The 58,180-nt window shown below is 45.5% G+C and overlaps 2 protein-coding genes across 4 annotated transcripts in view; one reads left to right on the top strand and one right to left on the bottom strand.

The window, feature by feature from the left end:
• Positions 1 to 971: 971 nt before the first annotated feature.
• On the top strand, positions 972 to 28,871 carry tarbp2 (TAR (HIV) RNA binding protein 2). 3 transcript variants are annotated; one of them, XM_085972807.1, is made up of 8 exons: positions 972 to 1,106; positions 3,606 to 3,775; positions 8,054 to 8,156; positions 11,417 to 11,489; positions 14,564 to 14,681; positions 17,952 to 18,079; positions 22,323 to 22,515; positions 27,290 to 28,871. In XM_085972807.1, the coding sequence occupies exons 1-8, from the start codon at positions 1,054 to 1,056 to the stop codon at positions 27,319 to 27,321; spliced, it is 870 nt and encodes a 289-aa protein (XP_085828933.1). In that variant the 5' UTR covers positions 972 to 1,053; the 3' UTR covers positions 27,322 to 28,871. The 3 variants fall into 3 exon arrangements, with proteins under 3 accessions (XP_085828933.1, XP_085828931.1, XP_085828932.1); XM_085972805.1 differs by lacking the exon at positions 27,290 to 28,871 and adding an exon at positions 24,004 to 25,297; XM_085972806.1 differs by lacking the exons at positions 972 to 1,106; positions 27,290 to 28,871 and adding exons at positions 1,126 to 1,419; positions 24,004 to 25,297.
• Positions 28,872 to 57,752: 28,881 nt separating this feature from the next.
• The window catches only part of npffl (neuropeptide FF-amide peptide precursor like), a 5,124-nt gene continuing 4,696 nt past the window's right edge, over positions 57,753 to 58,180 (bottom strand). Inside the window, exon 3 of the mRNA XM_085972559.1 lies at positions 57,753 to 58,125. Within this exon, the coding sequence (XP_085828685.1) occupies positions 57,996 to 58,125 (130 nt within the window). The 3' untranslated portion in view covers positions 57,753 to 57,995. The remainder of the gene's footprint in view (positions 58,126 to 58,180) is intronic.

Here is a 58,180-nt window from a genome sequence, read left to right as displayed (position 1 = left end):
TGGCCAAACATACATGTTCCCTATGTTTAAATATGTTTGGAGAATGTGTTGCTACCATGTCCCTCCAATGGTGCCAACCAACCCTGTGATGAGTTCTCATCTGAAAATGAGACTAGCTCCTTTTTTGGTCTCCTCTACATTGGGGAGACCAAACGCAGATTGGGTGACCGCTTTGCGGAACACCTCCGTTCGGTCCGTAAGGGGGACCCCAAGCTTCCGGTCGCCTGTCATTTCAATTCACTGTTCCATTCCCACTCAGACCTCACCGTCTGTGGCCTCTTGCATTGTTCCACGGAAGCTCAACGTAAACTCGAGGAACAGCACCTCCTCTTCCGATTAGGCACTTTACAGCCTTCCGGACTCAATATCGAGTTCAACAACTTCAGATCATAACCTTGGCCCCTATTATATTTTCTATCCACACTTTTGGCTTGTGACTTTTCCTTTTTTTCCCCCTCTGTCTTCCACTCTACCAGTGCATTTCACACTTCATCTAGAGCCATTGTCTGTTTCTTTACCTGTCCTATTACCATCTCGTCTCACCTTGAATATCTCTTTCTTCCCAGCCCCCCAAACTGCCTTTTGTTTCATTCCCTGCCTTTTCTCAGTTCTGACGAAGGGTTTCGACCCGAAACGTTGGCTGTTTCTCTCTCCACGGATGTTGCCTGCCCTGCTGAGTATTTCCAGCGTTTTCTGTTCTTTCTAGCTTTTTTTGGGGGGGGGGGGGGGGGGGGTTTAAAAGTGGGAGCTAATTTAATGTGTCTGGGCCCTTTTTATATAAAAAAAAATTGCACAGAAGTTGCCTGCCAGCGAGCTTGCAAGGTGGTTTTTTGCCTGTTATTCGCACGGCCGGGCTCTGTGCGCGCGCCTGGCGCCAAGCTCCGGCTCTCTGGACTTCGCGCCTTTTTTGCGGCTTGAACCTGAACCGGAAGTGCTGGCGGCGGCCCGGGAGCACGCCTGCGCAATGGGACTCGGCGCTTATGCAGGACCGAGCAGGAGGAGCCGCTGCCGCCGCCGCCGTCTGAGCCACGATCACCGCCAGTGTCGTCTGGGATGACGGAGGATCGGGCCGCTGCTGCAGCGAAAAAGACTTCCAGCTGTCCCAGGTACGGAGCAGGCCGGCAAAAAAAAACCCCGACTTTGCACCAGCACTTCTTTTGTTCATCGCCTTTCATTCACTCTTTTTCAGCCCAGAGCTGCCTTGAAACGAAAGAGTTGCATTTCTAAAGCGCCTATCACCACCTCGGGACGTCCCAAAGCGCTTCACAGCCAATGAATTACTTTTTGAAGTGTGGTCACTGTTGTAATGTGGGAAACGTGGCAGCCAATCTGCGCAGAACAAGCTTCCACAAACAGCAATGTGATAATGACCAGATCGTCTATTTTAATGATGTTGGTTGAGGGATAAATACTGGCCAGGTAGAACTCCTGCTCTTCTTTGAAATAGTGCCGCGGGATCTTTTACATCCACCCGAGAGGGCAGACGGGGCCTCGGTTTAACGTCTCATCCGAAAGACGGCACCTCCGGCAGTGCAGCACTCCCTCCGTACTGCACTGGAGTGTCAGCCTAGATTTTTGTGCTCAAGTCTCTGGAGTGGGACTTGTCCGAGTCAGAAGGTCGTGGGTTCAAGGGTGCTACCTAATGAACCATGGCTGTAACCAAACTGTAAATAAATTGAAGTTTACGGGGCAGAGGGATCGTAAGCAAAGCTAGGGGAGCTAGGAATGCAAGGAATTAAAGGATCACTGATGTTGACGTCACATAGGGCCATGGGGAACATAGGGCTAATCATTTCTGCACAGCTGTTCACTTTATTTACCAATATCTCACCCTAGTTGGGCACGATGTATCATGGGGATGTTGAGCAAGGAAAAGGAGGCAACAACCTTTTGAGTGAGAATGTTCTGATTCAGTGTCTGTCCTACAGTTTTTGATGGACCTTCCAGCAACTGTGGTAAAACACAGAGATAACCCGTGCTGGGGCTCTTCATGCTTCTGCAAAGTGGTTAAACTTGGAGATAATAGCAAGCTCGCGGGGAACTGTGGACTTGGAGGAGGTAGCCAAGATTTACAAAGAGGGTTAAACAACAACTTGCATTTATCTAGCGCCTTTTACCATCGTAAAATGTCCCAAGGCACTTCACAGGAGCATTATCAAACCAAATTTGACGCCGAGCCACATGAGGTGTTGGGGCAGAAGAGGTGAGTTTTAATGAGCGTCATAAAGGAGAGGGGGGCGGTGTCTAGGGAGGGAATTCCAGAGCTTGGGGCCTAGGCAGCTGAAGGCACGGCCGCCAATGGTGGAGTGATGGAAATTGGAGATGCGCAAGAGGCCAGAAGCTCGGCGAGACTTGGGCTGATGAGTGGCAAATGCAGTTCAATCGAGACAAATGTAAAGTGTTGTAAACTGGAAGTAAAACCAAAAAAGCAGATGTAGTCCACAAGCGGGGTCGAACTTGCTGAGGGGAAATTGAAAGAGATCTGGAGGTGGTGTTTGGTTGTCTCATTGCTCACCATGTTCAAACAAAGGAACGAGAATGTTGGGTATGTTGCCAAATCATTCTTCAGCACTCTAGTAAAGTAGCACCTGGAGTATTGCGTACACCAGAAGGTGCAGAGGAGAGCAGCATAGCTAATCCCTGCTGTCAGCGATGTGTTTTGAACAAATAGATAAGCTGGGACTTTTCAGCATTAAAGTGATAGCCTAGCAGGGGAATATATAATGTTGAATGGGCTGGAGAAAGTAAGACTAGCAAAATACTTTCAGACAGACCAGGGCCGCCGAGCAAGAAGGCACAAGTTCAAGGTGGTGACAGTCAAGTGTAGGGCAGATGTCGGGAAGTATTTCTGCCCACTGATAGCAGCTGGACTGGGTTGGCAGTAAGAGTGGTTGCGGCTAGTTGAAGTGGCTAGTAATGGGTGGACGGGAGGGTTGGTATTCTGGTAGGGTGAAATGGAATGGCCTGAAGGTTCGGATGAAGGTGGCCCTACCTGGATTGTTGGAACCTCTCGGCCAGCGCAGCGGTGGTATCAGACTGGAAATCGAGGTTCCGATGGTTGGTCCATTTAATAAATCTTGTCTGCTGTTCTCATTTTAGAAGAACGTATTGCCAACTGGGATGGCAGGACTGTCGTATGAGGAGAGATTGGGTCGATTGGGCTTGTATTCACTAGAGTTTAGACGAGTGAGCGAATCTCATTGAAACGTATAAAATTCTGACCGGGCTAGACAGACTAGATGCAGGGAGGATGTTTCCCCTGGCTTGGGGGGGTCTAGAACGAGGGGTCACAGTCTCAGGATACAGGGGAGGACATTTGGGACTGAGATGAGGAGAAATTTCTTCACTCAGAGGGTGGTGAACCTGTGGAATTCTCTACCACAGAAGGCTGCGGAGGCCAAGTCACTGAATATATTTTAGAAGGAGATGGATAGATTTCTAGACGCAAAAGGCATCAAGGGGTATGGGGAGAGCGCGGGAATATGGTATTGAGATAGAGGATCAACCATGATATTGAATGGCGGAGCAGGCTCGAATGGCCGACCCCTGCTCCTATTTTTCTATGTTTCTAAATCCTGTAACGTTCTTTTTGTTCTTTAACGCAGTATTGAGCAAATGCTGGCCTCAAACCCTGGGAAGACGCCGATTAGTTTACTACAGGAGTATGGAACAAGGATTGGAAAGACACCGGTGTATGACTTGCTGAAAGCTGAGGGCCAAGCCCACCAACCTAATTTCACTTTCCGAGTGACGGTCGGAGAGATTAACTGCACAGGTTTGTGTCTCGGGCTCTTCAGCTGACTATTCCATTATTTGGGGGGGAGGGGAATGCTTTATCCATTAAATCTCTTGCTTCTTTCAATGTTTCACACTCAATTTTGTTGGAATAACTCTAACTGGTGCCAGCATCAGATGGCGATGTGTTTTCTGTTTCTGCGGAGTCCTGGTGGTGAATCAGCACTGAGCAATGTTCCCTCTAAGCTGCGCGGCCGCACAGCAATCTGAACGGCTGCTCACCGGCTTTTCCATTGTAAATACCGCGTGTGCACAGAAATTTATCCGAGGAAGGATGTTCTTGCCATGGAGGGAGTGCAGCGAAGATTCACCAGACTGATACCTGGGATGGCAGCAGGAATGACGTATGGAGAGAGATTGGGTCAATTAGGCTTATATTTGCTGGAGTTTAGAAGAATGAGAGGGGATCTCATTGAAACTTATAAAATTCTAACAGGACTAGACAGACTAGATGCAGGAAGGATGTTCCCGATGGTCGGGGAGTCCAGAACCAGGGGTCACAGTCTAAGGATAAGGGGTAAGCCATTTAGGACTGAGATGAGGAGGAATTTCTTCACCCAGAGAGTGGTGAACCTGTGGAATTCTCTACCACAGAAGGCAGTTGAGGCCAATTCATTAAATATATTCAAGAAGGAGTTAGATATATTTCTTAAGGCTAAAGGGATCAAGGGATATGGGGAGAAGGCAGGGACAGGGTACTGAGTTTGGATGATCAGCCATGATCTCATTAAATGGCGGAGCAGGCTCGAGGGGCCGAATGGACTACTCCTCCTATCTTCTATGTTTAAAGGGACCGCGCATCAAAAGAAACCGACCGCACAGAACAAAGCACAGCTTCTAGGGAGCGTTGGCACTGATGGACTCGGCGAGCCATCGCTGATTGTAGTGCCGGACTGCTCCACATTTGTGGGGTATTTTAAATTGAATTTTCTATGCATGCTGTTGGATGTTTTTTTAAAACCTGGCAGTAGGTGGTTCAGGAGAAGACGATCGCATTCTGCAATTTTATCATGTTTTCCTGTGTGGAAATTTAAAAAAAAAAAAAAAAAAAAAAAAAAAAAAAAAAATTTGCTTTGCATTTACCAATGAGGATGCTCCTGTTCCTTATAATCTTGTGCCTAATTGGGTCAAATTCTGTTTTTATTGCGTTGATCTTTGCCAGTGTTTTATGAATCGCATTCATAGAATCCTAGAAATTTACGGCACAGAAGGAGGCCATTCGGCCCATCGTGTCTGTGCCTGTGCCGGCCGAAAAAGAGCTCTCCAGCCTAATCCCACTTTCCAGCTCTTGGTCCGTAGCCCTGTAGGTTATGGCACCAAGTGCACATCCAAGTACTTTTTAAATGTGATGAGGGTTTCTGCCTCTACCACCCTTTCAGGCAGTGAGTTGCAGACCCCCACCACCCTCTGGGTGAATAAAGTTCTCCTCAACTCCCCTCTAAACCTCCAACCAATTACTTTAAATCTGGTTATTGACCCCTCTGCTAATGGAAATAGCTCCTCCTTATCCACTCTACCTATTCCATGTTTCTGTTTTTTGATGACAATTTAAAAACCCAGGGCCTTAATCATATTCCCCCAACAGTCTATTCCCATTTTCTTCCGCTGTTACCATCTGCAGTGCGCAATGATATGGCACAGCACTGCTTCGGGCCTTAATACCATCTACCCAAATTATGCTACCCACTTTAACAAAGACTGTTCAAGATTAACGTTTTCCAGCTATTCGCTGTTCTGTTCGCAGCACAGAGTAACTAGAGAATTCAGCAGCGTGTAACTAGAGAATTACGTTGCATTTGAAGCTGGCTGAGGAGGCAGCTTGATGCAAGTCTCCAGCTTCATGGACCTGCTGGAGAAGCAGCAGTGTTCACGATGTTTGTGCCCGCTTTATACTGACGAGTACGGGGCGTTTTAATGGCATCGTTGCACTGGCATCAACGTTGAGGACTGGGAAGAATCCCAGTGTTGGAGACCAGTAATGGCTGCACTGTACAAGTGGCTCATTTTCCAACCAGAAAATCTGAAATGAATGATTTCCAGCAGGATGCATTTAGACGGGCAGAAACCAGAATCTTTACATAGAATATACATTCGACCCAATGGGTCCATGCTGGTATTTGTGCTCCACACGACCCCACTTCTCACTCCATCTATCCCTCATATACTTACCTAGCTGCCCCTTAAATGCATCTAGGCTATTCAACTCATCTACTCCACGTGGTAGTGAGTCCCATGTTCTCACCACTCTCTGGGCTTTTTTGTTACTCGTTCATGGGTTGTGGGCGTCGCTGGCAAGGCATTTATTTATTTATTTTTTATTTAAATTTTGAACATTTTTACAGTAAATGACATTTACAGAGCTCAAGTCTTGGCTCTCTGTACAAAGTCGCAAGCCCTCATGCCTACAAGGCAGGGGTCCCAGTCTCTACAAGTTGGTGATGTGATCTCCAAGCTTCTTGGTCGTCTTCACTTGTTCATCCGGATAGTGGGTCTCCAGGAATTCACACAGATGAGGGTCGGCGCTCCCAGTGGAGAGAGTGTGCAGATCCGGCAGACTCTGGTTGACATTCTTCTCCATCTGCAGGGCTCTCTACATCGCCGAGCGGAGCCTCTCGCTCTCCGGACCGAACAAGTGGACTGTAAAGAAGCTTAAAAAACCCTAGATTAATTTTTTAAACTTATTAAATTGCCCTTGATCAGGTGGTGGTGAATACAATTGAATGACTCGTAAATGGCCTCGCAAACCAATCACATTGCTGGCGTCACATATAGGCCAGACCGGGTAAGGACGGCAGATTTCCTTCCCTAAAGGACATCAGTGAACCAGATGGGTTTTTAAGGACAAGTTTCATGGTCACCATTACAGATACTTGCTTATCCCAGATTTATTTAATTAACTGAATTTAAATTCCCCAGCTGGGATTTGAACTCACGTCTCCGGATCATTAGTCCAGGCCTCTGGATTACTAGTCCAGTAACATAACCGTTATGCTACCGTACCCCGGGTAAAGAAGTTTCTCCTGAATTCTTTATTGGATTTACTCTTGAGAGCGTTAATTTTTTTTTTAATATAGCGACCCTATCTGCGGGAAATATTCCACCCTTTCCAAACCCCAGAGTGATGTTCCCTTTTATAACGAGGTGACAACATGTTGAATCAATTATTCATTGTAGGTAGACCTGGTGTGCCAGCTGTGAACCAACGCCTCTGCCTGTTTCTGCGCGCACAAACCACTTGGCAACGGCAAGCAAAAAAAAAAAAAGCACCTTGCGTGGATTACTTCGAAGTGCAGTGACTGTTTTTGTTTATAATAGATAAACACGGTGGCCATTTTTATGCACAGCACGATCCCACAAACACAAATGCGATGAATGGCCAGTTACTCCGGTTTTTGGTGGTGTTGGTTGAGGGAGGTATTTTGACCAGGCCACCAGGAGAACTCTCCTCTTCTTCCAGTGGTGCCCGCGGGTTCTTTACCACCCGAGAGGGCAGTTTGGTCCTTTAATGCAGTACTCCCTCTGTACTGCATTGGAGTAGATCATACGCTCATGTCCTGGAGTGGGGCTTGAACCCACGATCGTCTGATTCAGGTGAGCGTGCTAGCAACGGAGCCAAACTGACACATCTGAGAAAGTTCCACATGTAAAAGGACAACTGAGGCGCATGTTTGGCATAAACCGATCTGAGCGGAGACTGACTGTTCAAATCTGGCTTCTTTTTCTCCTTTTTTATTTGTTCCTGGGATGTGGGCGTCATTGGTAAGGCCAACATTTATTGCCCTTGAGAAGGTGGCGGTGAGCCGCCTCCTTGAACAGCTGCAGTCAGTGTGGTGAAGGTACTCCCACAGTGCTGTTAGGGAGGGAGTTCCAGGATTTTGACCCAGCGACGATGAAGGAATGGCGATATATTTCCAAGTCAGGATGGTGTGTGATTTGGAGGGGAACTTGGAGGTGGTGGTTTTCCCATGTGCCCTGCTGCCCTTGTCCTTCTAAGTGGTAGAGGTCATGGGTTTGGGAGGTGCTGTCGAAGAAGCCTTGGCGAGTTGCTGCAGTGCATCTTGTAGATGGTACACACTGCAGCCACGGTACGCCGGTGGTGGAGGGAGTGAATGTTGAAGGTGGCTGAGGATCCATTCAGCTCACCAATAACATTTCGGGGCTGATGTAAATTCTGTGGCCGTTAAAATGGTTGTTTTATGTTTTGTGGCTTTCATTTAAATCTTACTTTGTGTTTTAATTGATGTTTTTCCCCCCTCAGGTCAGGGGCCTAGCAAAAAGGCAGCAAAGCATAAGGCAGCAGAAGCTGCCCTGAAATTACTAAAGGGAGGAAACATGTTGGAGCCCATGTTGGATGGAGTCAAGTACGTGAATAGCTAACTGCACCTAGAAAGATCTTTCCATTCCATCTACTAACAGTGATATTCAACTCTTTAAATGCCCTCCTCCCCCCTCCATCTCTCTTAAAGGCAGTGACATATGCAGGGAAACAATTCCACAGGTGTGCTGTCAGATCACTGGTACCTCACCCAAATGGTCATTCTTCAAGTGTGAGCCTTGGCAGCAAGTATTGATGTGCTGTTTAACCCTGTGGGTCATCGCAGCTGTGCTTAATCATGCCGTCGTTCCCCCCCCCCCCCCAGGCCATTGTTCACACACCTGCACTTTCACCAGGGGACACTGGCTGGTGAAGAGCAGGAACTTTATAGCAATTTTTCCCCCCCTTTCCCAATTGTAGTCCCCTCTTTGCTGCCCCGGCTGACAATTCGGTGCTGCATTCAGAGGTGTTGTCGTTCTGATGAGACGGTAAGCCAAGGTCCCATCTGCATGCTCCAATTGGTTTAGATGGATGTGAAAAATTCCTTGGCACTATTGTAAAAAAAAAAAACGAGCAGGGAGTTCGCCCGGTGTCCTGGGACCAACATTCCTCCCTGAACCAATGCCTCCAAAATTCAATTGACTGGCCACTCCTCTCACTGCTGGTTGCGAGGCATCGCTGTGCGCAAAATGGGCTGCTGCATTTGCCTACATAAGTCCCCGCACTTCAAAGCAAGTCCTTGCATGTGAAGCATTTTGGAATGTTTCTGAAAGATGCGATAACCGCGCTATACGAATGCAAATTCCTTTTCTTCTAAGAACTAACTCGGTACAGGCCAGTGATTGCACCTGGGACTGTAAAGCCTAACCGCTCCATACTCAGTGCAGTCGGGCGGAGGCAGCGCAGCAGCAGCAGCTACGACGACCCGCTACAGCACGTCGGCCGGCAGCTCCTTGGCGGGAAGCTCGCAGTCCGACTGGGAGGAGGGAGAGCTGGGCATGGTGGCCAGAGGCCGGACCGTGAGCGGGAGAAGCAGGCCACCACATCGTGGAGCCGGCAACAGTGAGGAGGAGGCTGCGGTGACGGAGCGGCTGAGGGACATCGCGTTCCCACTGCCATTGGATGCCATTGAATTGACTTTTTCTGAACATGGCGCTGGAGAATAGCGACGTGTCTCTGTGAGCTCCCACAGCTTATTGTGGGAGTGATCGGGGAGTAAAAACATTCCATTGTACTAGTTACATATGGCAAATAAAATTGAAATTGAAATTAAATGTCATTGTTACATAAAATGCTGATGGAGGTTATGAATAGTTAGGCTTTTCAGAAAGGCTCCTAGCAGCTCGTTGCTTTAAAATATAACGGTAATGGATCCAACAACCTGAGCTTGTGTCTAAAAATGTTGTCAAAATCTGTTCCCCTATTTCTCCGCTACATCCGATAACTTGAACAGGCGATACAAACAGCAGGTTGGCAATCCAGCGGGGCAGTCTGTTGGGAGTAGGAAGGGCGAGATAAGTTTGATGGGGAAAGTTCTGCTATTTAGGGTCAACCGGTTGAGGCAGGAGACCGTCAGCCCACCTATCCACAGTATTATCGTGGTGCATAATAAATCACCCTGAACCATTTGTGTCATTTTTGGTAACTAATCCACTTATTGAAAATGGATTAGTCTTTTCGTTTGAGATTTATTTTAAGGCAGATATTACAATATGTTTGTCGACAGAATAAACTCGCAAAGCAATGGCTACTGGTGGAAACAAAAAGCAGTAATTCACAGTACTCTTTAAAGGTACTGGTCTCGATTTTCTGATCGCTATGCCAATGATTGGGCTACTATTGGCATTACGATCCGAAAAACTAGGCCACACTCTCCAATAGAAGCTTGGAATGACCTTTTTTTAAACGTGCATGTATGTGGCGATTATCCCACGGCACTATTCAAAGAAGATTGGGTGGTGGGGGGGGTTTCCCCAGTGCCCCGGCCAACATTCGTTCAGACCAACACCACCGAAAGCATTCCTCTCATTGCTGTTTGTCGGATCTTGCTGTGCGCAAAATGGCTGCTGCGTTTGCCTGCACAACGCCGGTCGCTAAACGTCAAAAGTAGTTCCTAACGTGCGAAGCGCTTAAACGTTTCCAAGAGATGTGATGAGGCGCTATGTAAATGCAAGTTTTTTTTATTGAAAAGATCCCCGTCTGTTTAACTCTGAAATGTTCAATAAGACAGAGTGGTTCAGTGCTTTGGGCCTGTGCCTTGCCATTGGAAAGATGTGGCCTCATAGTTTATGTTTCCACACACGGTCCGCTCCGATCTAGAGTGTGCAGGGGCTGGAAACTGTGGAAGTACTTGCCCTAGGCAGGAAAGGAGGAGATCGGCTGGTGAGTTACCCTTACTAAAGTTAAGGCAGTATTTATTGACTGTCTCGAGTTACCCTGCGAGCATTGAGCGTCAACCATGTAGTGTTGGACTGGTGTCACCTGTCGGCCCAGACCAAGTAAGGTTGGCTGGCCCCTTGAAGGACATTGGTGAACCAATTGGGTTTTTACAACAAAATAACAGCTTTTTGTGGTCTTTTATTTTCTGGTTCTAGCCCACAAATTACTAGATTTATTGAATTCAAATTCGCAACTTGCCATGGTAGGGTATGAACTCGCAACCTCTGGGTGCCCAGTCCAGTATCCTAACCACTAGGCTACCGTACCCTAATATTCATCTCTGGCCGAGTTGCCGTGGAGACTAGATATGGAGGGGACAACTGTTGTGGAAGTCCTCAAGCACTTTCTAGTGGCCTGTTTCACCTCCGTGCACTGCGACACGCACTTCACTCACTGTTCCTGGCGCTCTGAAATGCTCAGTGTGACCACTGGAATGTCGGCGAGCCGTTTTTTCTCAGTGGGTCTCGAGTCACTATCCGGTCAACTGTCTTGTTTTGTGTCTTTCTCCAACAACCACCCCCCCCCCCCCCCCCCCCCCCCCCAAACACAAATCCCATGCTGTGCCACTGTGGAGCCACTTGTGTGCGTGTCTGCATGGTTGAAAAGTGCATTGCCGTTTTGCACATTGGCCTCCAATTGGCCTGCAGAGATCACTGTGGCGCCACTCTCCCCGAAACTGGATACTAAATGGTGAGGTAAAGGGTCATCGGACTGGAATTGCAGAGGCCGAGGAGTAAGCCACCCAGCTCTCTCCCCTGTGCTCATCTGGGAGAGGAGCTACTGCCTAAAGAAAGAGTCTTGCTCTCAACAAATGAAAAATATTGACAAATCAGTACTTCTCATTGTGTTCTCTTTTTTTCCCTCCAGGATCTCTGGTTCTGAATCTAAAAGCTCTAGCTCTGCACAGCTGGCGGAATGTAACCCTGTGGGGGCCCTGCAGGTATTGTATTATTTATTTCCTAAGAGCCAGGATAGATATACGCTAGGGTTCCTTAACTTTACATAGAATCTACTGTACAGAAACAGGCTATTTGGCCCAACAGGTCTATGCGAGCCTCCTCCTACCCTACTACCCCCATCCCTACTTCATCTCACCCCATCAACTTATCCCTCTACTCCTTTCTCCCTCGTGTCTTTATCTAGCTTCCCCTTAAATGCATCTATGCTATTTGCCTCAACTGCTCATGAGGACACAGATTTAAGGCGATTGGCAGAAGAACCAAAGGCGACATGAGGAAAAACTTTTTTACTCAGCGAGTGGTTATGATCTGGAATGCACTGCCTGAGAGGGCGGTGGAGGCAGATTCAATTGTGGCTTTCAAAAGGGAATTGGATAAGCAACTGAAGGAAAAAAAATTTGCAGGGCTACCGGGAAAGGGCGGGGGAGTGGGACTAGCTGAAGTGCTCTTGCAGAGAGCCAGCACGGGCTGAATGGCCTCCTTCCGTGCTGTAACCATTCTATGATTCTACGTGGTAGCAAGTTCCACATTCTAACCGCTCTCTGGGTAAAGAAGTTTCTCCTGAATTCCTTATTGGATTTATTAGTGACTCTCTCTTGTATTTATTGCCCCTAGTTCTGGACTCCCGCAGAAGTGGAAACATCGTCTCTACGTCTACCCTATCGAACTCCTTCATAATTTTGAAGACCTCTATTGGGTCATGCCTCAGTCTTCTCTTTTCCAGGGAAAAGAGCCCCAGCCTGTTCAGTCTTTCCTGATAGTTATACCCTCTCTGTTCTAATATCAGCCATATAAATCTTTTTTGCACCTTCTCCAACGCCTCTATATCCTTTTTCTAATATGGCGACCAGAACCGTGCGCAGTACTCTGTGTGGTGTCTAACCAAGGCTCTATACAAGTTTAACTTTTTTAAACTTAGCTCAGTAGGTAAGTGTGGTGTACGGAGCCATACAGATCTGGGTGGTTTGACGTTTGGGCCCTGGTCTGTACTGAATTACCTGAATTCAACCAGGGGGTGATATTGGGGGCACTTTAGTCAGACTCAATGGGTTGGATTTTAATTGAGGAGGCGGGACTACAACTTTTGGGGTTGTAGTCCCGCCTCCATCGAGTTGTAGCCAACCCACGCGATTTTGACTCGAATGACCTTGTTGAGCCCGCCCAGCGGGCTCAGCAGGCCAATTAAGGGCCACCCGGCAACAGGTGACATCACAGACTGATATTTCATCTGTCAAGACCTTTTGACAGATGAAATATCAGCATTTCACAGCTGTTTGAAGCTGTCAAACACTGACAATCTGTACTCCAGGTTAATTCCTTCCTCTCAGGATGATTTAGAGATCTCTCCGGAACAGAAAGCTGAATGCTGCAACTTTTGACAGCTCGCGGCCATTCTGCTTTCTGTGCCGGTGAGATGAGGGATTCCCGAGACCTGAAGAAAGGAAGGCTGTAAAGGTATGTAAAACTTCTTTAAACACTTTACACACACCAAACACACTTACCTTTGCACTCATGCACCCATCACTCACCTGAACACCGGACATCTCGACCCCGACGGTCCGCCTCCTCTAACTTGGCGTGGTTTGGAGCCGTCGGGAATCCCCCCACTTCAACATTAAAAATAGGGATTAGGCTAAAAACTGCCAGTTAACTACCTGTTAACAGGCAGTTAATTGGCATTAATCCCCTTCCCACCTCGGGGAGGCGGGTCCCAGTGCGGGGCGGGTATCTGCCTCCTTTGAAACTGGCATGGAGGCGGGATGGGTTCGTGTCCCCCCGATTTTGGGATTTTAACCCCCCACACGCCTCCAATCCCACCTCCACGGCCCAATGAAAATCCTGCCCGATGTCCCCTCCCTATGATTGAGCTTGGCTTTGATGATCCCCATGGTGGTACAGCCTGACGATGCTCGCTGTGTGGGTCCGCACATGCTGAGCGACCAGTTCTGTGAGGTGCCTGAAGGCAAATCGGTGTCCGTAGAGCTATACCTCAACATAAGGCCCAACTCTCGAGAGAAGATTCGACAGCTGTGTGTTTGTGTACCTGATGTAACAAATAAATAACATGTATACGGTGTGTACCGTTTGCAAATATATACTGTGTGATAGACACAGGACTTGTAGTGAAGTTAAGAGGCCGATATCTGGTGATGTATCCTTCAGCCCAATTTAAAAAAGAATCTTGCTTTTCAAGTATATGTATTTAAAGGTTTTTTTTTTAAATGAGTGAAGCATGGGGCCAATGAGAGAGGGGAGGTAAGTTATCAGTGTTTTTGTCATTTCTTGGTGGGCAAGGGATTTGTGTTAAAGCAACGTCTATTAATGGGGGAGTGGGGGGGGGGGGGGGGGCGGTGATGCTAAGGCAGAGTGCAGTGTTCCAATCACTTTAAAAGCCACTTGATGCTGAGGAGATTTTAATCTGTTTTTTTTCCCCATCCTTGTGTTAATGTTCACGGGGTGTTGGTACGGTTAAAGTTTCCAAGGAAAGGGAAGTAATCTTTAAAAGTACATTTAAGCATAGTTTTATATACTTGTTAAAGTGTGCGCTTCCCCCCCCCCCCTCCCCCAACACCCCACACCCCTCAATAAAGCAGTATTTTAGCAGAGCGGGGGTTCTGCAGTGGGTGTAGTGATGGTGCTGGAGGAACCACTGTGGGTTTGGCGGCAGGGAGGGGAGAAGGAGACGAGATGGTGCGGCGTTTTGGGAGCCGTAAGTTTGGGGGTGGATCCGAGTTACATTCTGAGGTGATTGTGCGTTACTGTCTTGAGACCGATTGCCAGTGACGTAAGAAAACTACTAGGCACTTGGTCTAAGCATTAAACAAAGCTTTAATCAACTGTTTTACAACATGGAGGTCTCGTTGTGTCCTTCACTAGTTCCTGTTAAGAATGTCCTGCGCAAGCTGGGCCTGTGCCCGAGTATTTATACTCTCCCTGGACAGCGCCACCCGTAGGCCGCTCGGTATTATTTCATAAGTCTTTCATGAATGAATGATTCATGTCAGCCAGTGCGCTATCAGTAATGTTTCGCTTAGTGTGTGCTCTTTCTTTCCAGGAGCTGGTGGTTCAGAAAGGATGGAGACTCCCAGAGTACACGGTCACTCAGGAGTCTGGTCCTGCCCACAGGAAGGAATTTACCATGACTTGCAGGGTAGAGAGATTCCTGGAGATAGGTATGGGCACGCCACTCCTTCCCTGAAGGACTTCAGTGTTTGTTGTCGTCGTCTTGTGTGCTTGCCTCTGATACTGCAGCTGTGCGGTGAAGTCCCTCTGCTGTTCTGGCCAAGAGTCACATTATTTATAATGGGTGACTGATGAGCCAGGCCAGTGTCCAATTGCCTGTTATGCTTGGTCAAGAAAAGCTGCACGTGTGTCACTTGCTGTAGTGTATTGCCTAAAAGTGATCACTACAGAACATTTGAGATACTGTGGAACTGAGCAGAGAGTTTTAAGAACTTTTGTGTATGTGTTTTTTTTTTTAAGTGTCTGGTGATGTATCCTTCAGCAGCCCAGAAAGTGGGGATGTTGGACTAAGCATGATTGCTCTTTCAAAGAGCCAGTACAGGCACGACAGGCCAAATGTGCTGTAGATTTCTATGAAACTAGCAGCACCAGTTCACGAGGAGCATTCATTCCCCAGCGCCCATTCTTGGGTTGATCGGGCGACTTTGCATCCTGTACTTCTAGACATCTTCTGGTGCTTTCGAGCTGAGAACTCGGTAGATTGTGGGAGCAACATTGATGTGTAAATAACTTTCTTTTAAAATTCTTTTTACTCCCCACCCCTCCCAATTGTCTACAAAAGTCCTTAGCTTCTGGTAACTGGCGATGAGGAACTGGAAGGAAGAATTTTTAAATCTAATTTTGCTTAATATTGCCAAGTTTCATTTTAAAAGCCTCTTATTCCCCCCGGGCATTATGTAAAAGGATTTGTAATTACTGACTGTATCAAGACCTCCAGGTATCTGGCATCTGAGTAAGATTTAAGTTGGTGCAACTTTTATTTATAAAAAAAAAAAAAAAAAAAAAATTTGTTGCGTCTTAATCTTTGGAATAGCAATCGAGGATTCACCATCAGTAAACAGGAAAGTGAATACTGCAACTTTGGAAATATTCTGTATGTTTTCTGTCCCCCCAGTACTCAATCTTCACATTTTACAGGAAGGCCTTTCTGATGCAATGTAGGAATTTGTGTGCATTTTGGCCAGAGTAATTTTGCTGCACCATGACTCTGTCGAGATGCAGGCCACTCACTTATCATTCCTGATGCAGCAGGTTCCGATCTCTGCACGTCATTGCGGGAACTGCTGAGTGGTGGTCACGCTCTTGCCCAAAGGGAGAGGACAACTGTTCTCCTCGCTCCGGATTCAGTTTTGGCGGGAGTTGCGTAAGAAAATATAGGTTTAAGAAGGGATGAGGCTCGAAAGGCTTCAAACAATTGGTTAAGTCAAGCAAACTTGACTACAGTTGGGTTATTGTTTTTCAGAAGCCAACAATTTGAATTGATTGCTCACAGACTCCGGGGTCTTGATCCAGCAGAATAAGTAGCTGTTCTCGGGATGTGAAGTACCTAGTGGAATTTACTATCCGTGCAGCTCTCTCTTAACTTTGGGTTAGGAGACTACCGACCGTCAGGGCTTCCGCTCCAAACCTATGGGAGCGCGGGGAATATATATCGACTTTTTAGGAACGTGGGCGTCTTATCTGCAGTTGGTGGAAGCTTGAGAATCGGAAGCTAAAAGTGCCCTGTGTCAGATGAATTGTCTCAATTATCAGCCAAGCTCCATTACGTACCAGGGGCTCCTCATTGGATCACAAAAGCCAACTGTTCGAGTACAGGAACAAGGATGTCTTGCTGCAGTTGTACAGGGCCTTGGTGAGACCACACCTTGAGTATTGTGTGCAGTTTTGGTCGCCTTATCTGAGGAAGGATGTTCTTGCCATGGAGGGAGTGCAGCGAAGATTCACCAGACTGATACCTGGGATGGCGGGAATGACGTATGAAGCGAGATTGTGTCGATTAGGCTTATATTCGCTGAAGTTTAGAAGAATGAGAAGGGATTGCATTGAAACTTATAAAATTCTAACAGGACTAGACAGACTAGATGCAGGAAGGATGTTCCCGATGGTCGGGGAGTCCAGACCCAGGGGTCACAGTCTAAGGATAAGGGGTAAGCCATTTAGGACTGAGATGAGGAGGAATTTCTTCACCCAGAGAGTGGTGAACCTGTGGAATTCTCTACCACAGAGGGCAGTTGAGGCCAATTCATTAAATATATTCAAGAAGGAGTTAGATATATTTCTTAAGGCTAAGGGGATCAAGGGATATGGAGAGAAGGCGGGGACAGGGTACTGAATTTGGATGATCAGCCATGATCTCATTGAATGGCGGAGCAGGCTCGAGGGGCCGAATGGCCTACTCCTGCTCCTATCTTCTCTGTTTCTGTGTACAGTAGTACAGGGTGTCACACCACCTGGTTCACTCCTCACAGCAACTGGTAGACGTGTGGGGAGGCCCCTGCCCTTGCAGTCCAGAGAAGGAAAGATTTGAAGAGAAGATCGACATGTAAAGGTGTGCATCTTGAAAGCAGCAAAAGAATCAGCACTTGAAGGGTTAAATGTGATTTTTGCAGTTGTGGAAATGAATGTAAGTCGCAAAAATGGGACTGAATGGTTTCCAGTTACTTCCGGAAACTAATTGGGATTCTTTGAAGGCTGCTTGGTTGCCTCCACTCCTGGTTGTTAATTAACCTTGAACTGGCTGAAAAGTTGGAAATCCATTTGAATACATAGTGCATAGATCCATATCCCGCAGCTTAAGAGTCAATGGTCGTCTGCCAAAACTGTGATTCTTTTTAATCCGTTTAGTTTTAGATTTGAAAATGGAAACTCAAATTTTTAAAAGATCAGTTTTATCTTCGCACTCTGGGTCTGTCCGTCATATTGTCTTTGTATTGCATGTCTGGGGGTCGGGGGGATTGGTTGGCAACAGTCTCTTGAAATCATTTTAAACTACGTACAAGTATGTGTTGCACGTTCTGTATTCTAGTTTTGTGATCTCCTTTGATTGGATTCGGTGATCTTCTCTTCAGCGAAAATACAATGCTGCTACAGGCACGCTTTAAAATATTGAGTGTCCGACTGTGCCACTGAGAGGAGGCTAGGTGTTTCCCCCCCCCCCACAGGAGAGGGTGGTATTGGAGCGCGAGTCCTTCTTGCACTCCCCCCCCCCCCCCCCCCGAATTAAGAAAACATTCTCAGCATTTGAGGGAATGGTTTTTAATATTTAACAAACGGTGCTAACTGTGGGGTTTGGTCTTGTTCTGTTGGGGTGTCTTAAGAATGGGCATTGTGTAGATTTTTGTCCAGTTGAGAAGAAGCCAGTGTAAAGTGGGTTGTGCGTGCGATCGGCCTCTTAATTTGTGGAGTCGTGTCTGTTGTAGGAAGCGGGACGTCGAAAAAGCTGGCGAAACGGAACGCTGCAGCAAAGATGTTGGCGCGAATCCACGATGTTCCCGTGGATCAGAGGGACGGGAATGAAGTTGAGCCGGAAGACGACCAGTTTTCCATCGTAAGTGTGCGAAAGGTTGAATTGCAGTTTTTGATAAGAGGCACCGGTTTGCATAATGAGAGAGACCTGATCTGATAGTGATGTGGCTCCACTGTCCCCTTTATACTAAAAGTTCAAACTGGGGTGAGCAGAAGCAACCGTGGAAACCACTTGTGTTTTATGAACAGATGTTGAAGAAAGACTGCAGTAGGAGCAGGAGTTCAGTAAAGGGTAAGCCATTTAGGACTGAGATGCAGAGGAATTTCTTCACCCAGAGTGGTGAACCTGTGGAACTCTACCACAGAAGGCGGTGGAAGCCAGTTCATTAAATATATTCAAGAAGGAGTTGGATATATTTCTTAAGGCTAAAGGGATCAAGGGATATGGGGAGAAAGCAGGGACCAGGTACTGAATTTGGATGATCAGCCATGATCGCATTGAATGGCGGAGCAGGCTCGAGGGGCCGAATGGCCTACTCCTGCTCCTATCTTCTATGGTGGATGAGAGAAATCTTCACTCCATGTCCGCTTAAAATTTGAAAAACGTCCAACAGTACTTGGGTTTGGAAGTGTGCTTTGTGCTATACAACGCTGGAGGGTGATGTTCTGGTGGTTACAGGTCTGTCACTAATGGGAGCAATTTGCGGTTTCTTAATTCTCAGAATGTGGGTGTCGCTGGCAGTACCCATCCCCAGTTATCCTGATGCGACTGAGTGGCTTGCTGGGCCACTTCTCGGGGTAGTTACGAGTCAGCCATGTTGAGGTGGGACTGGAGTCGCATGTAGGCCCAGACCGGGTAAGGACGGCAGATTTCCTTCCCTAAAGGACATTAGTGAACCAGATGGGGTTTTTAAACGGCAATCCGATGGTTATTTTTAATATTTTTATTTCCAACTGAATTCAAATTCTCACCTGCCGTGGGGTTTGAACTCCCGTTCTTTGGATTATTAGTCCAGGCCTCTAGATTACTAGTCCACTACGCTACCCCCTGAGATGACAAATTAAGAGCGTCGCAAGCAACAGTATTTTGGGTGACTTTTAGAATAACACACACAACATCTGAAACTCTCTGCAGCCTCTGATGATTTACGTGAGCTGAATGTCTACTGAGCTCCTATCCCACATTACTCACGGAGGCTAGGTGAATAGAAGATTGAGGGCTACCGGAGGATCCCTGGATTACAAGGGCATCCTCTCCTTTGATATAGGAGCACAACGACGTCACCTTTTGACTGCAAAGCTACAGTGGTATCTTAACCCTGTGACCATGATGTCAGTCCTGAACATCAGAGACGCTAATTATCCTGTGGAAGTTTATTGTAATGCCATTTCTTTCAAAAATATTGACACTTTGGTAGACAAGGTGGTGTCCTTGAAAGTAGCTTGTCCGTGTGGAGGAGGCGTCTTCAATTATATATGTATACTAGCTGGGGGAGCCCGGCTTTGCCAGGGCTGTTTTGGGCCGGGCGGTTTAAATTGAGTCCCAGGCTTTGGGGCAATCTGCTGCCGGGCAACATTTTAAATCGAGTCCCAGGCTTTTGGGCCCTGTCTCTGTGTCCCTCTCTCAATCTGCTGCCGGGCAACATTTCTACCTTTTTAATACCTTGAAAGATGAAAGTGAAAGTACTTATAAAACGTTTTTGGTAAATCTTGTTATTTTAAAAAGTGATACTAACTTTTTCGAAGCTGGATTAGCAGATTTTGAGCTGGAAGTAAATGGGGTTTTTAGCTTGAGGCAATGGTTGCCAGATCCCTGAGATGAAAACGATTAGTCCCGCCCACAGACGCAGCGATTGGGCAACCATCAGGCGACTGAACTGTAGGATTGGTCAATCGTGCCGGCACAGGATTGGTCGACCTTGACGTCAGTCAATCAATGCTACTTAGCAGATAATGAGTTTAATTTTGAAGGTTTTTTGCATAACGCGCGAACAATTTTTGTCCGGCCGAAACGTAAATACGCTTAGGACGGTTCTGGAATCGTCAGCTTTCTTTCGACGTAACGCACGTGTAGGTACGCTCTATAACTTTCGAGTTAATTCAAGACAGACAGACGGAATGACAGACAGAAGTATCCTTTTATTTATATATATATATATATTATATATTTTTTAAAAATTCATTGATGGGATGTGGGCGTCGCTGGCTAGGCCTGCATTTAGTGCAATTCAATTCAATTTAATTCTGGAATTAAATGTTAGCCTTAGTAATGGCGACCATGATACCATTGTCGATTGTTGCAAAACCCCATCTGGTTCACTAATGTCCTTTTTAGGGAAGGAAATCTGCTGTCCTTACCTGGTCTGGCCTACATGTGACTCCAGACCCACAGCAATGTGGTTGACTCTTAATGCCCTCTGAAATGGCCTAGCAAGCCACTCAGTTGTAAACAACCGCTACAAAAAACAATAAGAATAAAACCGGACGGACCACCCGGCATCGACCTCGGCACCGGAAACGACAACGGCAAACCCAGCCCTGTCGACCCTGCAAAGTCCTCCTTACCAACATCTGGGGGCTTGTGACAAAATTGGGAGAGCTGTCCCACAGACTAGTCAAGCAGCAGCCTGACATAGTCATAATTACCGAATCATGCCTTACAACCAATGTCCCAGACACCACCATCACCATCCCTGGGTATGTCCTGTCCCACCGGCAGGACAGACCCACCAAAGGTGGTGGCACCGTGGTATACAGTCGGGAGGGAGTAGCCCTGGGAGTCCTCAACATTGACTCAGGACCCCATGAGGTCTCATGGCATCAAGTCAAACATGGGCAAGGAAACCTCCTGCTAATTACCACCTACCGCCCTCCCTCAGCTGATGAATCAGTACTCCTTCATGTTGAACACCAATTGGAAGAAGCACTGAGTAGCAAGGGCACAAAATGTCCTCTGGGACATCACAGAATCCAGCACAGAAACCGGCCATTTGGCCCGTTGGGTCCATGCCGGTGTTTATGCACCACATGAGCCTACTTCATCTAACCCAATCAGCATATCCATCTATTCCTTTCTGCCTCATGTACTTATCCAGCTTCCCCTTAAATGCATCAGGTGCGGGTTGTTGGAGAATGAAACCTGTTTTGCATGGGGAGATCTGATTAAATTGCCAATTTGATGCGGAGTTGTAAGCGCGCTTTGAACTTGCACCCACTCTGAGCTGGGTTGCTCTCCCTGGACTCGAGGTCACTGGAGGAATCACAAGATAGATACAGATGAGGGTGGCCACCTTTAGTTCATCCACCTTTTTTTAAAAAAAAAACAACAACAAAAAACACCCTACAGTGTCCCTCGCAGCATCCAAATTCTGTTTCCAAAATGATTCCAAGGTTATTGCCTCCAGGTTTACCTTTTCTCTACCATTTGTTATCTCCGTTACACCCAAGATCGCAAGACCCCAAACTTACACTGGACTCTCTCGAGGATCATTTATTTAGGGCCATTGTTTTCTTCACCCACCCGATAACTGGCTGAGGAGCCACATCACTCTGGGGCTGCCACGAGAGGAAGTTCCCACCAGTTTTACTTCTCGATGCTGCACTAGGTGCTGATTCCAGCATAGTCCCGTCGAAATAAAAATGCAGTCTCAGCCAGACCCGCAAAAGAGCGGAAGAATTTTTTTTTCGCTCCGGGATGTGGGCATGGCTGGCATTTATTGCTCATCCCTAATTGCCCTTGAGAACCGCCGCCTTGGTATACTTCTTTGTAGCGGTTTGGTACAACTGAGTGACTTGCTGGGCCATTTCAGAGGGCAGTTAAGAGTCAACCACATTGCTGTGGGTCTGGAGTCACATATAGGACAGACCGGGTAAGGACAGCAGATTTCCTTCCCTAAAGGACATTAGTAAACCAGATGGGTTTTTACGGCAATCACAAGAGCATTATCTGACTAAATTTGACACCGGGCCACAGAATGAGATATTAGGGCAGGTGACCAAACACTTGGTCAAAGAGGTAGGGTTTAAGGAGCGTCTTACAGGAGGAGAGAGGCGGGAGAGGTTTAGGGAGGGAATTCCAGGGCTTTGGGCCTCGGCAGCTGAAGGTACAGCCGCCAATGGTTGAGCGATTAAAATCAAGGATGCTCGAGGCCAGAATTAGAGGGGCGCAGATATCTCTGAGGGTTGTGGGGCTGGAGGAGATACCAGAGATGGAGAGCAACGCGGAACATTACGTCTGTGGAAAGAGCAAGAAGGGGAACAAAGCAGTATTTCAAATAGAAAGGCCTGACTTTTGGAAAGGAATTTTTTTCTCTCTCTCTCTCCAGATGGTTGGTAGCAAACTAGATAGCCCAAGGGGCAAGAGCACAGGTTGCACGTGGGACTCGCTCCGGAATTCGGCAGGAGAGCGGATTCTGCACCTCAAGAGCCATCCACTTGGTGTTGCCAACTCCAACTTTTGCCAGATGCTGAGGGAGTTGGCGGAGGAGCAGCGGTTCGATGTCAGTTATTTGGACATTGGTAAGTCACCTTTGGCTGAATGCCACCGTGAATGGAGCCTCTTTCTCTTTTTTGTTCCCCGGAGAACAGATTACTTTCCATATTTTGCAGCGCCAGGAGGATACTGTCGGACTGCATAATCAAGGCGCGCCCGCCAGATCTTTGTGATTGCAGGCAGTGTGACCTTATGTCCTCTTCTGGATTACCAAGAAGAAGAAAAAGACTAGCTGAGGAAGCAGTTAATTCTAGGAGCGTGAAGTGAAGAAGAGTTGCACTTATATCGTACCTGATGCCTCAGATCATCCCCCCCCGTTGGTGGGGCAGGGTCCACCAAGTCTCAAGCCGTGAAGTGAAAGAAAGCACTTGCACTTATATCGTACCTTATGCCCTCAGATCATCCCGAGATGGATGACTAGTTAATTTGGTTTGCCAATGCTTGAGGGAACTCCCTGCTCCTCTGAATAGTGCTGTGGAATCTTTTATAACCATCCGAGCAGGTAGACAGGGCCTGGGTTTAACATCATCTCTGAAACACGGTGCTAACATTCGTGCGGCGCTCCTTCTATACGGCACTATAGAGTGTAAGCCTAGAAAAGAAAACGAAAGACTTGCATTTATATAGCGCCTTTCACGACCACCGAACGCCCCAAAGCACTTTACAGCTTTTTTGGAGTGTGGTCACTGTTGTAATGTAGGAAACACGGCCGGCAATTTGCGCACAGCAAGCTCCCACAAACAGCAATGTGATAATGACCTGATAATCTGTTTGTGATGTTGATTGGGGGGATAAATATTGGCCAGGACACCAAGGAGAACTCCCCTGTTCTTCTGTGCCTTGGGATCTTTTACGTCCACCCGAGAGGGCAGACGGGGCTTCAGTTTAATGTCTCATCCGAAAGACGGCACCTCCGACAGTGCAGCACTCCCTCAGTGCTGCCCTGGAGTGTCAGCCTAGCTTTATGTGCTCAAGTCTCTGGAGTGGGACTTGAACCCACAATCTTCTGACTCAGAAGCGAGGGTGCTGCCCACTGAGCCACGGCTAGATGATGTGCTCAAATCCTAGAAGTTGAAAACAACCTCCTGTGCCACATTGACGAGGATAAACAATATAGTTTGCTGATGTCTATTGTTTACTCTGCAATCATTTCTCTCTTTCTGCTTTACTACTCCATCTGATCTCTTGTAGGTTCGTACAGATCTTTCAATCTTACCAAACCCGTTCCTGGCTATAGTGATTGATGTCCCCCCCCCCCCCCCCCCCCCCCCCCCCCCAGGATTCATAGAAGATAGGAGCAGGAGTAGGCCATTCGGCCCTTCGAGCCGAATTCACATCCTTCCGTTCTGATTTAACTATGAACGATGAGGCCAGTTGCAGGGAGAGGGAGGTGGGGGAGACGGACTCGCTGCATTATTAAGCAGCTTGACAGAAGCATGTGTTCTGGAGAAGCAGGGCCAACCAGATGTTTGCTAACCTCCTGTGTCTTTTGTGTGGGTTTTTTTTTTCTCCAGAAGAGTTGAGTTTGAGTGGCTTGTACCAGTGTCTAGTGGAGCTCTCCACCCAGCCCACCACCGTCTGTCACGGCTCCGCCTCAGCGAGGGATGGCGCCCGCGCCAACGCAGCCCACAATGCACTGCAATATCTGAAAATAATGGCTGGCGGAAAATGAGTCCAATGGTGAAGGATATCGCTCTTCAGTCTGACCAGCATTGTTTTTTTTTCCCTCCCAAACTGAAGTGTTTTTTTTTAAATCGACAACTTGAATTTCACAAGACATGCACTTGACTGAGAGGCGAGGTCTCTCGCTGCTCAGTCTGCCTAGGAGGTGCCTTTTTATTTTTTGGACTGGGGTTGGGGGGGAAGTGTTTGGGAGGGGAAAAGGGATCTGAAGGTTTATGTTAAGGAAATGATATTTTTTAAAGTGTTGCTCTCCCCCCCCCCCCCCCCCCCCCTTGACCACCCACATGTCTTTAGTTGACTGGATGGCCAACATGGCATTGCTGTTGGGGAAATAAATGTTTCCCCCATGAGTTTCACTGAAACTGGTAGTAAGAAGCCCAGCGTGGTTGCAAGTAGTGTCCCGGCCCGATTTACTGTAGTTCTAAAGGAATTGCTGCCGTGATGTTCTTTTAACCTCATTTCCCAGCAAATGTGCAGGGTTTTAATCGAGATAACATTGAGCGAATTTGGGACATTCACTTGATCTTTTAGAATTGTCACAAGTCAGTAAGCAGCTCAATGACACGGGACGTTGTCCCTGCCAGCATGCCGTGCTGTCACTCCCGTGATGTGGCATTGTGTGCCTGTTGATTTCTGATCTTGGCCGGGTTGCCCGAGCAGTGGGAAGGTGCTGAGCGGTAACTGGGCGCTTCTTTCAAAGAAAGGGTACGAGCCGACCTCTTTGGGTGGAAGCTCTTGCTGCCTTCTGTCCACTTAGTACAAAGCAGCATTTGCAGCGCCTTTGGGAATAGGTTGTCCAGCTGTGAAGGGAGGTGGGAGTTTTTTTTATATATAGATATATATTAAGGGATAAGTACAAAGGTAGCAATGAATTATTAATTTTTTTATTCGGTCAAGTATTATGAAGCTTATCTGAAATGTTATTGATTGTTCCAATGTGCTTTCCAGGTCCAGAACACAAGTAGTGACACTTACAGTACGTGCCCGAGCAAGTGACCATATGTCACTCCGTAGTTCAGCAGTATAAGTAATTGTTCCGTACTAACACCATAGGCAGCTGTCTACTTAACTGATGTGTATTTATCTCCTGTAGCTACAACAGGACTTTATAAATAACATGCTTGATGATCTCGCACTGTTTATGTTGAGAGGGAATCCATATCAGACGCACACCCTTTACAAGGGCCCAACATCATTCGACATTGCAGCTGTCTACAGTGAAATGTAGACTTTTTTAACATAGAAGGGGCTTCTCCAATAAAGAAAAAAAAAAGGAAGAATTGGCATTTATATAGCTCCTTTCAGGACATCCGAAAGCGCTTTACACCCAATGAAGTCCTGTTGAAGTGTAGTCGCTGTTGTAATGTAGGAAATGGCCTGTGGCTAAAGACGCATTGCCCAGTGTGGCACTAAACCAGATACACAGAGGGCCTCGAAGGGCTTGTGCTGAGGTGCTGATCTCAGCTGGGGCATAGTGGTGCCACAATTGGCCTTGGCACCCAAACTAGGGAGGGGGTTGGGGGTGGGGGGAATGACATTTTGCTTTTGGTTGCTATCGAGTGGCCCTTTGTGGGGAATGTACATATGTGGACGTCGGCCAAGGGCAGGATCTGACCCGACTTGGATGCCCGCCACCCTTGCATAGCGTACTGACACTCCGTGTCTAAGCACTCGTGGGGCGGTTGGTCACTTGAGTGAGGCACTGTGCCCCAGCAAAAGTTTAGTGCCTTTTGGAAAGAGTCAGGGGTGGGAAAGACCGAAAGAGACAGACTCCACAGCAAGCTAGACACTGCCATTTCACACCAGAGGTCCAGGTTCAAATTCAGCCCAGTCCGATCAGATGAAAGCTCCGTAGACGTGCTGAAAGGCCGCTATGCCAAATGGTTTGCGTCATTCTCAACTGATAGTGGATGTGAGCCCACGGCACGAAACTGGCAGACTCACTCGAGGCCATTGTGATGATTGGTGGGGGAAATACATACTGGTGCAGTCAAGAGTGCTCCGAGTTTTACATGAAGGCACATTGGGCAAAGAATCGCTTGGTCGCTCACCTATCGTAAATATGCTCAACAATCATGTTTACAATGTCGCTGCATGTAGCAATTCTTCTCGCCAGTGTTGGGGATGGAGCAGAGGGAGGCTGCCCCACACCTGACCGATTTGGCAATAACATGTCCCACTCTTCCGCTCCTTGCAATGAGCGCAGAATTCACCCAGAAAATGTGATTGTGGACAAAGCATTGTACAGACGCTTTGCACTGAGTCAGAAGAGTATTTAAAAAAAAAACTTTGAGAGATATATGAACGGAAACGTATGTTTTCATTGAAAGCCAGTCAAAGTGTTGTGTCCAGGTTGCTAGGATGGTTTAATGTTTTAAGTATTTATAATCTCTCTGGGAGTTCTTTTGCAAGTAGAAGTAGTGCCATTTTCCTGGAAATCGCACTCATTCTACTCTGCGATACTTTGGGAGGATTGGTGGGTCTGGGAATGCCACAATGCCACAAAGGAAACTGTGTTTCGGTGGTGGGGGGGGGGGGGGGGGGGGGGAATGATTCTCTGCATTAAAAGAAAGAAGAATGTTGGAAGCACTCAGCAGCTTCATCAGCATCTGTGGAGGAAAAAGACAAGTTAGTGATTCAAGTGCAACCCTTCTGATAATTTCCAGTATTTGCGATTTTTTTTTTTTTTTTTTTTTTTTTCTTTTTTTTTTTTTCTTTCTTTTGTTTTGTTCTTTTGCTTTTTATCTAATGGAAATAAATTTGCCCAACCTTAGTGGATAAACACTTACCTTATTCATATGGCAGCCCTCTGTCCACTGTTTTAATGCAAGTGCAGTCTGTTAAAGTAATGAACGTAGGAATGCCGTGTGGGCGCATTAAGAATTTGTCCACCGCCATCGCTCATCAAATCTTTAAACTAGTCAACTTGTTCAGCCAGTCCCTTGGGGCTCGCTGAGTTTGTCCAGTAAGTAGTTGACCTATTCAGGCTGGGAAGATCCCACGGTTGATCCCTACTCTGCTCAGTTGGCTGATCTCAGCCAGGGTAACGCGAGTAACCGGTGGCCTCCGAATTCCTGCTCCTGATTGCTATCTCGCAATGTCTGGTGAAATTGGCAGCCTGGAGAAGACCGGACCAAGCTTGGCTGTGAGACCCTTCCCGTGGGAGAATACCCTACTGACACCGTTGAGGCTCGCGCATGAAGATGGACCACTTGGGTATGGTGCTGGCGCCCACGAGCAACATCCGAACAAGAGGTGAATGCCTTCGGAAGGGGAGAAAACTGGCAGGAAAAAGATGCACTTCAACTCCCTTGGAATGTGATCCAGTACTATTCAGATCCTGTCTTGCAAGAAACTGGCAGTGTGGTTTTGACACCAAAACCTGCTAAATAATTACCACTGCAAATCTGTCTTGGTAGCCGAGCAGTTCACTGGATCTGGGCGAGGGGAGGAAGGGTTCCCCCACCCCCAATTAACTTTCTGCATTATTTGCAAGACACTTGGGACAACATTGACTGGATGATGATCAAGCCTGTCCATCTCTTGATAAAGCGGCATGTTTGCACTGTTAATAGGATGTTTGAGTTACCAAAGGATTTACATGAATTGTTTGAATAATTAAGGGAGGGGCTGGGTGGTGCAGCTCTGGTACCTGGGTTGAGATCCAGACCAGACTAATGGAATGAAAGTCTCTTCTTGCCCTCTGCTGGCTGTATTGTGAAATAAGGTTAAGGGAATCTCGACTCAAGCCCCCGTATGCCTAGGCCCACAGCCTAAAAGTCCACTCTGGTAATCTCGCTCAAAGATGGCTGGTGTGCGAATTGGAAAATTTCACACACATGCAGTGAGATCTTCCGAGTGCAAGTTGAGGTACATGATGGGACGGTGTAGAGGGAGCTTTACTCTGTATCTAACCCGTGCTGTACCTGCCCTGGGAGTGTTTGATGGGGCAGTGTAGAGGGAGCCTTACTCTGTATCTAACCTGTGCTGTACCTGTCCTGGGAGTGTTTGATGGGATGGTGTAGAGGGAGCTTTACTCTGGATCTAACCTGTGCTGTTGCTAACCTGGGTAATTGAAATGGAAAGCATTTAAATCCACCATGCCTCACCATGAGCATATTTACAAAAAATAGCAGAGGATTGTTTTTTACTCATTGTGTTTCATTAAAATTGGACTTTCTCATTGTGTATAAGACTGGAGTTAACAGTGCACAGACAGCCCATGAGACAGGGACCACAAGGGCAAATGTAACATTCTGGCCTGTTCTTCGCACCTGTTATTCTGTGGGCTGACCTGTGTTTGATGCTTAGCGTCTGGAGTGAGCCGTCTGCCCAGGCAGCTGCACTCCTTTCCTCCCTTGTGGCCACCTCACATTTGATTGTGCCATGGTCCAAAACGGTTTCAAATCTGGGATTAAACATTCTAGTCATTAATTATCGAGGTGCAATTATAATGAAATACCACACAACATCCTTAAAGTTTCCAGGCTTTTGAAAGGCTGGGGATTTTCTGCTTTCTCTGACACTGAAGTTGGATTTTAAAATCTGGCTGTACCTAATGAAAGCTACATTTATATTGAAACAATCAACTTTAACTTGCAGTTGTAAAGACTTGTATGAAAGGTGCTGCCCTGCTCCAGTGTAATGTTTTGCTTATTTGTATCTGTTTATGTGAATAAAAATTTAAATTACAACAAAATCCAAACATTGCAGCCATGTTTTTACCTTTATCTGTCCAATAAATTGGAAAATTCGTTTTTTTTTTTTTTACAATTAACAGTTATGGTCAATAACTAGGCATAGATTTAAAGTAATTGGTAGAAGGATTAGAAGGAAGTTGAGAAATGTTTTCATTGAAGGTGATGGTCTGGAACTCGCTGCCTGAAAAGGTGGTAGAGGCAGAAACCCTCCATATTTAAGTATTTGGATATGCAGTTGAAGTGCTGTAACCTATAGGGCTACGGACCAAGAGCTGGAAAGTGGGAGTAGGCTGGAGAGCTCTTTTTCGGCCGGCACAGACAGGATGGGCCGAATGGCCTCCTTCTGTGCTGTAACTTTCTATGATTCTATTCCTCCCAAAAGCCAGAGTGAATGACCAGCTCCTGTCATTCTAAAACTTCACTGCAGACACCCAGACCAAGCACAATCTGGAGAAAGATCTTGCCAACGGGATCGCCCGTAGCGTGGAATAAAGCAATTTTCTGCTAACTTCCCACCCCCGGGGGGGGATTGGCTTCAGTTGGTCAACAACCTCACTGAAAGATGGAGCCCAATGTTTCGTCTGCTGGCTATGGACTATCAATTCTTCTGAATCATCCGAGGACAGAATTCCCCAAATTACTAATACCCCCTTTTTAAAAAAAAAAAAAAAAAAGACGTAATCTCAGAAGAACTTCAAAATATTCAACCTCTCGCCCTTGCCTGGCTGTCTTTGGCATATTATCCTTTGTCTTAGTACAAGAGCCTGCAAAGGGATATAGACCAGTTAAGTGAGAGGGCAATAGGTGGCAGATGGCATGTAATGTGGGGAAATGTGAGGTAATTCACTTTGGAAGAAAGAATAGAAAAACAATATTTTTTAAATGGTGAGAAACTATTAAATGTTGGTGTTCAGAGAGATTTAGGTGTCCTCGTACAGGAAACACAGAGTTAGCATGCAGGTACAGCAAGCAATTAGGAAGGCAACTGGCATGTTGGCCTTTATTGCAAGGGGGTTGGCGTACAAGAGTAAGGAACATAACATAAGAAATAGGAGCAGGAGTAGGCCAATCGGCCCGTCGAGGCTGCTCCGCCATTCAATAAGATCATGGCTGATCTGATCCTAACCGCCAATCTACTATCACAGAACCATCTCCTGAATCTAACAGAATTAGACACACAAAATAGGATCAGGCTACACTGCCCCTGGGCCCGCTCCGCTACCCACAGGGCCATGTCCGATCCGAACCTAGAGTCATGTCCAAATTCCTGCCCGCTCCCCGTAACCCTTAATTCCCTTTACTTCTAGGAAACTGTCTATTTCTGTTTTAAATTTATGTAATGATGTAGCTTCTACAGCTTTTTGGGGCAGCATATTCCATGGACCTACCACCCTCTGAGTGAAGTAGTTCCTCCTCATCTCAGTTTTGAAAGAGCAGCCCCTTATTCTAAGACTATGCCCCCTAGTTCTAGTTTCACCCATCATCGGGAACATCCTCCCCGCATCCACCCGATCCAACCCCTTCACAATCTTATATGTTTCAATAAGATCGCCTCTCATTCTTCTGAACTCCAATGAGTAGAGTCCCAATCTACTCAACCTCTCCTCATATGTCCATCCCCTCATCCCCGGGATTAACCAAGTGAACCTTCTTTGTACTGATTCGAGAGCAAGTATGTCTTAAGTATGGACACCAAAACTGTATGCAGTATTCCAGGTGCGGTCTCACCAATACCCTGTACAACTGAAGCAATACCTCCCTATTTTTATATTCTATCCCCCTAGCAATGAAAGCCAACATTCCATTGGCCGCCTTAATCACTTGCTGAACCTGCATACTAACCTTTTGAGTTTCGTGCACCAGGACCCCCAGATCCCTTTGTACTTCAGTACTTTCCAGTTTCTTGCCATTAAGATAATAACTTGCTCTACGATTTTTCCTGCCAAAGTGCATAACCTCACACTTCCCAGTATTGTATTCCATCTGCCAAATCTCAGCCCACTTACTTAGCCTGTCGATGTCTCCTTGCAGGTTTTTTATGTCCTCCTCACTCACTACTTTCCCTCCCATCTTAGTATCATCTGCAAACTTTGATATGTTACACTCGGTCCCCTCCTCCAAATCGTTAATATAGATTGTAAAGAGTTGGGGACCCAGCACTGACCCCTGCGGAACACCACTAGTTACTGATTGCCAGTCTGAGAATGGACCATTTATCCCAACTCTCTGCCTTCTGTTAGATAGCCAATCCTCTATCCATGCCAGAATATTACCCCCAATCCTGTGATTTTTTATCTTAAGCAATAATCTTTTGTGTGGCACCTTGTCAAATGCCTTTTGGAAGTCTAAATACACTACGTCCACTGGTTCCCCTTTATCCACCCTATATGTTACTTCCTCAAAGAACTCCAGCAAATTTGTCAAACATGACTTCCCCTTCATAAAACCATGCTGACTTTGTCCTATTAAATTATGATTATCCAAATGTCCTGTTACTGTCTCCTTAATAATGGACTCCAAAATTTTACCTACCACAGATGTTAGGCTAACCGGTCTATAGTTTCCAGCCTTCTGTCTACTGCCCTTTTTAAATAAGGGTGTTACATTAGCAGTTTTCCAGTCTGCCGGGACCTTTGCTGAGCCCAGGGAGTTTTGGAAAATTATTACTAATGCATCCACAATCCCTACCGCCACTTCCCTCAAGACCCTAGGATGTAAGCCATCAGGTCCGGGGGATTTATCCGCCTTGAGTCCCATTATTTTACCGAGTACCACTTCCTTAGTGATTTTGATCGTGCTTAGCTCCTCCCCCCCCTATAGCCCCCTGTTTGTCCAGTGTTGGGATATTCTTAGTGTCTTCTACTGTAAAGACTGATACAAAATATTCATTCAGTGTTTTTGCCATCTCCATATTTCCCACCATTAATTTCCTGGTCTCATCCTCTAAGGGACCAACATTTACTTTAGCCACCCTTTTTCTTTTTATATAACTATAAAAACTCTTACTATCTGTTTTTATATTTTTTGCTAATTTACTTTCATAATCTATCTTCCCTTTCTTAATCTTTTTGTTATTTTTTGCTGTCTTTTAAAGTTTTCCCAATCCTCTATCCTCCCACTAGATTTGGCTACCTTATATGCCCTTGTTTTTAGTCGAATACTATCCTTAATTTCTTTACTTAGCCACGGATGGCTGTCTTTTCTTTTACACCCTTTTCTTCTCAGTGGAATATTTTTTTTTTGGAAGTTGTAAAATAACTCCTTAAATGTACACTACTGATCATGTATCGTCTTACCCTTTAATCTATTTTCCCAATCCACTCTACTCAATTCCGCTCTCATACCTTCATAGCCTCCTTTATTCAAGCTTCGCACGCTTGTTTGAGATCCAACCTTCTCACCCTCTAATTGAATATGGAATTCAACCATGTTATGGTCACTCATTCCAAGGGGATCCTTTACTAGGACATTTTTAATTAATCCTGTCTCGTTACACAGGACCAGATCTAAGGTTACTTGCCCCCTGGTCGGTTCAGTTACATACTGCTCAAGAAACCCATCCCTAATACACTCAATGAACTCATCCTCAAGGCAGCCCTGCCCAACTTGATTTGTCCAATTAATATGATAGTTGAAATCCCCCATAATTATAGATGTTCCCTTATTACAAGCCTCAACTATTTCCTGATTGATACTCCGTCCAACAGAGTTGCCACAGTTCGGAGGCCTATAGACTACGCCCACGTGTTTTTTTCCCCTTCTTATTCCTTACCTCCACCCAAACTGTTTCATTATCCTGATCTTTTGACCCAATATCATTTCTCTGTATTAGTGATTCCTTCCTTTATTAACATAGCCACCCCACCTCCCCTTCCTTCCTGCCTGTCCTTCCTGATCATTAAATAACCTGGTATGTTTAATTCCCAGGCATTGTCACCCTGCAGCCATGTTTCTGTAATGGCCACAAGATCATACCCATATGTAGTTATTTGTGCCATTAACTCGTCTATTTTGTTACGAATGCTACGTGCATTCAGATAGAGAACTTTCAAATATGTTTTGTGACACTTAGTTCCTGCTTTGGCCCTTTTTATTACTTTACCTTTTACTCCATACCTTCTGCCCCTTCCTGACACGCTCTGGTTTTTAATTTCCCCACTGCTACCTAAGTCTATGACCTTCTCTGTTGTCATTTTTATTATTTGCTCTCTAGGAACCTCCCCCCCACTAGTTAGTTTAAAGCCCTCTCTACAGCCTTAGTTATATGATCCGCCAGGACTCTAGTCCCAGCACTGGCCAAGTGAAGCCTGTCCCAATGGAACAGCTCCCTCCTGCCCCAGTACTGGTGCCAGTGTCCCAGGAAGCAAAACCCATTTCTCCCACACCAGTCTTTGAGCCACGCATTTAACTCTCTAATTTTATTTGTCCTAGCCAAATTCGCTCGTGGCTCAGGTAATAATCCAGAGATTATTACCCTTGAGGTTCTGTTTTTTAATTTGACCCCTAGCTGCTCATACTCCTTTAACAGAACCGGCTTCCTAGTCCTATCTACGTCGTTTGTACCAACATGGACCACGACAACTGGATCCACCCCCTCCCACTGCAAGTTTCTTTCCAGCCCAGAGGAGATGTCCTTAACCCTGGCACCGGGTAGGCAACACAGCCTTCGGGACTCTCGCTCTCGGCTGCAGAGAACTCTATCTATCCCCCTAATAATACTATCCCCTACCACTACAGCATTTCTATTTACTCCCCCCTCTTGAATGGCCCCCCGTTCCACGGTGCTGTGGCCAGGTTGCTCATCCTCCCTGCAGTCCCTGCTCCTGTCCCCACAGGGAGTAAGAACCTCGAACCTGTTGGACAAGAGCAAGGGCTGCGGCTCCTCCAACACTACCTCCTGGATCCCCGTACCTGCCTCACTCGTAGTCACACCGTCCTGTCCCTGACCATGGGCTACATCTGAATTAATTAACTTCATAGGTGTGACCACCTCCTGAAACAGAGTCCAGGTACTTCTCCCCCTCCCTGATGTGTCGCAGTGTCTGAAGCTCAGACTCCAGCTCATCAACACGGAGCTGGAGTTCCTGTAGCAGCAGACACTTGTCACAGACATAATCACCGTGAGCCTCAATGGGGTCCACCGGCTCCCACATCTCGCAACAGTAACACATCACCTGCTCCATTCTATGTAATTAATTAAATTTTTTATTGTTAGTTATGGACACCCTCTGCCTGATTTTAGATGCTAGTATCCCCTTTAATTAATTGGATTTAAATTAATTCAATCCCTCTAATTACACCAGTTAAATGGTTTACCAACAGTCACTCTGCACCAGAAAGGCCTTATTAACTACAACCCACAGAGTTAAAGTTTGAAAAGAGCACCTAACACCCCACTTACCCTAACTCACAGCACTCTCTGCTGACTCGCACTCAGTGCTAGCACTGGTCTTTTTATGCTGTTTGTTTGTTTACAGCCAAATGAGTCACCCCTGCTGATTGGTTAGAAAATGGTTTCCACTGCCTGCTGTGTCAATTTACTCCTACTGCAGTGTAACCTTGTTTTACTCTTAAACCAACAGAATCCCAAATATTTAACTTTTCCCCTTTACTTAAACTGCTTAAGTAATCTTATCAAGAATGATTTAAAGGTTCAAAAGTCTTTACTCTGTGAACCTTTGGAATTCTCTACCCCAAAGGGCTGCGGATGCTGAATCGTTGAGTATATTCAAGGCTGCGATCGATAGATTTTTGGAATCGAGGTATATGGAGTGGAGTTGAGGTCAAAGATCAGCCATGATCTTATCTACTGCTCCTAATTCTTACGTTCTTAAGAGAAAAACCTGCATTAGTCATTAGGTAGATAATGTAAAATTCCATGTGGCATATGGACATGGTAAAATACAAATCTCATGCTGGAATGGGATCCCATTTGACAGACATCCTGTTTTACCCCCCACCCCACCTTTTGTCAGCTTGGCTCGGGTGGTGGCACTCACTTCTGAGTCCGAAGGTCGTGGATTCAAGCCCCGATCCAGAATTTGAGCACATAATCTAGGCTGATATTTTGTTGCAATACTGAGGGAGTGCTGCACTCCCAGAGATGCCGTTTCAGGTGACGCAGGGCGAGGACACGGCTTTAAGGTAATTGGCAAAAGAACCAGAGGGGAGATATGGAGAATTTTTTTTTACACAGCTGGTTATGATCTGGAATGCACTGCCTGAAAGGGTGGTGGAAGCGGATTCAAGAGTAACTTTCAAAAGAGAATTGGATAAATACTTGAAACAACAACTTGTATTTATATAGTGCCTTTAACATAGTAAAACGTCCCAAGGTGCTTTGCAGGAGCGTTCTCAAACAAAATTTGACACTGAGCCACATAAGGAGATATTAGGACAGGTGACCAAAAGCTTGGTCAAAGAAATAGGTTTTAAGACGTGTCTTAAAGGAGGAAAGAGGGGTTTAGGGAGGGAATTCCAGAGCTTAGGGCTATGGGGAAAGAGCAGGGGGAGTGGGGCTAATTGGATAGCCCGTTCAAAGGGCCAGCATAGGCACGATGGGCCGAATGACCGCCTGTGCTATATCATTCTATGAGGGAGTTTGCTCAGCGTGAGAGAAATGCTGCAATGCATTGATGGCGGCCAGAGCGGGAGAAGCAGGCCACCACACGTGGAGCCGGCGACAGTGAGGAGGAGGCCGCGGTGACGAGGAGGACGGAGCGGCTGAGGGACATCGTGCTCCCACTGCCACGGGAAGCTATTGTATTGACTCTGAACGCAGCGCTGTATGTATAGCTGACGCGTCCCTACGGGGAACAAGCATTCCATTGTACTTGTACTGGTTACATATTGGCAAATAAAACTGAACTGAACTGAACTGATTTGTTGCAGTACCAGACTCCTCGTCACTAGAGGTCCCCAGTGAACTACGAATAACTTCGTGAGAGATTGAGTGGAGCAAATGTACAATATTTACAACGTAGGTGCCAGTAATTTTATTGCAACTTTTTATGTGGGAAGAGGACAATTCATTCTTGGTATTGCATGCATTTGCATAACAGAGTATTGCAGTCTGTGTTAGAGAATTCTTCACCTCCCCCGCCCCCAACACCCTGCACACACTGTTTGAGATACCTACCTCTTAGAGGGGTGTGAGCTACAACCTGCCAGCTCAGCACTGCAACTTTGTCATGCGAGAGCAGATTTCCTACTTAAATGAGTGCACCGAGCTCTGCATCTGAATGTCAAACTTTTAATAGGAACATGGGAGCAGGTCATTTGGACAATTGAGCCTGCTCTACCATTTTGTTAGTCATGGCAGCTCTAATCAAAATTCCCTGTTCTTTCTCCATATCCCTTAATACTTTTGCTTCCCAAGTTATCATAGCTCCCCTTTTAAACGCCTCAACTGATTGAATATCATCTGGGACTGCATGTTCCACATTCTCCGCTCTTTGTGTCAATATTTTTTTTCTGTATTTGCTTTCGACCAGATTCGTTCTAAATCTGAGAAGTTCTGGATATTTGAAAAGTACAGACTGTCTTAACAAATCTTTCCTGTGGGTGGCACTAGTGCACTGCCCAGAGCAGTTGGATGCGGGTTTATTCCGACTATTTCTCACATGATCAGTTCCCCACTTCAGCCTTGTCTTAATATGGATCCAGCCAAGCGCTTCAACAACAACAGCAGCAATTTGTATTTATACAGCACCTTTAACGTAGTAAAACGTCCCAAGGCGCGATTATAAAACAAGATTTGACACCGAGTCACATGAGATATTGAAGCAGATGACCAAAATCTTTATGCATCTCTCCACTTCACCTGACGAAGGAGCAGCGCTCCGAAAGCTTGTGATTTCAAATAAAGCTGTTGGACTATAACCTGGTGTTGTGTGACTTCCTACATTTGGTCAACGAGGGAGGTTTTAAGTAGCGTCTTAAAGGAGAGAGAGAGAGGTGGAGAGGTTTAGGCAGGGAATTCCAGAGCTTAGGACCCAGGCAGCTGAAGACACGGCCGCCAATGGTGGAGCGATTAAAATCAGGGATGCTCAAGAGGCCAGAATTAGAGGAGTGCAGAGATCTCGGAGGGTTGTAGGGCTGGAGGAGCCTTCCCAGAAGGGTGGAGAGAGAGTCACCAAAGATCACTCTTGCACATCTCTTGGTGGATAGTTACAACACTGCACTGATAGAGGACTGGGAGATTGACACCTACTTTCTCTCAACTCGAGGGTAATACAGCCGGATCAACTGAGAAGAACAACGATCAAATGTACAAAAATTGCACTGCATAACCAGCAATAACTGTTCACAAATGGGAACAAAAACATCAGTGTCCCACTTCTCGCTAATTTTGTGTGACATTTTTAACAAGTGAGTCATGTAAAAGGATCAAATTAACTTTAACTGCCCATTACACTTTGTTGGCAGAAATTCTAAAAACCTTATTGAAGGAGATGCCCGTCTTATTAAAAAATATATTAAGAACATAAGAAATAGGAGCAGGAGTAGTCATTCGGCCCCTCGAGCCTGCTCCGCCACTCAATAAGATCATGGCTGATCTTCTACCTCATCTCCACTTTCCTGCACTATCCCCATATCCCTCGATTCCCTTAGTATCCAAAAAAGACCTGTGCTGCCCGCTGCTGTCTTTGTCCTTTTCCACCGTACTTGGTGTGTTTTCCACCATCTCCATCCTGTTCTCTGCTCCGCAATTTTCTGCCTCTTCTTGTGCTCTTTTCTCCTTCCATTCACCAGCTGTGTCCTCCGCCTGCTCTGCTCCTCCGGCCGTTCCACTCACACCTCCTGCTCCTTCTCCCATCTCCTTGTCACTCAAGGGGCTTCCTTCTGCCTCGCACTCACAACAGGTGGGGCCTTTGTGACACACTAAAATCAAGACATTTATTTACCCATCACAATTTGGATGATTCTGTTTAACAATTTTGATTATAATCTTGCAGTTTTGTAATACAATGTCTTCACCAGTAGTGGGTGGTGTTCTGAGCTCTTCCAGGACTATCCAAGCTGTCATCTATGGGTCAGATCCATTCCATGCAGCCCCAGTAACTCTGTTCTATATGCCCTTATTTCTTACACCCCAATTTCTCCTGTTTGAATGTCATGGGTTTGGAAAGGGCTGTTCTTAGCATTGATACCTCATAGCTGGATAAATCCTAATTCAGGATACCAAGATCTGTTAGTGCGGGCAACCTCAGATTTATGTAAATGAATGGGAACAAGTTCATGGATTTGAACTTTATATGTGACCTGCGAGGCTCCATGATACACGCCTAAGTAGTCCATGGAGAAAAACTGTTTGGATGCTCTGATTGCATCGAGGTAAAAGAAAGATTTACAATTATCTAGCACCTTTCACAACATCCCAAGCACTTTACAGCCAATGAAGTGTGGTCACTGTTGTAATGTAGGAAACACGGCAGCCAATTTGCACACAGCAAGCTCCCACAAACAGCAATGTGATAGTGACCAGTTTTTGTTATGTTAATTGAGGGATAAATATTGGCCCAGGACACTGGGGCGAACTCCCCTGCTCTTCTTTGAAACAGTGCCATGGGATCTTTTACATCCACCTGAGAGAGCAGACGGGGCCTCGGTTTAACATCTCATCCAAAAGACAGTACTTCCGACAGTGCAGCACTCCCTTAGCACTGCACTGGAGTGTCAATCTAGCTTTATATGCTCAAGTCTTTGGAAGTGGGACTTGAACCTACAACCTTCTGACTCAAAGGCAAGGGTGCTGCCCACTGAGCCACAGTTGACCCTTAAGCAATAGCAAAGAGCAGTTGAATACAATCCTAAAACCACAACCTGTTATATTGCAATTTCTAGATTTCCTCAAAATAAATGGAGACAGACTAATTGTGCCATCACCTTCAAACCCTTCCTGAGGAACATTAAATGGGCCATTTTATTCTTTTACCCGATTTTGGCATATTTTATGCTGGGTGAAATAGAATCAAATTTGCCTCCTCCACCAATGCCCTATGAATGCAGAAACAGAAGTCAACTTTAATGCAGACTCTACAAGACGGATGGATTAATTCAAGTGCTCAATTCCCAAATTTGCAATAACGGAAAGCAGAATTATACTCCTGATTTGTTATTTTGGTCATTGCCTCTCATCAGGTGCCTTTTTATTGAGCAGGTTATTGTAGAACGAGAGAATTGAGGAAAGGTAAAGGTAGTAGACCATATGGAAAATGTTTTAAGCATCTGACAAGGAAGTGAATTTTTGACACCGAAGAACTGAGTCTGTTTATAATTTTGTGAGATATATTTTGTCCCTTTAAATAAATGCTGTTTTACTCGCCCAAGTTATGTGGAGGATGACATAGCCCGTCCACAGTGATCTCATCCAGACTTGAGCACAGAAATCTAGGCTGACACTCCAGTGTGGTGCTGAGGGAGTGCTGCACTGTCAGAGGTGCCGTCTTTCGGATGAGACGCTAAACCAATGCCCCGTCTGCTCTCTCAGGTGGACGTAAAAGATCCCGTGGCACTATTTCGAAGAAGAGCAGGGGAGTTATCCCCGGTGTCCTGGCCAATATTTATCCCTCAATCAACATCACTAAAACAGATTATCTGGTCATGATCACATTGCTGTTTGTGGGAGCTTGCTGTGCGCAAATTGGCTGCCGCGTTTCCCACATTACAACAGTGACTACACTTCAAAAAGTACTTCATTGGCTGTAAAGCGCTTTGGGACGTCCGGTGGTTGTGAAAGGCGCTATAGAAATGCAAGTCTTTTTTTAAGATTCCACAAGCGTCCGTGCAGAGATGAACCAGCTTAACGCTGGCGTTAAACATGGGGCGTGAATTGGTTGAAGGGATGAAGTTACTTTGAAGGGAAGGTTGTTTTGGCATTAAGTTGGAACATGTCCCTGGATTCAGGCTGCATTTACACTATAACTGAAAGAACAAACTTGCATTTATATAGCACCTTTCATCTACAGTACACAGGATGTCCCATAGGACTTCACTGCCAGCGATGCCCACATCCCGTAAATGAATTTAAAAAAATGACTTTTTAAGTGTAGTCACTGTTGTTTTGTAGGTGAATATAGCAGAATTGTGCTTACCACAAGGAGCAAACAATTGGCTAGTTCATCCAATTTGGTATTGTTGTTTGCAGGCTAAATATTGGCCAGGACACTGGAAGAACTCCCCTGCTCTTTGTCAACTAGTGCCATGGGATCCTTTACATCCACTTGAATAGGGCCTCGGTTTAACATCTCATCCGAAAGGCAGCACCTCCGACAGTGCAGCGCCCCCTCGGCATTGCACTAGAGTGTCAGCCTAGATTGTGTGTCTCAAGTCTCAATGGAGTGGGACTTCAACCCACGACACTCTGATTGTGCTACGAACTCAGCCAAGCTAAACACTTGAAAAGAAACTGCTTCACACTGGCACTACAGTCGTAATGCCAATGCTGCCCAAGGCTTGGGTCGGTTTTTGGTATTAATTCCCCGCCTTCAGAGCACAAGAAAAATTTCAATGCAGCAAATTATTGCGGAAAGAATTGATTTTTCATAGAATCATAGAAATGTACGGCACAAAAGGAGGCCATTCGGCCCATCGTGGCCGTCCCGGACAAAAAAGGGCTTAATCCCACTTTCCAGCTCTTGGTCTGTAGCCCTGTAGGTTACGGCACTTCAAATACATATCCAAGTACTTTTTAAATGTGATGAGGGTTTCTGCCTCGACCACCCTTTCAGGCAGTGAGTTCCAGACCCCCACCACCCTCTGGGTGAAAAAAGTTCTCCTCAACGCCCCTCTAATCCTTCTACCAATTACTTTAAATCTATGCCCCCTGGTTATTGACCTCTCTGCTCGGGAAATAGGTCCTTCCTATCCACTCTATCTGGGCCCCTCATAATTTTATACACCTCAATTAGGTCTCCCCTTGGCCTCCTCTGTTCCAAAGAAAACAACCCCAGCCTATCCCATCTTTCCTCATAGCTAAAATTCCCCAGTCCTGGCAACATCCTCGTAAATCTCCTCTGTACCCTCTCTAGTGCAATCACATCCTTCCTGTAATGTGGTGACCAGAACTGCACGCAGTACTCTAGCTGTGGCCTAACTAGTGTTTTATACAGTTCAAGCATAACCCCCCTGCTCTTATATTCTATGCCTCGGCTAATAAAGGAAAGTATCCCATATGTCTTCTTAACCACCTTATCTACCTGTCCTGCTACCTTCAGGGATCTGTGGACATGCACTCCAAGGTCCCTCTGATCTCCTGCACTTCTCAGTCTTAGCAAAGGTAACCGCAGATTATATCATTTTTGCTTTCAATAAGATTTAGCATCTTCTGTATACAAGAAATTGAAATAGTCAATTAGCTTTCAGAAGCTATCATTGAGCTTGCAATAAGTTGCATGTGTGGCTTTGAATGCTTCAGTAAAACAGCCATTAATGGTTTTTGATTAGAACTCCCCAGTGCTGGTCCCTGTTCTAATGGGTTTGTTCAATGTTCCTCTGGGAGAACTGAAAGTTAATAACACAGGTAATCTGCCTCTTATTTGTTCCGAGGAAATCCACGCAATGTAGAACTAAATTGGACAAGTTTCCCATGGGACCTTTAAAACCCGGACAAATGTTCCTAATTTGAAACAGAATAACATTTATTTTCCACCTGGAGCCGGCCTGACATATAAATCATTTAAAAAAACTGTAGCAGCTCTTAGCCCCAACTGTATCAGTTCTCTCCTCACAGCTTTACAAACCTGAGTGACATATGGTGCCACTGCACTGACTTGCGGCACTACATAGTTGGTAGGATGCAGGCTGTTCCCATACCGTGAGTTGCCACTCTCAAACCAGATATCTGACGGAGGTATCTAGTGGAATTGAGGTGCTTCCCAAAGGGAAGGAAGGCCACATAGCAGATCACGAGATCATTAGGGATGAGGAAGACCACTTGACCCATATTAGTTCACCCATTCAGGAACATCCTACAGTTTCCCCTCCCTCCGCCATTACTGCATCTGGTTGTTCCTTAACTGCATCTAGGATCTGTCCAAAAGTCCATACCAAATGTTGATCATTCTCTGCATGAAGAAGAACTTCCTGATTATAGAAACATAGAAGATAGGAGCAGGAGTAGGCCATTCGGCCCCTCGAGCCTGCTCCGCCATTCAATGTGATCATGGCTGATCATCCAAATTCAGTACCCTGTCCCTGCCTTCTCCCCATATCCCTTGATCCCTTTAGCCTTAAGAAATATATCTAACTCCTTCTTGAATATATTTAATGAATTGGCCTCTACTGCCTTCTGTGGTAGAGAATTCCACAGGTTCACCACTCTCTGGGTGAAGAAATTCCTCCTCATCTCTGTCTTAAATGGCTTACCCCTTATCTTTAGACTGTGACCCCTGGTTCTGGACTCCCCCGCCATCGGGAACATCCTTCCTGCATCTAGTCTGTCCAGTCCTGTCAGAATAGTTCAGTTGTTCACGGGTACGGTAGCATAGTGGTTGTGTTACTCCGTAATGATCCAGTAGACGCGAGTTCAAATCCCACCCATGGTGGCTGGGGAATTTAAATTCAGTTAATTAAGTAAATCTGGAATAAAAGGCTAGTATCAGTAATAGTGAACATGAAATGACCAGATTGATGTAAAAACCCATCTGGTTCACTAATGTTCTTTATCTGCTGTCCTTACTCAGTCTGTAATGTGACTCCAGACCCACAGCAATGTGGTTGACGCTTAACTGCCCTCTGAAATGGCCCAGCAAGACACTCAGTTGTATTCATAGGAGGTGGCTCACCACCAACTTCTCGAGGGCAATTAGGGATGGACAGTAAATACTGGCCTTGCTGGCGATGTCTGCATCCTGTGAATGAATTAAAAAAAGGCCTGGATTAGTTTGGACAAATGCCCCCGTGTCCTCCTCCTACAATTGGAGACTCGGGCCCCACTGCACTCGCGTACCTGTTACTGGCAGCATCAGGGGGGCTGTCTGCTCTTTTGTGCAGCATCAGGGAATGTTTTAAGATCCATAATATATTTTAAATGAACACAAATTTCGTCTTGTTTTAGTTTGATTTTGTGGCAGAAATTTTCATTTCCAAAATAAATGTTAAAGTTTTATAAAATAGATCCCACCCTTCTGTGAGTTCCCCCATTTTCCGACTCATTTTCTCCCTCTTCTGCATGTTTTTTTGAAGTCTTGTTTATCGCTTCATGTGCCCTTCCTCAGTTGAAGTGGGAGGAGGATTTGGAGAGCATCCAGGCTGCAGATTGAACATAAGAACATAAGAAATAGGAGCAGGAGTCGGCCATTCGGCCCCTCGAGCCTGCTCCGCCATTCAATAAGATCATGGCTGATCTTCTACCTCAACTCCACTTTCCTGCACTATCCCCATATCCCTTTATTCCCTTAATATCCCAAAAATCGATCGATCTCTGTCTTGAATATACTCAACGACTGAGCCTCCACAGCCCTCTGGGGTAGAGAATTCCAAAGATTCACCACCCTCTGAGTGAAGAAATTTCTCCTCATCTCAGTCCTAAATGGCCGACCCCTTATTCTGAGACTGTGACCCCTGGTTCTAGACTCCCCAGCCAGGGGAAATATCCTCCCTGCATCTACCCTGTCAAGCCCTGTAAGAATTGTGTATGTTTCAATGAGATCACCTCTCATTCTTCTAAACTCTAGAGAATATAGGCCCAGTCTACTCAATCTCTCCTCATAGGACAATCCCCCCATCCCAGGAACCAGTCTGGTGAACCTTCGTTGCACTCCCTCTATGGCAAGTATATCCTTCCTTAGGTAAGGAGACCAAAACTGTACACAATACTCCAGGTGTGGTCTCACCAGGGCCCTATATAATTGCAGCAAGACATCTTTACTCTTATACTCAAATCCTCTTGTAATAAAGGCCAAATTGCTCCATCATTGGCACATTGCTGTTTCACAGTTGTTTCACAGGATATGTTGCCAACCTGTTCCACGGTGATTTGGCCTGAGGTCTCCGTGGTCCTGTTCCATGGTGGTGTGATGGAGGTGTCTCAAGTCCTGTTCTAGGAGGTGTTGGCAATCCTGTGCTGTGATTGCTTGATACAGGTACACTTGTACATCAGGTGTCAGCTGTGGCTCAGTGGGTAGCCCTCTCGCCTCTGAGTTAGGAGGTTCAAGTCCCTGCTCCAGAGATCGGAATGTATAATCTGGACTGACTCCAGTGCAGTACCGAGGGAGTGCTGCACTGTCAGAGGTGCTGTTGTTTTGGATGAGACGTTAAAGCGAGGCCCCGTCAGCCCTCTCAGGTGAACATAAAAGAATTGTGGCACTATTTCGAAGAAGAGCAGGGGAGTTCTCCCCGGTGTCCTGGGCCAATATTTATCTCTCAATCAACATCACTAAAAACATGGTCATTTATCTCATTGCTGTTTGGGGGAGCTTGCTGTGCGCAAATTGGCTGTAAAGCGCTTTGGGACGTCCTGAGGTCGTGAAAGGCGTTATAGAAATGCAAGTCTTTCTTTGTAGCAGGGTTTGCCTGAAATCCTTTGTGTTCACGTAAGGGCCTTGGTGAGACCACACCTGGAGCACTGTGTGCAGTTTTGGTCTCCTTACCTAAGGAAGGATATACTTGCCATAGAGGGAGTGCAACGAAGGTCCACGAGATTGATTCCTGGGATGGCGGGACTGTCGTATGAGAAGAGATTGAGTAAACTAGGCCTGTATTCTCTTGAATTCAGTAGAATGAGAGGGGATCTCATTGAAGCATACAAAATTATTACAGGGCTTGATAGGGTGGATGCTGGGAGAATGTTTCCCTTGGCTGGGGAGTCTAGAACCAGGGGCCACAGCCTCAGGATAAAGGGTCGGCCATTCAGGACTGAGATGAGAAGAAATGTCTTCACACAGAGGGTGGTGAATCTTTGGAATTCTCTACCCCAGAGGGCTGTGGAGGCTCAGTCATTGGGTATATTCAAAACAGAAGTCGATAGATTTCTGACTAGTAAAGGCATCAAGGGATATAGCGATAGGGCCGGTGAATGGAGTTGAGGCAGAAGATCAGCCATGATCTCATTGAATGGTGGAGCAGGCTCGAAGGGCCGAATGGCCTACTCCTTCTCCTATTTCTTATGTTCTTATGTAATGGATATTATAAATAGCAATATTATTGTAATAGGGCAAGAATAGCACTGTCTGTATCCCCTTCTCCCTTTGATGACGTATTAAGCTGTTGTGAGTGGAACCACTTAAAAGCTTGGCTAAGATCAGACCAATTGGTCTGATGCCCAAACGTGGGCCATCTGGACTGCTCTGGTTGCTACGCTGCTCAGGGTGTTTTTAAAGCTAATGCAACAAGAAGGCTCTAACTTATTCATTGTTCAGTGAGTTTTGCTGTCAGGCATTTTTACTACCTTTACTGTTTCTTCCCGAGGTACCATTGGGCCCAATGGTACCTCGGGGAAATTTCACATTCATTTAATTTATCAGGTCAGTCAAACAAAGATGATCTGCTCCAGCAGCCCTTGCAAATCAATAATCAGGCAGACGGATTGTTGGAGCCAGGCTCCCACTTATATTACTGCAGTAAATACATTGCGAGGTGACAACTCTTCCAGAATAATGAATAATTCAGTCGTACTGCAGTACGGAGTTGTAAACGGAATACCTGAAAGAGCAAAGATAATATTTGAATTTTAAAAGTTTCATTATTCCATCTTACTCTTAAAATTTATAAAATATATTAAAATATTGCCCTGCCATTATTTAGAACAGTTTTTTACTTATCAGTTCCCAATTTGGTTATTCAGCACAGTCTTAACTGTTTAAGGAAGCACCCCAATACAAAAGAGGAGTACTTCAGAGCTTGTATTGTGATATTATCAGCTAGCCTTGTTACCTTATAATTGAGCATTAGATGGTATCGAACAGACACTTCCATACCCCTCCCCTCCATGCGCACAGTGCTGCATTCAAGATGATGGATGTTATTGACAGTACTAGTGTCCTGTGGCACACAGTAATATGAAGTGAGTTTCAACCTGGGTGACCTGGTGAGTTCTTGGTCCATTTGGGAGGAGAGGCATGGGCCAGGATAGAAAGAGGCCTTCTTTCAGAGAGCAGTGTTTAAACTGATTAGAAAACCCCGGTGAAATGGGCAGACAGATGGCAGATGCAATTTAATGCGGATACGTGCGAAGTGATGGACGTTGAGAGGAGCAACATGGAGATAGCGGTATAATCGAAATAATACTATTTTGAAGGGGGTGCAAGAAGAGAGGAACCTGGGGATGCATATTCTTAAATCCTTGAAGGTGGCAGGGCAAGTTGATAAGGCAGTTAAGAAAGCATATGGGATACTTGGCTTTGTAAATAGTGGCATTGAATACAAAAACAAGGAAGTCATGCTGAGCCTTTACAAATCACTGGTTAGGCCTCAGCTGGAGTATTGTGTACAATTCTGGGCACCACACTTTAGGAAGGATGTCAAGGCCTTGGAGAGGATACAGAGAAGGTTTATTAGAATGGTACCAGGGATGAGGGAGTTCAGTTATGTGGAGAGATTGGAGAAGCTGGGATTGTTCTCTTTAGAGCAGAGAAGGTTAAGGGGAGACCTAATAGAGGTATTCAGAATTATGAGGGGTTTTGATAGAGCAAGTAGGGAGAAACTGTTTCCACTGGTAGGTGGGTCGGTAACCAGGGGTCATAGATTTAAATTAATTGCCTAAAGAAATAGAGGGGAGGGGAAATAAGGAGAAATTTCTTCACACAGGTTGTTAAGATCTGGTACGCACACTACCTGAAAGTGTGGTGGAATCAGATTCCACAGCAACTTTCATAGAAACATAGAAACATAGAAGATAGGAGCAGGAGTAGGCCATTCGGCCCCTCGAGCCTGTTCTGCCATTTAATGAAATCATGGCTGATCATCCAAACTCAGTACCCTGTCCCTGCCTTCTCCCCATATCCCTTGATCCCTTTAGCCTTAAGAAATATATCTAACTCCTTCTTGAATATATTTAATGAATTGGCCTCAACTGCCTTCTGTGGTAGAGAATTCCACAGGTTCACCACTCTCTGGGTGAAGAAATTCCTCCTCATCTCTGTCCTAAATGGCTTACCCTTTATCCTTAGACTATCAAAAGGCAATTGGACTTGAAGAGGACTAATTTGCAGGGTGATGGGGAAAAAGCTGGGGTGTGGGACTAAATTCGACATCTCTTTCAAAGAGCCGGCACAGGCGCGATGGTCCGAATGGCCTCCTTCTGCGCTGCAGGATTCGACGGTTCAATGATGCAGCCCTTTCTGTTTACTGCACCCTTTCCAACATAGTCTGCTGGGAATTATCAGGACAAGTTCAATGGCAAAAGGGATAGCTGTCTGACGACTACCTTTAGAATGAGCTTGGGGCATCTTTGTAGGTGTACAGTAGTGCTTTCCAGGAGTGGCTTCAGACTGTCTCCTAATACTGTTTTACATCTGAATCACGAGATTTTAGCAAGATGTTTCTCAATTATACGTGTACTGTGTACGTAGTACTGATATAGAGCCAGTGTTTCTGTGTCAGAAGTTTTGCAATTCGTAGCATTTTATTTCAAGATATGTAGAAATGCCAGTGGTATTTTTTTTTTTCAATTATTAATTAAGAAAGGTGGCTTTCAATTACAACACATTAACAGGTCATTCGGCCCATTAACTAGTCCATGTTGATGTTTATCCTCCACACGAACAGCAGTGCTAATCCCATGTGCCTGCCCTGTTCCCATATCCCTTTATTCCCCCTTCCTTCAACCACCTCTCTAACCTATTCTTAAATAGTGATGTGGTTTCTGCTTCAATCTCTAAAACTCCGGTAGTGCATCCCACTGCCTCACAACCCTTCTGTGCAAAAAAAAGTTCTCCTGCCCTGTCTAAGTCTCTGAAATTTAATCTCATTACTTTGTCCCTTTGTTCTAGAACTAGCTGCCCCCGAACCAAACTACTGGAAACAGTCCGTTTCTATGTACTCTGTCCTTAGCCCAAGATCAGGTCAGCCGTGATCTTAGTGAATGGCAGAGCAGGCTCGAGGGGCCGAATGGCCGACTTCTGCTCCTATTTCTTATGTTCTTATCATTTGGAGCATTTCTATCAAATCACCCCTGTAATCTCCCCTCTTCTGACGAAAACCCAAACAGTCTCTGAACCAAACTGCTAAGAAATCCAGGTAAGTAAAAAGAAAGAAAGACTTGCATTTCTGTAACGCCTGTCCCGACCTCAGGACGTCCCAAAGTGCTTTACAGCCAATGAAGTACTTTTTTGAAGTGTAGTCACTGTAGAATTTCTGTTTGCCTGATATGGAGTCTGATATGCAGCCTCTCTCTCCATAGGAACACACCCCATGTACCTAAGCCCAGAGGGTTTAAGGGCACTCTACTTTCTTTACTTTAAATAGGGTTACTTTGTCTGTAAAATTAGATCATAATCATAATCAACTTTATTGTCATTGTTAGTGCACAAGTGCAGCACAACGAAATGTAGGCTTGCGGCTCCCGAGAGTGTACATTTAGATTAAGACATTTAAACATTCAACATACATTTGGCTTGTAATACATTAAAATAAACATAACCATAATAAAGTGCATTGGCAGATGTGCAGGCTTTAGAGTTTATTTGTGGAGTTCAGTAGGATGACAGCCCTGGGAAAGAAGCTGTTCCTAAATCTGGTCGTACGGGTGCGAATGCATCTGTAGCGTCTCCCAGATGGCAGGAGGGCGAACAGACTGTGGCTGGGGTGGGTAGGGTCTTTGATGATGGACCGTGACCTCCGTAAACAGCGTTTCTGGTATATGTGCTCTATGGTATATGTGCTCATTTTAAAGTATTAAATGGAATGTTCATGTGTGGAGCCCTCTATTCAACCCAGCTGTTTGTAGTCCTCTGGTGTCCCCCAAGGATCTATCTTTGCCCGCCTCCTATTTCTCATCTATACGCTGCCCCTCGGCGACACCATCCGAAAACACAACATCAGATTCCACATGTACGCTGATGATACTCAGCTCTACCTCACCACCACCTCTCTCGGTCCCTCCATTGCCTCTGATTTGTCACGCTGCTTGTCCGACATCCGGTATTGAATGAGCAGAAATTTCCTCCAATTCAATATTGGGAAGACCGAAGCCATTGTCTTCAGTCCCCGCCACAAATTCCGTTCCCAAGCCACCGACTCCATCCCTCTCCTTCACCAATATCTGAGGCTGGACTGGACCATTTGCAACCTTGGCCTCCTATTTGATCCTGAGCTGAGCTTCTGACCCCATATCTTCTCCATCACCAAGACCGCCTACTTCCACCTCCGCAACTTTATCCGTCTCTGACCCTGCTTCAGCTCATCTGCTGCTGAAACCCTCATCCATACCTTTGTTACCTCTAGACTTGACTATTCCAACGCACTCCTGGCCGACCTCCCATCTTCTACCCTACGTAAACTTGAGGTGATCCAAAACTCGGCTGCCCGTGTCCTAACTCGCACCAAGTCCCGTTCGCCCATCACCCCTGTGCTCGCTGACCGACATTGGCTCCCGGTTAAGCAACGCCTCAATTTTCAAATTCTCATCCTTCTTTTCAAATCCCTCCATGGCCTCACCCCTCCCTATCTCTGTAGCCTCCTCCTGTCGTACAACCTTCCGAGATCTCTGCGGTCCTCCAATTCTGACCTCTTGAGCATCCCCGATTTCAATCGCTCCACCACTGGCAACCGTGCCTTCAGTTGCCTAGACCCTAGGTTCCGGAATTCCCTCCCTAAACCTCTCCGCCTCTCTACCTCTCTCTCCTTTAAGACACTTCTTAAAACTGACCTCATTGACCAAGGAACCAACTACATAGGTTCTGCTGAGGGAGTTTGAGGAGCTAGGATCCAAATTAAAAAGCAGAACCTCAAAGGTAATAATCTCTGGATTGTTACCTGAGCCACGCGCAAATTGGCACAGGGACAAACAGATTAGAGGTTTAAATGCGTGGCTCAAAGTGTGGTGTGGGAGGAAGGGGTTTCAGTTCATGGGGCACTGGCACCAGTACTGGGGAAAGAGGGAGCTGTTCTGTTGGCGAACCGAATAACTAGGGCAGTAGACAGGGCTTTAAACTAATGAAGGGGGTGTCGGTGGGTTCAGGAAAGAGTTAATTTAAAAGCAGTGAGAGACATGTCAAGGCTCTAGAGCAGAGTAGAGTTTTGGGTAAAAATAAGCAGAGTGGGTCAGGAAGGGACAGAGAGAGTAACAAAGGTAATAGGGCATCAGTAACTAAGGTAACATCAGGGAAAAATAGAAATAAGTCAAAGCTAAGGACACTATATCTGAATGCGCGAAGCATTTGCAACAAAATAGATGAATTAGTAACGCAGATAGAAATTAACAGGTTTGATCTAATAGCCATAACGGAAACGTGGTTGCAAAGTGGCCACGGTTGGGGACTAAATATTCCAGGATACATAACTTTTAGAAGAGATAGGCAAGATGGAAAAGGAGGAGGGGTAGCCCTGATAATAAAGGATGGGATAAAGACAGTAGAGAGAAAGGATCTTAGCTCTGAAAATCAAGAAGTAGAATCAATTTGGGTGGAGCTAAGAAACAGCAAGGGGCAGAAAACATTGGTGGGAGTTGTTCATAGACCCCCAAACAGTAGTTGTAATGTAGGGCAGAGTATAAATCAGGAAATTAGAGGCGCATGTAACAAGGGTAATACAGTAATTATGGGGGACTTTAATCTACATACAGACTGGGCAAACCAAATTTGCAGTAATAGTGTGGAGGACGAATTCATGGAATGATAGTTTTCTAGATCAGTATGTTGAGGAACCAACTAGGAAACAGGTTATTTTAGATCTAGTATTGTACAATGAGAAAGGGTTAATTAATAACCTTGTAGTAAAGGGGCCTTTAGGGAAGAGTGACCATAATATGATAGAATTTTATATTGAGTTTGAAAGTGATTTAGTTAAATCTGAAACTAGGGTCTTAAATCTAAACAAAGCAAACTATGTCGGTATGAGGGACGAGTTGGCTAAGGTAGATTGGGAAATGACATTAAAAGGTATGACAGTGGATGAGCAATGGCTAGCATTTAAAGAATTAATACATCATTTACAACAAATATACATTCCTTTAAGGCACAAAAACCCCACAGGAAAAGTGGTCCAACCGTGGCTAACAAGTGAAGTTAAAGATAGTATTAGATCAAAGGAAGAGACTTATAATGCTGCCAAAAAGAGTAGTAAGCCTGAGGAGTGGGAGGATTTTAGAATTCAGCAAAGGAGGAACAAGAAATTGATAAAGAAAGGGAAAATAGAATGAGAGTAAGCTAACGAGAGACATAAAAACAGACTGTAAAAGCTTCTATAGGTATGTAAAAAGGAAAAGTTTAGTGAAAGTAAATGTGGGTCCCTTACAGGCTGAGACAGGAGAAATTATAATGGGGAATAAGGAAATGGCAGAGAAATTAAACAAATACTTTGTGTCTGTCTTCACGGAAGAAGACGCAAAAAACTTTCCGGAAATAGTGGACAACCAAGTGTCTAGCGAGAATGAGGAACTGAAAGATATTAGTATTAGTAAAAAAGTAGTACTGGAAAAATTAATGGGACTGAAAGCCGATAAATCCCCTGGACCTGATGGCCTACATCCTAGGGTTTTGAAAGAGGTGGCTATAGAGATAGTGGATGCATTGGATGTCATTTTCCAAAATTCCATAGATTCTAGAACGGTTCCCGCGGATTGGAAGGTAGCAAATGTAACCCTACTATTTAAGAAAGGAGGGAGAGAGAAAACGGGGAACTACGGACCAGTTAGCCTGACATCAGTAGTAGGGAAAATGCTAGAATCTATTATTAAGGACGTGGTAACAGGGCTCTTAGAAAATAATAATAGGAATGGGCAGAGTCAACACAGATTTATGAAAGGGAAATCATGTTTGACAAATCTGTTAGAGTTTTTTGAGGTTGTAACTAGCAGAATTGATAAGGGGAACCAGTGGATGTGGTGTATTTGGATTTTCAGAAGGCATTCGATAAGGTGCCACACAAGAGGTTATTAAACAAAATTAGGGCTCATGTGATTGGGGGTAATATACTAGCATGGATTGAGGATTGGTTAATGGACAGAAAACAGAGAGTAGGAATAAACGGGTCATTTTCGGGTAGCAGGCTGTAACTAGTGGGGTACCGCAAGGATCAATGCTTGGGCCTCAGCTATTCACAATCCACATCAATAATTTGGATGAGGGGACCAAATGTAATATATCCAAGTTTGCTGATGATACAAAGCTGGGTGGGAATGTAAGTTGTGAGGAGGATGCAAGGAGGCTTCAAGGGGATATAGACAGGCTAAGTGAGTGGGCAAGAGCATGGCAAATGGAATATAATGTGGAGAAATGTGAAGTTATCCACTTTGGTAGGAAAAATAGAAAAGCAGAGTATTCTTTAAATGGTGAGAGATTGGGAAATGTTGGTGTTCAGAGGGACCTGGGTGTCCTTGTACACGAATCACTGAAAGTTAACATGCAGGTACAGCATAGAAACATAGCAACATAGAAGATAGGAGCAGGAGTAGGCCATTCGGCCCCTCGAGTCTGCTCCGCCATTCAATGAGATCATGGCTGATCATCCAAATTCAGTACCCTGTCCCTGCCTTCTCCCCATATCCCTTGATCCCTTTAGCCTTAAGAAATATATCCAACTCCTTCTTGAATATATTTAATGAACTGGCCTCCACCGCCCTCTGTGGCAGAGAATTCCACAGGTTCACCACTCTCTGGGTGAAGAAATTCCTCCTCATCTCAGTCCTAAATGGCTTACCCCTTATCCTTAGACTATGACCCCTGGTTCTGGACTCCCCTGCCATCGGAAACATCCTTCCTGCATCTAGTCTGTCCAGGCCTGACAGAATTTTATAGGTTTCGATGAGATCCCCTCTCAATCTTCTAAACTCCAGTGAGTATAAGCCCAATCGACACAATCTCTCCTCATACGTCATTCCTGCCATCCCAGGTATCAGCCTGGTGAATCTTCGCTGCACTCCCTCCATGGCAAGAACGTCCTTCCTCAGATAAGGCGACCAAAACTGCACACAATACTCAAGCTGCGGTCTCACCAAGGCCCTGTACAACTGCAGCAAGACATCCTTGTTCCTGTACTCGAACCCTCTTGCTACGAAGGCCAACATACCATTTGCCTTCTTAACCGCCTGCTGCACCTGCATGCTTACCTTCAGCGACTGGTGCACAAGAACACCCAGGTCTCTTTGCACTTCCCCTTCTCCCAATCTATTGCCATTCAAATAATAATCTGCCTTCCTGTTTTTGCCACCAAAGTGGATAACCTCACATTTATCCACATTATAGTGCATTTGCCATGTTTCTGCCCAATCACCCAACCTGTCCAAATCATACTGGAGTTTCACGACATCCTCCTCACAGCATACCCTCCCACCCAACTTTGTGTTGTCTGCAAATTTGGAGATATTACATCCAATTCCCTCGTCCAGATCATTAATATATATTGTGAACAGCTGGGGTCCTAGGACCGATCCTTGCGGTACCCCACTAGTCACTGCCTGCCACTCGGAAAACAACCCATTTATTCCAACTCTTTGCTTTCTATCTGCCAACCAGTTCTCTATCCAAGTCAATACCTTGCCCCCAATCCCATGTGCCTTAATTTTGCACGCTAATCTCTTATGTGGGACCTTATCGAAAGCCTTCTGAAAGTCCAATACACCACATCCACTGGTTCTCCCTTATCTATTTTACCAGTTACATCCTCAAAAAATTCCAGTAGATTAGTCAAGCACCTTTTGTAAATCCTTTGTAAATCCACGTTGACTTTGTCCGATCCTGTCACTGCTTTCCAAGTGCTCTGCTATTACATCTTTTATAATGGACTCTAGCATTTTCCCCACTACTGATGTCAGGCTTACCGGTCTATAATTCCCCGCTTTTTCTCTACCACTTTTTTTGAATAGTGAGGTAACATTAGCTACCCTCCAATCCATGGGTACTGTTCCAGAGTCTATCGAGTTCTGGAAGATGACCAGCAATGCATCTACTATTTCTAGGGCCACTTCCTTAAGTACCCTAGGATGTAGATTATCAGGCCCTGGGGATTTATCGGCCTTCAATCCCATCAATTTTCCTAACACCATTTCCCTACAAATACTGATTTCTTTCAGTTCCACCCTTTCATCAGACCCTATGTTCCCCGGCTTCTCCGGGAGGTTATTTGTGTCCTCCTTTGTGAAGACAGAACCAAAATATGTATTTAGTTGGTCTGCCATTTCTTTGTTCCCCATTATAAATTCCCCTGATTCTGACTGCAAGGGACCTACGCTTGACTTCACCAATCTTTTTCTCTTCAATATCTATAAAAGCTTTTACAGTCAGTTTTTATGTTCCCTGCAAGCTTATTCTCATATTCTATTTTCCCCTTCTTAATTAATCCCTTTGTCCTCCTTTGTTGAATCCTAAACTGCTCCCAATCCTCAGGATTATTGTTTTTTCTAGCCAATTTATATGTCCTCTCCTTGGATCTTATGCTATCCCTAATTTCCCTTGTTAGCCACGGTTGAGTCACCTTTTTTGTTTTATTTTTATGCCAAACTGGGATGAACAAATTCTGTAGTTCATCCATTCGGTCTTTGAATATTTGCCATTGCCTATCCACCGTCAACCCTTTGAGTGACATTCCCCAATCAATCCTACCCAACTCGCGCCTCAGACCATCGTAGTTTCCTTTATTTAAATTCAGGACCCTAGTCTCTGAGTCAACTACTTCATTCTCCATCTTAATGAAGAATTCGATCATATTATGATCGCTCCAACCCAAGGGGCCTCGTACAACAAGATTGCTAATTAATCCTTTCTCGTTACATAATACCCAGTCTAAGATGGCCTGATCTCTGGTTGGTTCCTCGACATATTGGTCCAGGAAACCATCCCGTAAACACTCCAGGAATTCCTCCTCCACGGTATTGTTACTAATTTGGTTAGCCCAATCTATATGTAGATTAAAGTCACCCATGATGACTCTGTGCCCTTATTGCACGCTTCTTTAATTTCCCTTTTAATGCAGCAAGCAATTAGGAAAGCAAATGGTACGTTGGCCTTTATTACAAGAGGATTTGAGTATAAGAGTAAAGACGTCTTACTGCAATGATATAGGGCCCTGGTGAGACCACATCTGGAGTATTACGCACAGTTTTGGTCTCCTTACCTGAGGAAGGATATACTTGCCATAGAGGGAGTGCAACGAAGGTTTACCAGACTGGTTCCTGAGATGGGGGTATTGTCCTATGAGGAGAGATTGAGTAGACTAGGCCTATATTCTCTGGAGTTTAGAAGAATGAGAGGTGATCTCATTGAAACATACAAAATTCTTACAGGGCTTGACAGGGTGGATGCAGGGAGGATGTTTCCCCTGGCTGGGGAGTCTAGAACCAGGGGTCACAGTCTCAGAATAAGGGGTCGGCCATTTAGGACTGAGATGAGGAGAAATTTCTTCACTCAGAAGGTGGTGAATCTTTGGAATTCTCTGCCCCAGAGGGCTGTGGAGGCTCAGTCGTTGAGTATAGTCAAGACAGATATCGATAGATTTTGAATATTAAGGGAATCAAGGGATATGGGGATCGAGCAGGAAAGTGGAGATGAGGTAGAAGGTCAGCCATGATCTTATTGAATGGCGGAGCAGGCTCGAAGGGCCAAATGGCCGACTCCTGCTCCTATTTCTTATATTCTTATGTTATGTTCTTTTAGTCATCTTCCCTAATATCTCCTTATGTGGTTTGCTGTCAAATCTTGTCTGAATACACTCCTGTGAAGCAGGATGTTTTACTACGTTAAAGGCGCTATATAAATACACACGAGCCTCCTCCCGTCTTTCCTTATCTAAATCTATCAGCATAACCCTCTATTCCCTTCTCCCTCATATGTTTGTCTAGCCTCCCCTTAAATGCATCTATACCATTCGCTTCAACCACTCCCTGTGGGAGCGAGTTCCACATTCTCACCACTCTCTGGGTAAAGAAGTTTCTTCTGAATTCCCTATTGGATTTCTTGGTGACTATTTTATATTGATGGCCTCTAGTTATGCTCTTCCCCATGAGTGGAAACATTCTCTGTTTCCACTCTATCAAAACCTTTCATGATTTTAAAGACCTCTGTTAGGTCACCCCTCAGCCTTTTTTTTTCAAGAGAAAAGAGACCCAGCCTGTTAATCCTTTCCCGATATGTATATCCTCGCATTTCTGGTATCATCCTTGTAAATCTTCTTTGCACCCTCTCCAGTGCCGCTGTAACCTTTTTATAATATGGCAACCAGAACTGTACGCAGTACTCCAAGTGTGGTCTAACCAAGGTTCGATACAGGTTTAGCATAATTTCACTACTTTTCAATTCTATCCCCCTAGAATTAAACCCTAGTGCTTGGTTTGCTTTTTTACGGCCTTGCTAACCTGTGTCGCAACTTTCAGTGATTTGTGTACTTGTACTCCGAGATCCCTTTGTTCCTCTACCTAGACTCGCACCCTCCAAGTGATAAGTGACCTCCCTATTCTTCCTACCAAAATGTAATACCTCACATTTATCTGGTTGATTCTGACTTCACAATCAAATGTCTTCCCATAATCGCTATAAGATGTCTGGCTTTCGAATTCAATGAAATTGCTTTCTTCGTCAAAGTAATTGAGTGAAATTACAATGCAGCACTTTTTGCTGTGATTTCTTTGTTTTGACTGGATTTCTGAAACCTATTGAGACACAAAGCTCCGTGAGGCTCTCGTGTTTCAGATGACACTCTCAAACTGATACAAAATACTGGTTTATTCCAAAAAGCAGTTGAATTTCAAGAGACTGTTCCAACTGCTGGAGAAGGGTTGGTGAGAGTTCTGAAAGGAACATTCTGTATGTTATTTCAATGTAAAAACATTGCATCGTGCGTGAATTCCACTTTGCAATTTACCAGAATCAGGGTTCATTTATTAGATCTGGGTGATGCTGATCTCAGCAAAGAGCAAAAAGTGAAAGATACAGATTCTAGATCCTGAGAAACTTACGAAACCTGTCATTTAAATGTGAAAATCGTGGTTTTATAAGCCCAAACTGTGACACTTTGTAATGACCTAACACTAGTGTACAGGCCTGTGTCTAAATCTAATAATGCATGAGCATCTTTTGACATGGCAAAACGTAACGCCCCATTTTAAAACAGCAACAGCTTGTATTTATATAGCGCCTTTAACGTAGTAAAATGTCTCAAGGCGCTTCATAGGAGTATTAAAAGACGAAAAATTTGACACCGAGCCACATAAGGAGAAATTAGGGCAGGTGACCAAAAGCTTGGTCAAAGAGGTTGGTTTTAAGGAGCATCTTAAAGGAGGAGAGAGAGTTAGTGAGGCGGAGAGGTTTAGGTAGGGAATTCCAGAGCTTAGGGCCCAGGCAACAGAAGGCACGGCCACCAATGGTTGAGCGATTATAATCAGGGATGCCCAAGAGGGCAGAATTAGAGGAGCGCAGATATCTCGGGGGGTTGTGGGGCTGGAGGAGATTACAGAGATAGGGAGGGGCGAGGCCATGGAGGGATTTGAAAACAAGGATGAGAATTTTGAAATCGAGGCGCTGCTTAACCAGGAGCCAATGTAGGTCAGCGAGCACAGGGGTGATGGGTGAACAGGACTTGGTGCGAGTTAGGACACGGGCAGCTGCGTTTTGGATCACCTCAAGTTTACGTAGGGTAGAATGTGGGAGGCCAGCCAGGAGTGCATTGGAATAGTCAAGTCTAGAGGTAACAAAGGCATGGATGAGGGTTTCACAATTTCTTTGAAGCGCTTGCAAGGACTGCTTTCAGAGTTCAGAATAAAATCTACAATAAGGAAAATGATATTGGTTCTTTAAATATTACCTTTATTTAATTATTAGTAAAGACAATTGTAAGTATCACAAATGAATGAATTCATTTCTAAAACGCAGTTTTTAATTGACGTAAATATTTTGTTTTCTAATTAAATTTAGTCTTTGCAGGCCAATGTGACGAGAAGCCTTGTTCTGTTGGCAGGTCTCAGCAAAAGGTGGTCGCTATGAGATGTGAATGTTTTTATAGGCAGCACTGCTGTTCGCCTCCTTCCAGTTCCGTCATTTCTTCTTTCCGAAACGCTGTGGTACTGCCATGCTCCAGAACTGCGGCGGTATGATTTCCCAACCCCGGGAGTGTATCCGACCCTCAGTGCCGTAGTCTGAGGATGTTCGAGCGTCACGGCCAAACCTGAAACAGAGCCATTGGGAGGCAGAATCAACAATGAGTGTGGTTTGATAACGAG

Source organism: Somniosus microcephalus, chromosome 33, assembly GCF_052327205.1.
Source record: "Somniosus microcephalus isolate GS21.2 chromosome 33, FLI_Smic_1.0, whole genome shotgun sequence".
NCBI classification, from domain to species: domain Eukaryota; kingdom Metazoa; phylum Chordata; class Chondrichthyes; order Squaliformes; family Somniosidae; genus Somniosus; species Somniosus microcephalus.
This window is presented reverse-complemented; position numbering and strand designations above follow the sequence as displayed.

What these genes read in the sequence shown, in the direction of transcription:
- tarbp2 (XM_085972805.1), top strand. Translation starts at nt 1,054, where the DNA reads ATGACGGAGGATCGGGCCGCTGCTGCAGCGAAAAAGACTTCCAGCTGT. An exon ending in AAGACTTCCAGCTGTCCCAG is followed by an intron (nt 1,107 to 3,605) that starts GTACGGAGCAGG and finishes TCTTTAACGCAG; the next exon opens with TATTGAGCAAATGCTGGCCT. An exon ending in ACCCTGTGGGGGCCCTGCAG is followed by an intron (nt 11,490 to 14,563) that starts GTATTGTATTAT and finishes CTTTCTTTCCAG; the next exon opens with GAGCTGGTGGTTCAGAAAGG.